Source organism: Panthera uncia (assembly GCF_023721935.1).
Source record: "Panthera uncia isolate 11264 chromosome C1 unlocalized genomic scaffold, Puncia_PCG_1.0 HiC_scaffold_4, whole genome shotgun sequence".
NCBI lineage: Eukaryota > Metazoa > Chordata > Mammalia > Carnivora > Felidae > Panthera > Panthera uncia.
The window spans coordinates 96,228,342-96,295,184 of record NW_026057585.1 but is presented as its reverse complement, the minus strand read 5'-3'; the positions used below and the strand labels follow the sequence as shown (position 1 = coordinate 96,295,184).

Below are 66,843 nucleotides of genomic sequence, written 5' to 3'. Positions count from 1 at the left end.
GATTCTCTCTCTCTCCCTCTCTCTCTGCCCCTCCCCCACTCGTGCTGTCTCTGTCTCTCTCAAAATAAATAAATAAACTTTAAAAAAATAATAAGAATAATTTCCACACCCAGTGACTGGCTTCCCACTCCGCACGTGCCAAACCTTCTGAGACGGGTGCCTCAGGACACACACACCTCCCAGGTCAACTCCTGGCCCATGTCTTCATGTCACAACTTTGGGCAAGTAATGGGTGGGGTGGTAGGAGGGCTCCTTAACTAGACTCAGAGACTGTGGGGCCGCATACATAGATCCCGCTGAACCCACACTAAACAAATCTCCCCTCAGCTTTGCCTCAGATGGATTCGAAAGCTGCTGTGGCCACCCTAGCCCCCCGACCACTGGGCAGTGGGAAAGCAGAGTGACAGAGTGGACAGAGACAATGGTCTTAATGGGCTGCAGTTGACATCGCTCCATTAGCAAATTTTACAAACACACCTAACCGTGTGGACACCACGTTAGGGGAAGGGAACAGGAGCACCCTGAGCCTTGAGTGCCAAGCTTTCCCCATTCAAGTGACTCAAAGCAGGTGTGGTGCCAGGGGGCACAGAGGGCCTGGAGGAGTGATGGGGGCAGGTGGAGGCGGGTGGTGGGCCAGGAGGCTGCAGCCAGACCAGGCGGGGCCTTGAACCCACCCGATCCACCACTGGTGAGTGAGAAGGTAACAAGGTGAGATCAGAGCAGCTGCTGGGTGGGGAGGGGCTGGATGTGGGAAGGCTATTGCAGGGGGGTCCCAGGAAGAGCGGATGGGGGCTGAGGAGCCGGGAGGAGGAACAAGCACCAGCCAGGAGGTGCTTCCACCTCTTGGAAGGTAGCAGCCACAAGACCTTGGGACAGATTGGAGGTGGGGCTTGAGGAAGGGGCAATGTCAGGGGTGAGTCCAAGGTTCTGGCGGAGAGACGGGAGGGCTGGGGTGAGGCGGGGCTCCAGGAGGAGGGGCTGTGAGGGAGAAGAGGAGACCCTATGTGCCCACCTCCCCTTCCACCCACAGCACAGAGCAAGGGACGTCTTCCCTTACTTCCCCTGCAGCCCCAGAACCATGACTTTGGGATGAGACTGAGAAGGTCCTGCAACGCTAGTGCTACCAACTGCCTCAGCTCAGGAGGCAGAACAAAATCTCCAGAAACAGAAACAAATTCTTCCTTCAGGGACGACGCTCCTGCAGCTGCTCAGGCTGCCTCAGAACCCCACCTGTTCCCAAGGCCAGCGCTCACCCCCCCCCACCTCTCAAGCCCCCACTCCTTGCCCTCTGGGGGGTCTCAATCCCCCCCCATCTCAACCCCAACTCCCAAGCTAAGCCCGAAGTCTTTGCTAGCGCTTATTAAGCTACTAATTAATTGAATTTTTCCCCCTCATTGCATGCTGTTAATTAGTTTCTTGTAGTAACAGAGACTATTATTCTTGGAAGTAATAACTTGGTCCAGGAGGCAGTTTTAATGTTACTTGTAATTGCTGGAGAAGGTGGGGTCTTGGGCTCAGGTGGGTGGGGCTAATTCAGGAAAGGAAGGAAGGACAGGGGACATGATTCTCCTATCTAAAAGGTGACTTTTAAGTCAGTCTTCACGTTGTCCCGCATTTTCCAAATTTTCTCCAACGGAAAGCATTATTTTTATAACAACAGAAGTAAAAATTAAAAAAAAACAAAAACGTAAGGCAAGACAGGCTTCAGAGTGTCTAGGAAAATTGTGCTAGAGCACGGAGCCACAGAAGGCTGGGCTAGGAGCTGGGGAGAGCGGGCTCCTTCTGCTCCCAAAGCTTCTGTTCTGGGCTGTCCCTTCTCCTCCTTCTCCATGATCCCACAGCTGGTAAGCACCACCACCAGGATGCGAAACCTGGGCTCTGACCCGGAGCCCAGGGACCTGATGCTGACCCCCGCTGAGTTACGAAAAGCAAACAGCTGGGTGTGATGTCTTCCCCGAGCAGGGATGGGGGGGGGGGGCCACAATGAGGAGATGACGCAATGGAGAAGCAGCGTCTGAAATTGCAACCCAAATTGCTAAGTCCCTCCTTCCCATCTTCACAGAGCTTGTGTTCTAGTAAAAGAGACAAGAAATACGTAAGCAGAAAAATAAAGTAAAAGAAAGGTTTGTGGGAGGCAGAGAAACATACCGTAGCTAGGACGCTCAGGGTCTCCCCGAGGGGCCCGACACTAAAGCTGAGCTCAAAGGGATGAGGAGGAAACCTCATACCTTACACAAAAGGTATTCTAGAGGACACGTCTGCCTCTGCGTCTACCTGTGAGCGCACTCCCTCCGGCCAGATTCCTGCCTTGTCCTCAGAGCACCGCAAAAAGCTATCGCTCACACCAATAAAAGCACCAGTTAACCTTGAGGCCTCAATTAGCCGCAAGGTCTTAACTCCGTCATTAGCCCGGAGGTGGGAGGGGAGGAGAGCGGGAACCACACCTGATTCCCAAAATGACCTGTGGTGTTGAAAAGTGGCCAAACGGAGGCTGAAAACTCCCGACGCCTCCGTGGGAAGTCCTTCTGCTCTGCCTCAGTTCTCCCCAGACGAAGCAGCTGCTTACAGGCAGGAAGGACATCTTCGGTGGCCCCAATACGCCCCCCATCCTTTGCCGCTGCTTCAGAGGATGGTATCCGTCAAAGCACTTAGGTGCAGTGAGTGATGTGCTGGTAAATGCTTAAGAACCAGTTCTCCAAAGCGGGGAAAGCCCTGATTTGTAGCCCCTGTCAGTGTCCTCGGGGTAAATACTCCCACCAGGGCACACACACCACGGCTCCACCCTTGGCGAGTTTCCTCATCTGCAAAGTGGAAATTAAACGAGATTAGGTAAATCACCATCACCACCAGGAAGGGCCTGATGAAGGTCAGTGCTGATAAAGTAAAGGTTTCCTTCTCCCACCCAAGAAGAGCATAGGAGTCCTGGCACAAGATTGGGAAATACCACCGGAGCATTCAGGGACTGAATATCTTGCTTAGCCATCTGGGCAGAGGTGGCGTGGGGTGGGGTTGAGGGGGAGGGACAGCACAGAGAACATAGGGAGAATCAACTTCCGGTCCCCACCAGCGCCCCGTCCAGTCTCGCCTCCTGGGTGGTAGCAGGGAGATGGCAAATGTCACACTACTTGGGCGCCCCAGGACAGGGGCTGGACTTGACTGGTTCACCCCTAAATGCCCAGCCCCCAGCCCAGTGCATAGCAGCAAGCAGCAGATGTTCCAAAATGTTTGCCAAATGAGTGAATCAATGAATCACAGAGACCTCTGCAAACGGAGGATGGCAGCTGATCGCCTCCTCCTCTCAGCCCACGCACACGCACGACAAGAAACCTGAATCATGGGTCGGGCTCTGGAACAGATCACCAGACCCGCACCAAACCCCCGCCCCCACCCCCACCCTGGGACACTGATGAAAGTATCTTGGGACCCAAGGATGGGCTTGTGGTGCTGTGTGAGAGCAGGTTAGAGACAGCCTTGTGATTCATAGCAGCAAATGCTGGGGAAATAAATATCACACTGCCCTAGCCCTTCCCATCTCAGCCTCTAATATCCTTTCTGCAGAAAGAGGCCTTATTATTCAGTGCCCGTGGTGACAGCTAACGAGTAAATCAGTGGCCTGGAGATTGCTCCCTGGGGAAATTGGATGTGGCTTCTGGTGACGGCCACTCTGCAGGGGCTGTGTGGGAGCAAAAGGGGTCACATTGGAGCAGAGTGGGGGCAGGGGTTGGGTCTGGAGAGAAATTCCCTGCCCGTCTCCTTGCTTCCTGTGACGCCTGCAAGATTGGGAAGCCCCACTCCCCACCCCCACCCCACCCCCATGCTGTCATTTGCCTTTCTAGAATAGAACCAGCTCAAGGGTGAAATAGAGGCACAATTCAAAGGAAGTATCATATGGTCTTCTGGGCACTCGTCCTTTCCAGAACCTGACCCCCAGGTCCTGGAGCCAAATCCATCCTCCTGGGCCGGAGCGGGTAGGAACTGAATCTACCAGTTACAGTGATAAGAGACCAGCTTTGTTTCCCCAGTGTCAACACCTGATTCTTTACTATTTGCCTGGCACATAATAGCCCCTCAGTAAATATCTGTGAATGAATAGATGAAGAAATGAAGAAATGGTTCCAGAACAGAGCGGGCATGGGCGTGCATTTTCATCTATTTCCCTGCCTCGTTATGTTCCTAATCTTTCCAAGGACGCACCACCACTTTTCATCACGGCAGCAATATAATTCACTGGGTCACACTAATTTCCAGTCTCTTACTTCAAGCTCTGCTTGGTTTTGCTTTCCATTCCTCCCACTGTCCAAATGACACTACCCCGAAGTCCTCTTCCTCCCTCCAGATGGTGGGCATCATAAGCAAACTGGTCCCTGTCCCCCTGGCCAACATAATGTCTTCCTATGTCCCCAGCAGGCCCCCATGGGGTGGCCTTCATGGTCAGAATTCCAGATGCAGGGCCAGACAAGGAGATGTGTTGGGGCGAAGGGGGTTTTCCTATTGCCTTGAACCTCACACAAGAGTAAATTTCTGGGGACAAGTACCTACGGGGCTTTGCAGAGAATGGGAGCCATGAATTTAGTGAGGGTAAAAGGCCCGGTTCCAAGTTTTCCCCAAGGTCAGCAGGATATAGCAGCACCAGCCTCGCTGGCTGCCACTCCGGCAAACCTTTCTCCTAATTATATCTGAATTATGCAAATCAATACCAATGTCGATACACGATTTCCTCTAACAAGTCAAGAACATGCAAGAAGTGAAGACCTGGGGAGATGGAAACCCATCTAATTAGGAGTGAGTTTCTCTGTTTTTCTCGTGGCTGAGGGAATAGTTGGCTGCATGACAACCCCAGGGAAGAGAACATTGGGGTACGGAGCAGGGCAGAGGGCAGATAGAACATGAAGATGGGGTGTGGGCGGGAGGGGTCGGGAGACGGCGGCCACGCTTGAGAGCATGATGGGTGTAGTGCCAGTCTCAGAACAAGCGTGTGATCTTGGAGACTCTCTTTCCACGAAGCAGTTTAAAATGTCTCAGACCTGAAGGTTGGGGGCCCAGGAACACAGAGCGGACACAGTTGGATACCCCCCTGGACATGGGCTACAAGGAACTAATGAGTGGGTGAGTGAATGAATGAATGTTACAGCTATCATACCTTGGACTCTGCTAAACACTGTACCTGCATGCTTCCACTTAACCCTCAATGCTCTGGGTGAGAGACTACTATGACCCCATTTCGAAGGTGAAGACGGTGAGGTCAGAAAGGTGAAATGTCCTGCCATGGTCCCATGGCTGTAAGTAGAAGGCTGGGACACCAGGACTAGTTGTCCCCCTGTATGCCACTGCTTCGTCAAGAACAAGTGGGGATCATAGGCAGAGTGTGGGCTGGCAGAGAGTTGCCTGTGGAGAGGTGGGACGAAGAACAAGGAACCCTGCTTTAAATCCACAGGGGTCTTGGGCACAGTGACCCCCTTCTTCAGGTCCCTGATGCAAAGAAAAAGCCCCAAGACCTGAATCCCAGAACAGGAAAGTCATCAGAGGAAGGGACTGGCTTAACTTCCCTTGAAGTTTGCGCCAAATTGTTCTGTTATGGTATCTCCTCCCCAAGTAGAGACTGGAACACAGCTGGGGAGCTCTTTATCTGTTCAGTGAACAAACATTCTCTACGCGGAGGGCCCAGCATGAGGCACTATAGCATAGTGGGTTAAGAGCCTGGCCTCAGGAGGCAGACTGTCTCCAATCCCAGCTCTACCGCTAGTCGTGGCCTGGCCTATAACAAGTTACTCTCCATGCCTCAGTTTTCCCACCTCTAAATTGGGACTGATGGCATTGCTTGATATATAGTAGGACCTCAATAAATGTTAGCTGTCACAGTTGCTCAGGGCAGGGCATGGGGTCTCAAGATAAACTAGGCCCCATCTCTGTCCTTGAGAGGCTTGTAGTATAAGGAGAATGGGGAAAAGACAGCACCATGATAAGTCAGTTATGGAGGTGAGCAAAGAGGCCATGGGAAACCAAGAAAGAAGCCCTTAATTTTGCCTGGCTCAGTGCTCTGGGGAGCTACAGAACAGTCGGGGAATGCTTCCTACAGGTAATAACACTAGGGCTGAGCCATGAATGATAAATGGTACTTACCAGGTAGACAAGAGAAGCGATGGCTTTGCAGGCAGAGGACTCAGCCTGCGCAAAGGCCTGGAAGGCATTCAGGATGTCTGCAGCAGGCCATGGCTGGGGCTGAAGCTGGAGAGGTAGGCAGAGACCTCTTCCAGAGGTCTCTTCCAGAGACCTTGAATACCAGGCTAAAATGTTGGGATTTCATCCCAGAAGTGCCAGGGAGACCCTGAAGAGGGACAAGATGAGCCTTACACTTTGGAAAGGTGCCCTGCAGCTGAGTGGAGGCTGGAGCAGAGATGTGGAGTGGGGAAGGCAGGAGGCTGAGTCCTGGAGCCCAAGCCCCAGGCTCCCAGCTCCCAGCCAGACTCCCTCTGTGGGGGCTGAGGTGGGAGCTGGAGCTCAGCGGGACCAGAGAAGTTATTAATCGCTCCACGACGCCGCAGGCCATGGCCCATTTGCTGCTTTTCTTGGTCTGTTTTGAAACTGTGAAATGAGCTCCAGTCTTCAAGGCGGCTATAATAACCATCCCGATTCTGACATTTAAATTACAGATGGCATTTTCAATTAAACAGGCGCTCTCAGCAGGTTTAATTTAACTATCAGTTCTGGTCTGTTCTTTAAGTGCTTAAAAAAAAAAAAAGGCCAACAGTGAATTCTAGCTCTCCTTCCAGGAGGAGGGAGGGTCTCCGAGATGTGACACCAACTCTCATCTTCTAGCCCCCCTGGGGACTGACGCAGCCTCCTGTAAACAGTCACACTCCACTGAAGCCACCCTCATGTGCATCCAGAGGCATTCACAAAGCCACACACATAAACATAGACCCAGCCTCTCAGCTACAAACCCAAGAGCTTTGGGGTCATTTTTGCCACAAGTGTGCAGAGGCTGTGCCTCTCCCATCTGGCCAGAGTAACAGTAAGAGATTCCACAGCCAGACAAACCTAGATCGAGGTCCATGCTTTACTACCAACTAGCTCTGTGACCTGGGGCAACTTGCTTAACCTTGCTGAGCTTCTGTTTTCTCAGCTGTAAAATGAGAAGGAAGATAAGGCTGAGTTGGAGTGGTGTAATAAGGTGTCCAGCACTGTGCTGGCTTCTGTAAGTGCCCAATAATCCTTGTGCCTACCCCCGTCTTCTTCCCCTGGGCTGTGATACCCTGCCCACTTGAAGTTCTCCCATTCAGGATTTCCACTCCTGGATTCTTTGGTCCAGGTGGGAGGGCGCTGTCCGCGGTGCTGAACCACACCTCTTGCTTGCTCTCCGTTCCAGAGGCGTTATCTCCTTCCACCCTGCCTGGCTGGCCTCCTCTGAAAAATCTCACCTCACCCAAGGCAGCCACTGCAGGTGACCTGCATGACAAAGGCCCAAATGTACCCCTAAGGTTCTGCCTCCCCATATCCCAAAGTGGGGGCAGAGGGCAGGGGCACCCAAAGGAAGAGTATGACTGGTCCCTGACCCCCGGCCCATATGCACACAGAAAATCCCCAGCTTCAGCCAAGCAGTAGTCCAGCTGCTGGGCTCCAGAGGTTTTGTCTGAGGTTCCTGTTGTTCTGGTTAATCCCTGCTCTCCTGTTGAGTTCTGGACAAGCTGTCAACGGGCTGCCTTCTCTACCCACCAGTGTGCTGGTTCCAGTATTTCAGGAAGATGCCGGCTTTGGAGAAGCCACAAGTGGCCAGTTGGAGTATATTTGCATGGATGGCCTGTCCTCTCACTTTCCAGACAAACTTCCGATCAAGTGGAACTAGGGCTCAGGGAAGGAGAGGGCAAAGGTTACTGCCCCCAGCTAACCAAACCCCAGGGAAAACCAGAAATCCACCAGTGCATCAGGTCAGGCCTAGAGCTCCAGTGTACCCCAAGGCCAACAGACATTAGAAATTGGGAGGCAGGGAAGGGGGGATGGGGAGGCATGAGGCTGCAGCCCAGAATCTCGATAAAACAGTGTCTCCAAGGGAGGGTTTTGTAAGAGAGACAATTCTTCCAGCCAAACCTTATTTGCAAAATATTAACAGTTCATAAAGCACTTTCTCAACCACCCACTTCGTTGGTTCTGGCGGCGGTCCCATGTAGTAAGTCCTATTATCCTATTTTACAGGGAAGGAAGCTGAGGTTCAAAGAAGTAGAATAGCTTGCCTAAGGCCACTGGGAAAAAGAAGCAGCATGTGGACTTGAACTCTGGACTTGGGAAACCCGTTGTCCCTGTCCTCACGCCCAAGGCAACCTTACTTGGGGCGGGGTGGGGGGGTGGGGGTGTAGGGCAGCTGGCAGAAGACAAGGAGGGCCAGTGCCCTGTCAGGGCAAAGTATGGGGCCTGAAACTGAAGCTACAGGAATTCAGACCAGACCCAAGAAGTCAGATGGGTGCGTGTGCCACCCTCCCCCCCCAAAACCTCTACCTGCAATCAGTGCTTTCAAGTCAGGGCACATCTGGGCTCCGCAAGGCTAAAGCACCACCTCCCCAGGCAATGTCCCTACTTTCACCCTTTTGCTGTCCTTCCCAGCATTTCACATCCAAGCCTCTGCCCTCTGTCCTCCAAGCCACAGCCTTTCGGGGCAGCTGTGACCAGCAAGGCCCCATTTAGAGGCCCCCACCTCTCCACTATGTGCTGACCTAGTAGGAGCCTGACCCCCCCTCCCGGCACACATCAAAACCAGATCGGCACCTGTCCTTGGTGAGCACCTAGTGTGTGCCCAATGCTTTACACAGAACACTTTGTGGACTAGGTGTTACGACGTCCATTGAAGTAAAATAATTTCAGGGGCGCCTGGGTGGCTCCATCGGTTGAGTGTCCGACTTCAGCTCAGGTCATGATCTCACGGTTCATGGGTTCGAGCCCCACATCGGGCTCTGTGCCGACAGCTCAGGGCCTGCAGCCTGTTTCAGATTCTGTGTCTGGATCTCTCTGCCCCTCCCCTGCTTATGCTCTGCCTCTCTGTCTCTGAAATAAATCAACATTGAAAAAAATTTTTTAAAGAAAAGTAATTTCATTGAGATTCCGAGAGGCAAATAACTTGCCCAAGGCCACCCAGCTTGCTAGTAGTAGAAACGGATTTGAACCCAGGTTCTGCCTGTACTTTCCCCAACCACACCCACTGCTCCAGGCTGGTGGCTGGGAAGTGGGGGCAGGCAGAGAAGACGGAAGGGATTCTAGAAAGCCTTCTTGGAGGCAGAGCACTTTGTGAACTCCCCCAAACGCAGCCTCCACCCTGTGCCAGGTGCCCCACCCCCTCCTCAGGTCCAGAAGCTCCCATCTCCCAGCCGCCTCGGTTGCCCCTTCCACAAACCCCCGTGGACCACAGGCAGAAGCCCCGCATGGCCCCACTCCATGTTCTTCATAGGGCCTCTCGCCCTGGCCCCTCTTCCAGAGGCCTGGAGTAGCCTTTATGTCTTAGGGGTAAATATAATACCCATGAAATCTAATATGTGTTTTGAGCCCTGACTGTGCTTTACACACACCACCCAATTTCATTCTCATGACCACCGAACAAGCTAGGGCCCATCTTTCTCCCTATTTGACAGAGGAGGAAACAAGCTCAGAGAGGTCTGGAGCCTTACTTGGAGTCCCACAGCCAGCAAGGTGTGGAGCCGGTCACTCTGCACTCGCGGCCAAGCTGGGGACCTCGGGGCTCCGCCACCTCTTCTTCTGGTCCCTGAGTTCCCACGCCTCTGGTGGGCGGGGCCAGGCGGTCAGATCAGGCATCTGAAGACCCCCTAGAAGCCAGCTGTTCCCCCTTCCTACCTCATTTCCTTCCTGGCTCTGGAGCCTCCCCAATGCCTGCGTGCCCCAGCCTCCCGCCCCCCCCGCCCCCCGCCAGCTTGGGTTCTCCTCCACCCAGGGGAAATGGGCTAAGACGCCACCTCCCTCTCCTTGCACACCTGATCCCAGAACCGCGGCGGCTGGCTCTCAAGAGAGGCCTGTTTATCCCCTCCTGCAACACAGCCTCAGTTTCCTCCTCTGTAATTGGAAAGATGCCAAGTGAAAACCCCTAAGACACACGTGCCAGCCCTTCATGGTGGGTAGGAAACAAGACACTCCTGTCCTCCGTGCTCTTCCTCCTCCTTCCTGGATCCCTCGGGCAGGTGTCTAACGGATACGGTGGAGGTGGAGTGCATCAGAATCTCTCTGCCCGCGATGGGAAGCAGGGGGTGTAACATTGTAACAGAAAAAGGCAACTCCAATATCAGAGCGGGACTTTATATTCAGGGAAAATAAAACAAGATAGCCAGTGTTTTCACAATACAGGCCAAAGATAATCAAGCCTGGCAAAATCGTCCTGGCCACTGGGGCTATTACCCACATAAGGTGGATCAGATGGCAGTGGAGCATGAGGAGGGCAGGGGTGACCGGAGAGTTGGCAATTCCACGTTGGGGTGAGCAGCTCTCACTTCTGGGGCACAGAGCCCCCATGACCCCCTCCCCAGACCCCTACTCCTCTCTCCCTGGTCAGGCCTCCGGCCCCTGCAGAACCCCAGCCTCAGCCCCCTCCCCAACAACTCCCTCGGCCCCAGTGCATTAGCCCTGAAAAACCTACTCAAATCCAGGGGGAGGGTTTTTCAGCTAAAATAGCTCCATCTCAGGCTAGTTTTTTTCCTCTCTTCCCCACATCATTAGTGAAAGTGCAGCCCTTGCAGTCCCCTGGCTGTGTGGGGTGAGTCAGCCCCCCTTCCCTGGGGACCCCTGGCCAGGCAGAGGGCCAAGGCTGGGATCTGGCCTGGGGGTGGGGAGGGAGGTTCTGGGGGAGCAGATAAAGTAGGAGATCATGAGGGAGGCAGAGGGCGGCCCGGGCAGAGCCCCTTGTAACCTGCCCAGGAGGACACTGCATCTTCCTCAGTGAAAATTGGAAACAACCCCAGCAGGGCCGTGGTGGGCAGAATGCTTGCCCGATGATGCCAAGCGCTGTGCCAAACACCCCCTCATTCTTGCCCGGGGCCTGTGAGGGGTGGGGCTCTGTGTGAGGTTTTTGTCCCAGTGCCTTCTTCAAGGGGGGCAGCATCTGCCCCCTTCTCTCAGCCTGTGGTTCTCACTGGGTGGCTCCACCCCAGGCCTTGCTCAGGGATGGGTGTGTGAACCCACTGGACTTAATGTTGGGGTGCCCGGCCCCTTCCAGAGCGAGCCTGCCTGGGGTGAAGCCACACAGCGCTGAGATACAAAGACAAAGCCCAATTTCCGAACACGCCATTGGGGCCTCTGGAACCAGCTATCCCTGGGAGAAATCTACACCGGGCTTTTCTGTTATGTGAGCCCCAAATCTGCTTTTTCATTAAGCCACTCTGAATCGCGTGTCTGTCATTTGCAACCGACAGAGTGGCAACCAGTACAAGGGTTTTAGTAAACCCCATTTCTTGGGTCAGGACACTGATGTCCAGAGAGATTAAGCTACCCTTCGTCCCAGGTCACACAGCTATGAATGGGCAGAATGCCCCAGACTGAAAAGCTCCCAATCTCAATATGTTCCCCCCTGAGGTTGGGCTGGGGAGGGGTGGGGGGGAAGTGAGGCCATTTTCCACAAGGCCCAGAGAGCAAGGGACAAAAAGGTAACAGGTTGCCATGGCTACCCACTCACTGTGTGGCCTCAGACAATCAACCTCACCTCTCTGAGCCTCGGGCTGGAAACAAAATGTCTCACCCCTGCAGAATGCAGGTGGCCCCTTGGGCAGGTGGGGTGGCTGCCTCTTGGCCCCCACCCCAGAGCATTATGAGCAGGGGGCTTCCCCAGCCAGGCAACAGAGGTCCAGGCAGCTGTCAGACCCTCCCCCCCCGCCCCCCCCCCCGCAATGTGCACACTCCACCTGGTTTTAAATGTCTCTCAAAGACCAAATTCAATTTGGTATAACTCCACCGGCTCTGCAGTGCAGAATTCATCGGGTGAGGAGCCTGCTTTTGGGGGAATAATTCATTTTTCCGGTGTCGGAGAGCAGAGTAATTGATCCAGGGGGCTGACGCCTCCCTCCCCTCTCCCTCCCCGGGACGATCTGATTCCAAATGCAGCCCAAGACTGTTAGGTCAAAGTCACAGCAATAAATAGGAGGGGGGTATCTGCTTTAATATATTGGATTATTCCACTCAGTGGTGACGAAAAACAAGATTTAATTCCCTGAGAAACGCCAGCCGAGAAAATCATTTCCCTGCCTGCTTCTCCCTTCCTTTTTCTTTTTTTTTTTTTCCTCTTGTTCTTTTTTCCAAAGACATCTTTGTCTCTTCATGCAGGCTTTGAGGGCCTTGCTACACCTTCTACCGCCAGAGATTTCTCTGCACCTGCCCACCCACCAATCTTAAGAGAAGATTCAGGACCTTCTTGGCGCACTGCCCTCAATCATGGGTCCCTGGGGACACAGATTTCTGTTCAAACGCAGATGACACTATGGTGGTTTGCACACTGATAAATTCTGACAAGAAAGCCCCAGGAAATGACCGGTTAGTGCCAGAGCTCCAACTGATAGTACATGGAGCTAAGAGCTGCTTAAGGAAGTGATTTGCCTTCCTACTACTCCTCAGATCAAGAGTCCACTCACTGCCTCCTCCAGGAAGCCCTCTCTGATTAAGATCCAAGTTAGATGCCTCTCCTCTGGGTTCCCACAAGATAGTGGGCTTCCTCCTCATAGCCCTTTTACTGTTGGACTACAACTGCCAGACTTATTCGTTTTACTTTTCTTTTTTTAAGTGTACTTATTTATTTTGAGAGAGAGACAGAGTGCGAGCAGGGGAGGGGCAGGAGAGGGAGACAGAGAGAATAGCAAGCAGGCTCTGCATTGTCGGTGTGGAGCCCGATGTGGGGCCTGAACCCACAAACCATGAGATCATAACCTGAGCCCTAACCAAGAGTCAGACACTTAACCCACTGAGCCACCCAGGTGCCCCGTTCATTTAGCAAACTCACATATATTATTTGCCATATACAGGCTCTGATCTTAACAAACATTACCTGATGCTTTACAAATATTAATTCGTTTGGTCCTCATAACAACCCTATGAGGTAAGAACTATAATCAGCCCTATTTTACAGGCAAGGAAACTCAGGCACTGAGTGGGTAAGGGACTTGGCCAAGGTCACACGGCAGGGAGGGTCAGAACTGGTGACCTAGGTGTCTCCCTCTTTAGTCAGCGAGCTCCCAAGGGACAAGGACCTCATTGGCTCACAGGGCCCTGAGACCCATGCCCTTCACCAGTCCCACCGCGTACAGGACCGGAATCCACCGTGAAAAGTCTCATGATGTGGGACAGCCTCCTGGTGTGGAAAGAATCCCCACCCTGTAACGTGTGGCTTCCAGCTGTGTGGCCTTGGGCAAGACTGCACTTCTCTGAGCCTCAGTTCCAACACAGTCTTTCAAGTGAGAAGGGAAGTAGGGCACAGGTGTGCTGCAAGGATTGAATAAAGCCATGCACCAATACCCAGCACGTGGTGAGCGCTCAGTAGGTGTGAAATATCATAAACTATGAGATGTGGACTTCGGGAATACTTCTGCTATGCTCAGAAAACAACAGAACCTCATCAATCCCAGGAAATGAAGCGAGGCCCGAGATCTGGATGGAAGGGTGGAATTTTCTTAATACTCGTAGTAAGATGGGTGAGTTGCCAAGAATTACCAAGAAGAATTTTGCAGTCACACACAATCCATTTCCTTCTGGGAGTTACCAGGACGCAAGAGGGTCTGAAATGGGGACCTAGTGGGCCAGAAATGGCGATGAGAAGTGTTTCATTCATTCAGGTGTGGGCTGAACGCCTTTCAAGTGCATTGAAGGGAGGTGGAGTGGGGGGAGGGGCACAGTTGCCCGGGAGGGCCCCTCGGATCCAGGCCCATCCCAGCCAGCTCTGCAGGTCTTGCAGGTGTCGGTTTGTGTCCTTGACCCCTAGACCCCCCTCTCGGCACCGCAGACTTCTCTTTCATAAATTGGGGTGACAAATGAAGTCTTCCCCAGGGGTTGCTATGGGGAGCCTGTGAGATAGTGTAGACGGGGTAGGAGACTGACAATGTTAGTTCCCCCGCCCCCGAGCCTCTCAATGGTGGCCCCAGGGGTGTGGCAGTCCACCTGACCCACTCTGCCCCGTATCTTGTACAAAGAACCCACTGGGTGCCAGAAACTGGGCCTGGAAGCTTGGGTGCTTAAACTCCTCGGAGCCGCACTCAGATCCCACTTTGCAGCTGAGGACGAGCGGCAAAGCCAGGTGAAACCCAGGTGTTTCTGTCTCCAAATCCATGCTCTGAACCCTCATTCCTGGGACAGGAAGGGAGGGGGGCAAGCAGGGTGGGGAGGAGGCTGGAGACCCCTGCATGCAAGTTCATTTATCAAAGGCAACCCCAGAAATGGAGTTCATGAGGCTGAGACAGGTCACAGGGCGATACCCTGAGGGAGGAAAGGCAGGGGAGGGTGTCAGGTGGCCTGGGATGGAGATGTTGAGGGGTCAGGGGCCTCAGGGAGCAAATGCCTTGCACACGCAGGGACCCACGGAGCCTCTCCCCATGTCTCACAAAACCCACCTGGCAGAGGGATTCCACACTCTTCACAGCCCCCTCCTTGGCTTCAGCCCGTTCTCTCATCCAGGCAGTTCTCCTTTACATCTAACTGACATTTTTCCTGCTGCATCACTGGCTGACCCCTGCTGGAGCACTAGGAGACCCCCCCCTCCTCGCACTCCCCCCCTACCACAGCCCTGCCCATCCTGTCTGCAGAGTCTGTGCTGGCTCCCGGCTCAGGGCGGTAATCCTGCTAACAATTAATTGGCTTTTGTTGGAGGAGAATGAATACCATCTCATCTTAATCTTCTTCATTATTCTCCTTGTTCAGCAAAGTCAACACAAGATTAGGTTTAATTTACGGGGGAAAAAATAGCAAAGTCATTACTCACCAGGAGATCAGGACTGGATCTGCCTGGGTGTTCTGTGTTCACTGCAGGCGAAGGGCTGTGAGGAAAGCCCGGGGCTCTGCCAAGCTCAGGATGAACTGGGGCAGCAGGTGGGAGAGTTGAGGGGGGAGGTCTAGGCCCTGAGACCTATTTGGGGCTGGATTCCCGAAGACCACCAGCCCTTCCTAGTCTTACAGGACTCAAGCCTCAGAAGACCTAGCCTCCTAAATGTTTCTCAGGGGCCTCTGGCATAAGAGCAGCCCCAAGCAGACCCTCAGCCCAAGACTCAACCCCAGGCAAGAAATCCAATCCAGCTGTGGATTCAAATCCTGCCTGCCGATGCCCCTTCCCCTGCAGAGAACCCGGCAGAAGCCCAGCCTGGGAACTCCCTTGACAATGCTGACACCTAGTGGTGCTCAGAGGAACTGGTCCTTCCTTCCCTCCTCCCTATACAACCGCTCCTAAACGTACCATGCACACAAAAATCCAGGTTTACAAACAAAATAAATCAGAAAGGGGAAGGAGAACTTTTTCCCATTGCAAAAATTACTAAACAAAGAGCTCTACCAAGAAATCTAAAAGAAAAGTCACTTTACCTACCTCAACCCCTTAACCAAAATGGCCCAGAAACACTTAGGATCCCCTCCTTCCGTCTGGGGCAACCAAGAATATGCTTAGAAGGCCTGGAGCCCCACCGTCCTTGTCACCACTGTTTCCACTCTTCCTCGCCTCAAAGCCCCTAGCTCCTGCCATTGCTCTGTCCCCTGGCATGTGCCCATCTTTGACCCTGAGCCGTAGTGAGCCGGATTTCCAACCTGGAGAGCCACAACTGTTTACTCACTGTATGTCCCTGAGCAAGTTCCCCAACATCTCAGAGTCTGAACTCTTTCATCTATAAAATGGACGTGTCTGTGTCTACCAGAGAGGGCCACTGAGCAGATTAAATGAGGCTGTGCGCTTAGCACGGGAATTGACTCCCACCAGGTCCCGATGGATGCTTGTTATCATGCCCACCATTGTTGTTATCAGCATCCTGGTTATCCTGTTACTCTCGGGAAATGTGGTTTCCTCACCTGGGCTCTAAGCTGCTCATGTCTAACTCCCCATTCTCAGGTCCTACTGGATACAGCAAAGGTTTTTCCTTAAAGCATTTAAACCTTATATGTCAGAGCACACAGTAGGGTGTTCAGGAAACTCTCAGAATTGCCTGCCTACATCTCCAATCTCATGTCAAACAGCTTCCCTGCTTGCTCACTGAGCTCCAGACTTTCTAACCTGTAAATGAGTTCATTCCCACCTCAGGGCCTCTGCACGTACTGCTCCTACAATGCTCTTCCGCCAGATATCGGCATGGCTGGTTTCTCCTCATCCTTCCAATGTCCCTTCCTCAAAGAGGTCCTCCCTGATGGCGTGACTACCCTCAGTTTGTAGTTTGTTTACTTCACATAGAAGTCAAGTGCCTAAGTGGCTGAGGAGAATTCCGGTTCCACCATGTATTAGCTGTACGGCCTCAGGCAAATTGCTTAACCTCCCTGTGCTTCCGTTTTCTCATCTATAAAAATAGAAGTAATAATATTCCCACTCCATATGGTTATTTTAATGAATCAATCTATACAAAGCTCTCAAAGTATTGCCTGGTATGTATATTAAGTGTTCTATCATGTTAGTAATTACCTTATTCATTTATATAGTTGCTTGCATTTAAGTTTTTCTGCCTAGACTGTATATTCCAGGGGGCAGAGTCCTCGTCTGTTTTTGCCCTGCCTGGAAGATAGTAGATGCTCAGTAAGCACTGCTTGAGTGGAAAGGACCTTCAGGAATATGCGCCTCTCTCTCTCCTTAGCCAATGTTCAGGTGCCATTGAGTCATGTGGCTAATCTGTCTGCTATCTACACTCCCCACGGTCCAGAGATGGCCCTGAGGCACCCCCTGCTGGACAGCATAAGCTTTTCCCCTTGAAACCTTCCCCTGAAGGTTTTCCCCTCCCTTGAAGCTGGTATCTGCAGTCCTAGAATCAATGTTGGAGGGGAGCGGGCAGGTAAGGACAATAAAACTGAGGGGTTAAGCACACACTCTTTGAAGCCCGTGCCACCTTGGTTGAAACTTGTGCTTCTCCAGTGAAGTCGTGTATCATCAGCGAGGTCTGGGCTCTTCAGTATCCTCGTGTCCAACAGGGGTAAGGATGCCCTCTCCCCCTTCCCCATGTCCGACTGGGCACGGGGATGTAGTGACAGGACGCGCCCTGTGCACAGTGAGTACACAGTGCCCTGTGCAAAGCTCACTGTGCTTTTCTGGCCCGTCCCCCGCTCCCAAAGCATCAGCTCTTTGGTGACTCAGGAACTGCTGTCTGCTGAATTCCACCAGTGTATCCAACTGTCCCTCTAGTGACTGTCCCTCAGGGACAGTGGGTCTGGAGCACTCCATTATCTGAGCCCCTCAGGTCTCCTCTGTGGGTCTCATCTCTGGGGCCCCAGGGCAGAGAATCTGGTCTCTGGGCTTCTGGCTCCCTCCTCTGAGTGCAGAGAATTGACTACAGATGGCCTTGCTGGCCTCGCCCCCTCCTACCCATCCCATCCCCGCCTCCGTGGCTGCTCTGTCTTCTCCACCACAGCCCTAGAGGCTGTTTCTCTGTGCCCTCTCCTGCCTCACCCCACATTTGTTCCCAGCCCTCAACAGTGGCCTTGGCTTTGGCCGCTGGCCACATACACTGCCAACCCTAGATCACCAGCCCAGAGCCCCAGACCCTTCACGGGCCTCTCTTCTGAATGTCCCCAGCTCCCACCTGCAGCACCTTCCATGCCCCCACACCCCGGCCCTGGCACCCAGTCCTCACAGGCACCTGCACAACGTCTGCCTCTCATGCTCACCGCACCTCCATCCAGCCTCCTCGCGTAGCCCCAGCACGGGCCCAGTCCTCCCCCAGCTCATCCTCACGGGGATCCCCGCGTGCCCATCCTAGTCCATCGCCCCAGGGCACCACCGCCTGCTGCACCTTCACGTACACCTGGAAGCTCAAGGGGTGAGCCTCTTCCTTTATGGCATCCATCGAACTCATCAAGGCATCACGCCCCCTGACTGGAAACTCAGGTAGGTGCGAACAGTGCCCTCCCCCACCGGACTGTGACATCCCCTAGAAAGGACTGAGGGTGCCCGTGGGGCAGGGGCTGTGCCTCCACCTTCAGACTGGGGAGTTCTCGAGATCAGGGTTTTGTCTCCCCTGTCAGACTGAGGATGCCCCCAGAGCTGAGACGACTGGAGGCGGCCCAGGACCCCAGGATGCCCCCTCTTCCTGGGACAAGAAGTATCTTCCTCACCCCTGGAATCTCAGGGCCCTGCACAGAGCCCGGCCCCGGGGACTGGGGCTTCAGGATTGGGGAGTGAAGGAACGAACCAGTGACCAGGCCCAGGCAGGCCCCAGCTTAAAGCCTGCAATCCCACCTGACCAGCAGGTGGCAGCAGGGATCAGAATCAAAGGAAAGCTGGGAGGGGGGGGGCAGGGCGGGCACTGAGATTTTATTGGTCACCATTGCCTAGAGGAGAGAGGCTATGGGGAGACCCTCATTCAGCCCCAGGACCAACACCCGAGAGTCCTGGGGAGGGGCTGGGTTTGAGAGCTGCTGGAGAGGCCAAAAAAGGGGCCTGGCACCACACCCTTGCCGCCTCAAACCAGGGCTAGAGCCAGCCTCCCGGCAGGGCTTAGAAAAATGACCAGATGCTGGAGGGGGGGGTGGGGGCTGGGGGGCTCAGTCGGTTGAGCATCCAACTCCAGCTCAGGTCATGATCTCACGGTTCGTGAATTCGAGCCCCTAGTCGGCTCACTGCTGTCAGCGTGGAGATTGCTTTGGATCCTCTGCCCCCTCTCTCTGCCCTTCCCCCACTGGCGCTCTCTCAAAAATAAATAAAACTTTTTTTTTTTTTTTTTAAGAAAAAAAAGAAAGAAAGAATATGACCAGAGACCAGATGCTGCTGTTCAATCCATCGCCAGGCCAGGGAGGACAGCATGAAGTGCGCCTGTACTGAAGAGGGACACCAAGCCTCTCCCCTAGCCACCCCCACCCCCAGCTCCCCATCCCCACCAGGGCCACCGGCATCCATCCCTTGGGCCCCAGAGAATTCGTGTGCTAAGTGAGAGGCTACCGCCACCCACCATCCTGGTCTCAGAAAGGAACAGGACGAGGACCAAGAGAGGCCTGGAGGGCAACCCCCCCCACCCCCGCCGCCCCCGCCAGACACACACACACACACACACACACACACACACACACACACACCCTGTTCTGGCCTCTGGGCAGCTTGGGTGTCAGTCAGGCGCCAGGCCCAGCTCCCCACTCCTTGGCCTCACAATCCCAGCCTTTGTCCAGCCGGCCCAGGCCTGGCTGACTCTGTACCGGCCCAAGGGCCTCTGGAAACCAGAGCAGCTGGAGCCCCACCAAGTATTTTTCCAGGCTGGGCCAGGGGCCCCCAAGAGACAGAGGAGGATGCAAAGGGAGCGGTGTTCATTCATCCGTTTGTTCATTCATTCCTTCCTTGGACAAATATTTATTAGGTGCCCACTTTGCGGCAGGCATTGTACTAGGTGCAGGGGATTCAGCGGTGGGCCCGACCCAGGCCCATACCCTCACCCATCTTATTTTCTAGATGCACATATACGCCAGCAAAACTCCTCTTTCCCAGTGTGGGGGCTGGGCTGGGAGAGTGGGGCAGGAGAGGAGTGTGTGGGGGTGGGGGTGAGGTGGGGGATGGAAAAAGTGAGGGGGCTACTGACTAAGGCCTATCTACCCCAGGCCTCTGCACCTCCAAGAGGGCTGAGGTTGGAGGAGGGGTCACTCAGGGCTCCACCCACACGCTGCTGTTGGTCACTCGGGCCCCGAACCAGCCCTTCCAGTAGACGGAGTCCTGACCCCCATGTTCGAAGCGGACAAAGCGGACACCGGGCCCATAGTCGGTGAAGGTGTGGGAGATCTGGGGGGTGGAGGTAGGAGGGTGGGGTTAGGGCCCTGACGCCTCCCCCAGCCACCCCACCCCAGCGCACTTTCCCAACCCCTGGCCTGCCCCCTTTCTGGGTGTCTCAGCCAGGGTCCCTCACCCACACCTCTCGGCCAAGTCTGCGTTACCCCGGCCGCGCGTGCCATGGGCGGGGTTTCCATGAGCCCCGCCCTTCGCTCCCAGGCCCCGCCCCGGCCCCCGGAGCCTCCAGGCTCACCTGGATCCAGCCATCGTCGCTGTCTGGGGGCACCGCCACCTGCCCGCTGCTGAACTCGGCCAGCACGTCCTCGTGCTCCGACAGCAGCTTCACCGTGAGCTCGTACAGGCAGCCGGCGTCCCTACGGCCCGAGTACCTGCCCCGAGGGACAGAGCGAGGGCCGGGGGAACCCTGCTCAGCCGGTACTGCGGGCCCTGCCTGCTACCGAAGTTCTCATTTCCGCCCAACCCCGCCGGCCGGTGCTACTAAGGTCCCCGTCTTACAGATAAGGAAGCTGAGGCCAGAGAGAGCGTGGATTCGCCCAAGGTCCAAACCCCAGGGACTACACCCCAGGCCGGCCAGACCCACCCCCGGGGCTAAAGCCAGCCCACAGTGACAAGTTTTGTTTTTTTAATTGCCCACCTTTGAAAGTCAGCAGGAGAGGTGGGTTTCCACCTTCTCCCGAAAACCCCGTGGCCCATGTAGCCACAACCAGTAGAGTTGGGAGGCCCCGGCCCCTGGGGCAGGGCAGCGGCCCCAGGTCGCCCCCCCCACACACACACACACCCCTGCTCCCTCCCTCCCCCCTCTCCCTTCCCCTCCCTACCGTCCCGGCCCCACCCCCAAGGCCGCTCACCAGTCCTTCACCACGATGGCCGGCTGAGCGGTGTCCAGCAGCTCCTCCCAGTAGCCCTCAGCCTGCAGGTCAACGACCTGCGCTTTGCGACACCACCTGGGGAACTGGAGTTAGGAGGGAGTGGAGACCCCTCCCCCCACCCCCACCCCCGTGCCCTCCATCCCGCTTCTCCTTACTCAAAGGAGGAGGCGAAGTACTTCTTGACGCTCTCGTCGTGGATGAATTCCACCCCACAGTCTCCGGGCAGGTCCTCCACCCTCCAGCCGTCCCCTCCGTGCTCCACGTCGCACCAGCCCTCCAGGTCCTCTGTGAGAGCACGACAGCCCCACCCTGGTCACCCACTCCCTGCTGAGGGTGGGGCCGGGCTGGTTCCCGCGCCATCAGTTGCGGGGCAGGGGAACGTGGTCCTTTAACGGGGTGGGGGGGGGGTGGGGAGGCAGGTGATGCGAGGGGTTGGAACGGGAGGAATTTCCTGTTCGTCCCCAGATTCTCTCTCCCTCCTGGGAGGGTCCTCCACGGGGCCCTTCTTGCCTCAGATCGTGAGGGTGGAAGGACCTGGAAAAGGGACCCCCAGAGAGCAGGCGGCCCCAGGAGCCAATAATATGCACAGGATTCTTGTCGGGGCTGCCCCGCGGGGCGTCGTGCCGGGGCTTTATCCCATTTAGCCCTCCAAGCAGGCTGGCGTTGCTCCGGCCCATTTTGCAGCAGGGAAAGCTGAGCTCCCCGGGGCCGCTCACCTGCCCCGCACGGGTTGCGCAGAAGGTTGCGCCGCCGCTTGCTCAGGAAGTAAAACTGTTGCCAGTGGTCGCGCTCGTCCTCGGCGCCGCCCTCGGGCACCAGCCCCTCCTGCTGACACTTGAGCAGCCAGAGCGGGGCGCCGTCCACCAGCTCCTTCCAGCGCAGGCACACCAGGCGGCAGGCCTGCACCAGCTCGGCGGCCGGCAGCTCGGCCAGCACGCGCAGCAGCAGCGGCTCGGGCAGCTCCTCCAGGTACGCCGCCGCCTCCTCCTCCTCCTCCTCCTCCTCCTCCTCGGGCCGCTCCTCCCCGGCGCTCGCCTCCTCCGCGCCGGCTTCCTCCTGCTGCCCCTCCGGGCTCACCTCCTCCGGCTGGCCCAAGCTCTCTGCAGGCGGGGGAGGTGAGGGGGGCGGGGGCTGTGACTCTGCTCAGAATATCCCCCTCCAAGCTTCAGAACCGCGACGTGTCGGGTATCCGCCCCTCACCCACCCTCGGACGATCCGAAACCGGGGCCCGAGGCTCTGTGGCCAGAGACCGGCGCCCAGTGGAGGAGACCCCAGGGGGCTAGGGCCGCAGACCAGCGCCCAGTCGGAAGAGTTTCCTGGCAGGGCCAGTAAACCCGAGCGGTTAACAGCAACTGATAATCTGATCGTAAGGGCACCCATCTAATTGCACAAACTTGACTTCATCCACTCCTTTATCCTTACAACCGCGCCCTGAGATCCCTGCCTCCCCTCACCTCCTCTGGGGACGGCTCCCGGACTTCCCACCACGAAATCTTCTAGCCGTGGAGTTCCTGTCCCTCCTAGCGCTTGTCTTAGGGTGTGCTGGTTTGTAAACACCTCCCTCAGGACTAGAGTGAGTGCAAGAAGGCAGGAACTGGGTCTGGGACACTCACTGCTTCACCCCAGTGCCTGGCGTCTCGAACCCTCCCTGGCACACTGTCAGCAGCTAATGTTTCCTGGGCATTTAGCAAGAGCGAGACATTGTCCTCAGCGTTTTTATTTATTCCAAATCCTTGCAGCATCTCTCTGAGGTTGCTCCTCCTGCTGTCGCTATGTCATTGATAAAGAAACGGAGGCAATAGTGAGGTGAAACCACTCAGGATCACACAGCAAATGAGTGGTTGAAGACTGGGTTCAAATCCAAGCTCAAAAAAAAAAAAAATGCCCTCAATAAAATAGTTTGTTGACTTTGGAGGTGCCTTTGATTTTGACTCACCAAGGGTTATGCTGCTAGTATTAGGACAGGGACATGGGGATCTGAGGCCTGAAGGGAAAGGGGAACAGGGATCGTAATCCCCTGCTGGCCACAGCAGTATGACGTGGGGGCTCATTAAAAGAGAGCAGTTAGGGGCGCCTGGGTGGCCCAGTCGATCGAGTGCCCAACTCTTGGTTTCAGCTCAAGTCATGATCCTGGGGTCCTGGGATCGAGCCCCACCCCAGGCTCTGCACTCAGCATGGAGCCTGCTTGGGATTCATTCTCTCTCTCTCTTTCCCTCTCTCTCTCTCTTTCCCTCTGCCCCTCTCCCCTGCTGGGGCTCGCGCTCTCTCTCTCTCTCTCTCTCTCTCTCTCTCTCAAATAAAATAGACAGCAGGTATATCAAACAGGGAGATGTAATAAGTGCTCAAGAAAGGAAGGTCTTTTCACTCCCTCGTCCTATCCCTGGACCTCAGTTTTCTCATCTATAAAATGGGAGTAATCATTGTGCCAGGCCATTCGAACAGTGCTGATGTTCCAATCCCCTGGGGAGGGGGCAAGAGCATTCTAAAGTGTAAGGAGGTGGACAGACGTCAGGAGCTGCAGGCTGGACTATCTCCTGGAACCCAGCCGGCCTCAGCTGGGCCATCAAAACCTTGAGTAAGCAGATACTGAGTGCACAGTATCTCTGGAGGAGGAAGACACGGTGGTGAGGGGCTGGGACCACTCTGGGTGATGGGGGCGGGTGTGGGAGACTAGTGCTCTCAGATCTAGGATGGGGGGTTCCTAAGGGCTAGAGCCTGGAAAGCCCAGGCAGTGGTAGAAACAGGCTGAACCGGGGGTGGGGGGAGAACAGGCAGGGCCTAGACCCAAGTCTGGATGTTGGCGGGACCCCAGCCTGCCAGGCTTTACCGCCCCTCCTCACATGTAGCACATTCTCCCCCCTCCCACAGTCAGGCCCTTGAGAGCTGAACCAGGGTTTACCTCTTCTTCAGAGCCCAGAGCACACAGTCAGTCCTCCGCAAATCTTATTTAGTGAATCTTACTGAGCACAACGCTTTCCTTCATTATTAGCTGCATTGGCGGGGGAGGGGGGGCACATCTTTATGATGCGGGGGTTTTCCCTTTCTTTTTTGCAGAGAGGAAACTGAGGCCCAGTTTCCTAGCTTCTCCCAAGTCACACGAAAGAACAATGGGCAGACAGAAAGGAAAATGCCAGGCCCTGAAGCTGCATCACCTGCCTGTTCTGCTGCCCACAGCTCTCTGGGGAGCCAGCCCCAGTGTCCTCACCTCTCCAGCCCTCCCCCTGCCCTGCCCTGGCCCTGGTGGACACCTGATGCTCCCCCGAAAGGTGCACCTTGCCCAGTCCCCTCTTCTGGCCCCAGGCCTGGCACTCCAGGCCCCAGATCTAATTACAGCCCCCCCCCCAACCCCTTTCCAGTACACACAACTCCCCACATTGTTGCTGTCGGAAAGTTATCTGGCCCCTAGAAGCTGCCTCCCAGGCTGATTCACTCACCTGCATTGGGCCCTGGAGTCCAGGGAATAGCTGAGCCCTGGGAAAAAGCAGGAGCCCATTCTGGGGCCCTATAGAGGGCGTGGCAAGGGGGTCACGGATTGGGAGCATGGGCTGAAGGAGCTGGGAGTTTCAGGACTGGGGAGAGAGGGGCTTGGTTACCGGAGCGTGCATCAGTGTTTCCTGTTGACTCCTCCAGGAAGGCCCACTCTCAGATGGGCCTGCTGGGACCGGGGTGGGGAAATCTGCAGGCAGGTTTTGTTCCCACCCTGACTCAGCAGGCAACCCCTACAGGCCCAGCAGGGAATTCGAGGGATGGGGAGAGGGGGGTCTTTGGTGCCAGGCAAGATGACTGGGCAGTCTCAGAGGGCTCTGAGCTGTGCCCCAACTCTCCCTCACCGCTGGCCTGATCCCCACTGGGCAACCCGCCACCCAGTTGAAGAGCAGTCCCTCCAGACAAGGGAGCCAAGGAGGAAGGCAGGGATGGGGTGAGGAGAAGCCGGTAACCCCAAGAAAGCCGTAGGGATACACGCAGTTCAAGGGCCAGAGCTGGCAAATGAAAGAAGTTGATGGGGGGGGGGGGGGGGAAAAAAGGCTGGCCGCGGGCGCCCCCCCGTGTCCCCCCCCCCCCCCCCCCCCGACCCCCCCGGAGGGGGGCCCGGGGGGAAGGGGGGTTCCCCCCCCCTCCCCCCCCCCCCCCCCCCGTAAATAGGACCCAGGAGTCCTCCCTCCCTGCCTGTCACCTCTGGAGGCCTCCAGCCACAGGGCTGTGCTCTTTTAAAACTGTTTCAAGGGCTTTGCGTGGGTGAAAGTTTGCCGCGCTCGGTCGCCGGGACCCCCTCGCTTTCTGATGCCCCCTCTCCGTAGCATTCGCTCGCCCGCCTGCCTCGGTCTCCCCTCCCGGGCCGAGCGAGTGGATCCGGGTGGCAGCGGCTACCTGGTTCACCGTCTCCGTCCATCGCTGCGGAGGGCGGTCTGGAGAGGAGGAGGAGCCGGAGCGCTGCGGGGCTGCGGGGCTGCCCGAGTCCCGCGGCGGCGGCGTCGGCGAGTCCAGGCGCTGCCCGCGTCTAGGTCGGGTCCCGGCTGGCCGCGCCTCTTAAAGGCCCCCGCCTCCGCCCCCGCCCCGCCTTTGGCCCGGAGCCGGGACGCCCCGCAGTCTGGAGCGGTCGGCCCCAGGCCTGAGGCTACCGGTTCCAGGCGGACCCAGGAGGCAGGGAAAGGTCGGGAATCGGATTTTTTAATGGGAATGGGGATCCGATTTGGGGTGTCTCCCAGCTCCCCCCAGGGGTGGCTGCTGGGAGGAGGAGGCGAGGGGGCACCGCGAGTCTGGGTCATGCGGAGGGTGCGGGGCGCGCCGCCCTGGAGGAGGGAGGAGGGCGGAGGCCCCTCCCCGCGCCCCACTCCAGGTAATTTTCCTACGTAGCGGTGGGGGGCGCGGCGCGGCGCGGGCCAAGGGGGCGGGGCCGGGGCGGGGCCTGGCGGGCCGGGGCGGGGCCGTACGCGCTAGCTACAGCCGGCGGAGGTCCGCTCAGCCCCGCGACCCAGCGGGATCCGGCAGCGGCAGCTAAGCGAAGGTGACCCGGCGGGAGTGGGCGCGGGGAGCGCCGCGGCGGGGGCGCGGGCCGTCCGGGGCTGGGGGCCGGAGGGCGGGCGGGCGAGCAGGGCGATTTCCGGCCTCGCGGCAGTGCGCAGAGGGCGGCCCGGCGCGGACAAGGCCCAGGCCTCGGGGGCTGCGCGGCGCGGGCTCCAGCGGCGGCGCAAGAGGGAACCGGGGCCGGGGTCGCTTATCGATGCTCAGGGGTCCAAGCCCCAGCTTTGGATTGGGGCACTTTAAAGCCACAACGCAGGGTGGGAAGCGCGCGCGCCGGGGGTCGTGGGGCTGAAAGCCCAGCCGCGAGGATGGAAATGGGAGTGTTGGAAAGGCCTTTCTTTCCCCATCTCCCACCCCATCTCCAGTCCCAGCTAGGGGGATCATTTACTCTGCGGCCTTGAGAAAGTCGCTTGAGCTCTTTAGACCTCCGTCAGACACCAGGATAATTATCCCCCCTGCCCCCAATCTCTCTCCCTCCTCCGTTGGAGGACTTGCTGGAGTGCTCTGCGGGGCTGCGCATTGTTATTCACACTGTAAAGACTTGCTTTTTGGAAAAGGCCGGCTCTAGAATCAGAAGACTCTTTCCCTCCTCTGTCTATATGACCTTGGGCAGGTACTGGCACCCCTCTGGGCCTCCTTAGCGTCTTTTAGAGGCTGTCGTACGGTGGCAGTAAAATCAGTTACCATTTATTGAGCATCTGTTGTGTCACGGCATTTGAACCCATTTTAGTACAGTTCCTGGTCCCATTTTTCAGAGGAGGAAACTGAGGCTCGGAGACGCTCGGTGAATTTCCCGAGACAGCAAGTGGCAGAGCTGGGATGGGAACCTCCACCACCATGGGGTGTTGCGAATATTCTGTTCTGGGGGAAGGGGCCGGCTTTGAAGGGTAGCTTCTCAATAACCACAGGGGGTTGTCCAGAAGCCACAAGCCATGGCCGTGGAGAACATCAACGAGCTCCCTGAGAACATCCTGCTGGAGCTGTTCACGCACGTGCCCGCCCGCCAGCTGCTCCTGCGCTGCCGCCTGGTCTGCAGCCTCTGGCGAGACCTCATCGACCTGGTGACCCTCTGGAAGCGCAAGTGCCTGCGTGAGGGCTTCATCACCGAGGACTGGGACCAGCCTGTGGCCGACTGGAAGATCTTCTACTTCCTACGCAGCCTCCACAGGAATCTCCTACACAATCCATGTGCTGAAGGTGGGATGTAGGGTGGGGTCTGGCCTGCCCCCAACACACACGGCTGTGACAGCAGCTGACTTTCGTTACGCATTTACTATGAACCAGGCACTTTGGATGGCTTAACTCCTTAATCCTCCCACAATAATCCCAAGAGGTAGGTGCTGTTAATGCTCCCATTTTTCAGATGGGCAAACTGAGGTCGAGAGTGGCATTTTGCATTCCACTCTTAAGATTATTTCCCCAGTGAGGGACTGTTGACCAGTCAGGACTACTTGTGCCCAAGACACAAGACCAGGAAATCAGAGCCATAATTTGTTGGCCTGGATCCCAGACTCCAGGGCTAGGCATACTAGGACTGTCCCAGAGTGCAAAGGGGACTTTACTCATGGGAGGATGAGAGATCCACTCTTCTTTCCAGCATATTACAACAACAGGTAAAACAAAATTTCTACATCACCTAGAGCTCTCTTTTTCTCTTACTGCATAGTAACTCATTGGCCAGGCACTGGGATGGGATGGGATGGGAACCTCATTTTCTAGTATATGACCAAATTCTGGAGCACAATGACAATGAAATAACTCCAAGCCGTCCAGAGCTTTCAGATGCCTGCCTCACTTGACTCCCCAATGGCCATGACCATGGACCTTGGCACTCTATGGTCCATTAGCCACACCTGGCCCAGGAGCTGAAACTAGCTTTTGTGATTTTAAATGGTTATATATCAAAAAAATAAAAATAAAAATAAAGACTAATAGAGATAGTATGTAGCCCACAAAACCTAAACTCTTTTGGCCCTTGGCAGAAAAAGTTTGCCAGCTCTTGTTCTTAACTCCAGTTTACAGAGGACAAAACCAAGCCTCAGAGAGGGAAAGCAACGTATCTAGGGTCACACAGCCTCATACTGGTAGAGCTGGGACTAGCTCCAGATCTGGCTGGCTCTGGCATCAGAGCGTTCTCCATCACAGAAGGGATCTGGTCACTCCCATGGTCGCATGTCTTGGGATTCCCAGTGGCAATCACTTGCCATGGTGCCTGGCGCACAGGAAGCACCTAATACAAGACAGCTACTGTTGGGGCGCCTGGGTGGCTCAGTCGGTTAAGCGTCCAACTTGGGCTCAGGTCATGATCTCACAGTTGGTGGGTTCGAGCCCCACGTCGGGCTCTGTGCTGACAGCTCGGAGCATGGAGCCTGCTTCAGATTCTGTGTCTCCCCCTCTCTCTTCCCCTTCCCCACTCCTGCTCTATTTCTGTCTCAAAAATAAATAAACATTAAAAAAAAATTTTTTAAGTAAAAACAAAAAAGACAGCAGCATCCCACAGCGTGAGGCTTGAGGGTAGCTGCAGAGATCCAAGGAGCAGATCCAGGAGGAAGGGGCACTTGTGAGAAAGGGACCACTGAGGGGCTTCCGTATGACGTGAGTTCTGCTTTCTGGCCAGAGGGCTTTGAATTCTGGAGCCTGGATGTGAATGGAGGCGATGAGTGGAAGGTGGAGAACCTCTCTGGAGACCAGAGGAAGGAATTCCCCAATGACCAGGTCAAGAAATACTTCGTGACTTCTTATTAGTAAGATCTGAGGCTGGGGAAGTCTTGGGTTGGGGGGAAGCCCAAGCCACTTCACCCAGGGATCTCCTGCCCCTGAGAGGGGCAGCCCTAACCCCGCAGTGCCCTAGTGCTGAGCCCCAGCCCCTCCCATCCCTCCGCCCGCCCTCCCCAGCACCTGCCTCAAGTCCCAGGTGGTGGACCTCAAGGCCGAAGGGTATTGGGAGGAGGTGATGGACACCACACGGCCGGACATCGAGGTCAAGGACTGGTGAGTGCCTGGGGCGAGGGCCTGGGGGGGGGGGGGGCCTGCCACTCAGGCGCCCCGCCCCCACCCTGCCCCCCATCTCCGAGGCCCTGATGGGCCCTCCCTCTGCACGCAGGTTCGCAGCCAGGCCAGACTGCGGGTCCAAGTACCAGCTGTGTGTTCAGCTCCTGTCGTCAGCACATGCGCCGCTGGGGACCTTCCAGCCAGACCCGGCAACAATCCAGCAGAAGAGCGATGCCAAGTGGAGGGAGGTATGTGAACTGGGAAGAGGGCAGGTGGCATATTGCCCAAGGCTGAGACTGCGGTCGAACGGGCCTGGGTTCGGATCCCAGCTCTGCTGCTTCTCACCTGGGCACCAGCTGCTCGAGCTCGAAAAGCCATCAGCGAAATGGTGCTGGTAAAGCCATGTTCGAAAAGGTTGGCGGGTTCTAGTTACTAATATCGGTTATTCCTACTATTTAGACCAGGGGGCAGCAGACACAAATATTTTAGGCTTCGGAGGCGTTGCTGTCTCTATCACCTCTACTCAACCCTTCAGCTGGGCCATTGCGTTGTGAAAGCAGCTATATAGACACGGCTGTGTGCCAGTAAAACTTCATTTACAAAAACAGGCAGTGGGCCCCTAGGCCATAGTTTGCCAATTGAGACCAGTGCTGTCCAGGAGAAATGGTCTATGTAACCAATAGCCACATGTGACTATCGAACACTTAATAAGAGCTAGTCCCTAGTGTGACTGAGGAATTACATTTTTAATCTTCTCTAGTTTTGATTAATTTTAACTGAAATAGCCACGCGTGCGCAGTGATGACCGTATTGGACCTCTTTCACTTTCCTTCAGTTCCTTTGAGCTGCGCTTGGGCAATCCTGTGGAGTGGACGGACCCAGGAGGACTCTGCTCCATTTTACGGATGAGGAAACTGAGGCAGAGAGGGGAAGGGGTCTGCCCAAAATCACAGAGTAGGACTAGAACTCAGTTCTGCTGACTGCTGGGCCAGCATTAAGACCTTGGCCCCTGACCTCTCTCCCTCCACCTGCCGCCAGGTCTCTCACACGTTCTCCAACTACCCACCCGGCGTCCGCTACATCTGGTTTCAGCACGGCGGCGTGGACACTCACTACTGGGCCGGCTGGTACGGCCCGAGGGTCACCAACAGCAGCATCACCATCGGGCCCCCGCTGCCTTGACGCCCCCCAAGCCCTGATCCGCCAAACCCCGACTGGTAAACTGCTCTCAGAGAAGGGCTGGGTTAGGGAAGGGGAGGGGGGCCGGGCTCCCCCAGACCTCCTGGTTCATCCTTGCCCCTCAGTTGCCTATTTTGTGGAGCCTCACATGCCATGGGGGCCAGCGCTCTGCCCCAGGTCTCAGCCTGAGTGATGGCAGGGGAGGCCTGTGTGGGCTCCTTTAAGAGATGGGGCCCCTGAGGTTGGGGAGGTACAGGATGTTCTCCCAGGTTCCTCCAAGAGTGGTCTCCGAGCTCAGATGCCAAATCTAGATGCGTGTCTCCTACCTTCCCCTCCTGGGCCCTTTCTCCCTGTCTACACTGGGGGCCCTCAGAGCAAGGACAGTCAAGACATCTGGCAAGCCTGTGCCTGGCCTAGATCGTGCAGATGCTGGGAGGTGACCACATAGCTCAGACAGATCTGGGAGCAGAAGAGGAGCTGTGCTGGCCTGTCTTCTGCCCCTCCCAAGCTCTTTGCTCTGCCCGCCAAGCTCAGGCCTGGCCTGAGATGGGCAGGCCCAAGATGGGTTGGGGTCCAGGCCAGGTCTGGACTGACCTCATTATCGATGAAGCCCGAGAAGTCAGAAGTCAGATGGGTATCAGGTGGAGGCAGGATCTCCAGAAGACCCCTGGAGTCCTGTGCATGGTAACCCAGGGCAGGTGGGGGGCAGGATTAGACCCTGATTCTAAGAGCCGGGACATGTAAGCCCTGGATGAGATGAGTGGGAGGTTTTCAAGGACCACCCATCCACCTCCATGCCCAGATCACCTTCCCTGTGGCTTGGAAAACATCCCAAGCCCCTATCCCACCCCTGGAACTGCCGTTCCAGAACACCCCCCCACCCCGCCTGCCCAACCTCACTCCTTCCTCTCCCTCCTGCTGGAAGGACAGCTGTGCTGTGATTCTGCTCCTGCTGCATGCAGCTAAATAAAAGGTGTTCCCAGCCCAACCTGTGCCCTGTGGTTTCTGAGGGGGAAAGGCAAGTTTCATGGGAAGCCCTGCTCCTGGGGGGTGGGGGGGAGGGGAATATCTGGGTAGCCCTTGTATGCATCTCACTGCAGGCACCAGTTACCGCTTACTTACTTGGCCAAGAGTTTTACTGACATTAGATGAAGCCCCAGCATTTAGAATGGTATGCGGCACACAGTTGGTGCTTAATGTACTGTTTATCTCAGTAGCAAACTAGATTAGGGCCTCAGCCTTGGCAGGGACACCACTCACTAGCAGTATGGTAAACTAGTTAGTAAAAGACCCCTTTGGGGGAGATGCAGCCCTGACGAGTTAACAGGATGGCCTGGGCCAGGCACCCTGGCGCAGTGCACAGCCTGCACAACCCTTTGTGGTTGCCTTAAGTAGGTGCTTGATAATTATTTGTTGAATGAAGAAAGGAATTAATAAATTTAATCCCGACATAAACGCAGGGAGGTTTTTACTTTTGAGTAGATTGAGGCCTACGCGAAGCCACTCCCTAGTGAAGGTGAAAGCCATGCTCCAGCCCAGAGTTACAGCAATCACCCTCTGCGGCGAGCCCCACCTCCCTCTATACCGGAAGGAAAGGGTGAAGAGGTCTCAGGGTGACCGGCGCACAGGTGGACGCTTGGTTAGGAGAAAGCTCGGACTTCCCTGAGGGAGGAGAAAGCAAAGGGAAGACGTGGGATCCGGCTGCCGAGCCGCCCACCACCTGGAGGAGAAGAGAGCTTAAGGCTCCGAGGTCCGGAGGGTCCGGAGCGCCGCGGAGGCACCGACGACCTCAGGGTTCCCTTCCCTTGGCTGCGGAAGGAGCGGGCGTCGGGCCGGACGGCGTGGGGCGGGGCGAGGCGGTGGGCGCGGCCCCGGGACCCGAGGGGGGCGGTCCGAGCGCGGCGCGTGACGCGAGGGCGGGGCGGGGCGAGAGCTGACGGCGCAGCGGAGGGCGAAGGGTCCAGGCAGACCCGGAGCTCAGGTCCGGCGGGGCGTCCCGCCCCGCGTCCAGGTCGCAGTCCAGCCCGGGGGACGGGCGTGGGACAGGCGCGGGTAGGGCTTGGGTGTCCGGAACCCCCGGGGTAGGGGGGGAGAGGAGGAAGGGAAGGGAGGGGCTGGGGGCGGGGCATTAACTGAGCCGGCGACGCAGTCTCGAGCGGGTGGGGACTCCGGGGACCGCGGGGCGGGGGTCGGGGCGGCGGTCGGGGCGGCGCGAGGCGGAGGGGCAGCGCGGGGCGCTGTCGCCCAGGTCTGGTCACGAGCCGGGCCGGATCCCGCGCCGCCCGGTCCTGGCTCCGGGCCGTGCCGCCTGGGAGCGACACCCTGCCCGGGGCCGATCTGGGACCTCCCGGCAGTACCATGCCGGCGGGGGCCCGGGACCGGCCCCAAACTTTCCCAAGCCTCAGCTTCTGCTTTCGAGAAGTTGGCATGCTAACAGTACCTGGAGGGGGTGTTAAGAAGGTCGCGACTCGGGCTGGGGGCGTGAGAAGCACAGGGTGCCCCGGGGTGGCTTCGCCTCCTGCCCCAGTCAGGCCTCGCCGGAGACCCTTGAGGTATAGAAACTAAGGGAGCGGGTGCGGGTGATAACGTTCAACTGGAGCCAGAGACCAGACTCTGGACGCCTGGGTGAGGAGCTGTTCGTACCTAAGTCTCCTCTAACTCCGACCCAGCGACTTTTATTTGGCCTAGACAGTGCCTTTAGAAGTTGCCAACATTTAAAAATTGACAGGTGTCGTATTTTCAAAATCGTTTAGAGTTGCTTCTGAAAAATCGGAAGACCTAGCCACACGCAGTTTTTCCCATCCTAGCATTATTGTGCAAGGTACAAGTACTTTTTTATTGTTCTCTGCCCTGCTGAAACGCTCCTCTCTGGGCAGGAACTAGATGATGCGCCCACCTCGTTTTTGCTGGGACGGTAGCTTTGGGAAGACTGTAGGCTGCTATGGAAAGTGAGAAATCTCAGAAACTCTGGGGGTGGGAGAATAGTTCCTCCTTCTCCCACCTGTAATCAGATGAGGCCCATCTGAGTGACAGTGGCTGGCCTTCCCTCCCCTCCTAGGGGATCTCCTTAGAGATCTGGATAAGCAGGCAAGATTCAGGCCAGGGTGACACTGTAAATTTTCCAGAACCCTTGTGCAATTCAGGTGTAGAGGGTGGAAGGTGTTCTTGGGGGCGAGTAACTACAGCTGCTGGACTGTTTTTGCTGTTAACGACAGAAGTGTAAGTAATGGGGGTCTGGAGCACTTCTTTACCCGCCCTATGCTAAGTGCTTTGCTTGTGCTAACTCAGTCCTCCTGGCCCTTCTGAGGTTGGGACAGTTGTTAGCTCCTTTTACAGCTCCCCACGCTAGCCACTGCAGGCCAGGATTCAAACCCAGGCAGGCTTGCTCAGGCTCCCTCAATCTGCTTTGCAGTTTCTGAGCATTTCAAAGTGGGTTCTGGCCTGATGCCCTAACCAGAATGGAGTTGGGGGCAGGGGGGGGGGGTGCTTCTCATTGGGGTGTTTCAGCACATCTGGCTTCCAGGCCAAAGTGAGCAATCTGGGGAGAGGAAGTTGGTTTCTCAGCACTAGCCCCACCGCTTAATGAAGTCGTGACGTGGAATATAAAATCTTTATTACGTCCCCAGACAGATAGTGAATTCCCAGCACCAAAATAACATCACCACAAACTCCTGCAGAGCCCACAGGCAACAGCGTGGCCTCGGCAAGGTCTTCCAGGCCACCAGGTCCACCATTACATTTTTTTTTTTTTTTGAGAGAGAGAGAGAGAGAGCGAGCAGTGGGGCTCACCCAAAACAGGATTTGTGCTCACCCAAAGTGGGGCTCCAAGTCATCTGATGCGGGGCTCGAACTCACGAACCGTGAGATCATGACCTCGGCGGAAGTCGGATGCTAAGCCGACTGAGCCACCCAGGCGCCCCGTTAGGCAATTATTTTTTAATTTTTTAATGGGGGGGGGCGGGAAGGGCCCCTTTAAATATTAGCTCCTAAAGTCTCTATTAATGTGTTTACTACACTCTTTTAAAAATGTGCATAGCATGTGACCACTCCGTATTCTGACAGCCTACTCTGTACTGGAAGGACACTCAAATGCGCCGTCTACCCCTCTCGTTTCAAAAGCCCGGGTGGCTCAATCGGTTGAGCTTCTGACTTCGGCTCAGGTCATGATCTCACAGCTCAGCTCAGCTCCTGAGTCCAAGCCCCGCGTTGGGCTCTGTGCCGACAGCCCGGAGCCTGGAGCCTGCTTCAGATTCTGTGTCTCCCTCTCTCTCTGCCCGTCCCCCGTTCACACTCTCTCTCTCAAAAATAAATAAACGTTAAAAAATTAAAAAAAAAAAAAAAGAGCCCCTGGCTGAGGTCCCTGGGAATCCGAGGGGGTCCACCTGCTTGGTCAGGGCTCGTAACCAGTGTTGCCCCCCACAGGCCTGTGTGTGCACCCTACCTCACCCCAGCCATGGCCCCGGTCAGCATCAACGAGCTCCCCGAGAACATCCTGCTGGAGGTGTTCACGCACGTGCCCGCCCGCCAGCTGCTCCTGCGCTGCCGCCTGGTCTGCAGCCTCTGGCGAGACCTCATCGACCTGGTGACCCTCTGGAAGCGCAAGTGCCTGCGTGAGGGCTTCATCACCGAGGACGGGGACCAGCCTGTGGCCGACTGGAAGATCTTCTACTTCCTACGCAGCCTCCACAGGAATCTCCTGCGCAATCCGTGTGCCGAAGGTGGGGCGGGGGGCGGGGGGGGGGGGGGGCCCCCCGGCCGGTTCCCCCCCCTTTCCCGCCACTCAGGAGGCCTTGTTTACCCTCACGATTCCCACACTGTCTGGAACGTTCTCTCACACCCCTCCCACACTCCCCTGATTCCTCATTCTTCAGGTCTCAGTTCAGACACCTGCCCGCGCCCCCACCCCCTCCCGCCCCGCATCTATCTATATCACATCCACTCTGTTCAGTTCCTTGATGACACTTTCGTTACCTATAATTACCTTATTTATCTCTTGGTCGTTTTTTTTTTTTCCCCCTCTGCCACAGACTTCAAGGTCCAGACTTCATGGGTCTTGCTTGCCCCTCTCCGCCCAGTGTCCGCAATGATGCCTTCACATAGCAGGTGCTCAGAAAACGTTTGTTGAATGAACAGACTACACATTCACCGTCCTCTCTTGAGTTCGGTCTAAGCTGCCTAACGTTTCTGGAGGGGCTTCCTCTGCATCAGGCACTGGACTGAGGTCTTCACAAATGTGATTATCCTCCTGTTATCCCTATTACCCAGATGAAGGAAATAAGGATTTCAAGAGGTGACTGCATAATTTGAGGCCCCTGCGTAGCTCTTAATGTTCTCTTATGTCTGCCAGTGGTTTTTTCCCTTCATTGAACACCTACCACATCCCAGGCACTGGGCTTCTTTGTTGGGGCTACAGCAGCAATCGACTGAGGCGTAGTTTGTACGCTCGGAACCCCTTTCACGTCGGTTTTCTCTCTTGACCCTCACAAGGATCCCGAGAGTTGACCGAATAAGTAGGTTGGCTCCATTTTATAGATGGGGAGTGCTAGGCCCGTGATGAGCGTCCTACCGGAAAATCCAGAACTGCCCAGTTGCTGGGGCCTGGTCCTGACTGATAAGGGCCCTTGGGCCCCTCTCTGAGGCCCCACAGACAGTGGCCCAGACACCCAATCTCTCTGCCTGCCCCAGATTCCACTCCGAACAGACCCAGCTGAGCTGCCGGCTCAGCTCACACAGCTTCCACAGAGCCCGCCTGCAGCCTGTGCCTGGCTCAGGCCCACAGCTGGATTTCTGTGTTGTTCCCCTGGTTCTCTACTGGTGGGCCCCGGGGCACCCAGGGAATAGGTGTGGGCTTCTAGTAGAGGGAGGAAGAGAGCAATTTGGAAAAGCTCCCTTGGTGACTGTTCTGGAAAGCCTTGGTAGAGAAACACTGCTGTTTTTTTAAGGTCCTCTCAGCTCAGTCGGAATGTCTGAACGGGGAGACCAGAACCTGCCAGGCCAACCTGGTGGGGATCACGAGTATGGGGTCACCACATGCCACCAATGCAGAGGACGCCCACCCTCACGGTTATCCCTCCTGGCCTGGGCAGAGGGGGGTCTGAGCTAGCCCAGAAGGTTCCCATGACCTGCCACCAAACCCACAAACCAGTCCTCGGGCCCCCTTGGATCTCAGTTACATAGCTAGGGTGTCAGGGGAAACGTCAGTCAAGTCAGTGGGCCACGTTGGGACAAACTGACATTAGCCATTAAGAACAGGAGTACCATCACAGGCCCTTCATAACTTCATGTTTTGAGAACTGAAACTTGGGTATTTCCCAGAGCCCTCCAGCAACAGTGTGAACGAAAGGAAGGAAAGGCTAGTTTCGAATTTCTGGTAGTACTCTCTATTTTTCCCAGCTTCATGCTACAAATAGAGCCCGTCAGGGACAAGGTGGGGCAGGGAGGGTCCCGGATCAGAGCCCACATGGTGGGGACAGGGGGGAATGTGCTGGAGGAAAGGCACTTTGGAGGGGTGCTCGCCTTGAGATGGGAGCTTGAGTAAGCCCAGCCTTACACCTCCCTCCCTCCTGACAGCAGGAGGGAAGGGCCAACTGTACACTTACCCAGGGGAATCTGACCTTGGTCCGTTTCTCCTAGAGGATATGACCTCCTGGCAGATCGATTCCAACGGCGGAGACCGCTGGAAGGTGGAGAGCCTCCCCGGAGACCACGGGACGGACTTTCCCGACTCCAGAGTCAAGAAGTACTTTGTCACATCTTTTGGGTAAGGGACAAACCACCGAGCCGGCAGTGTCGAGGGGGAAGGGGGTCAGGACACCTTTTGCCAAACCTCAAGCTTCAGCGAGGGCCTCTCTCTGCAGCTGGAGGAAGTGGATGCCTAGATCACAGTCCTCAGCGGCCTGGATTCATGGCGGGGGGCGGGGGGGGGGGGGGGTGATTAGGGTAAGTCAGAGGTATCTTCTGGTTCCTAATCTAGGAATACGAGTTCACCAAGGTGCCCTCTTTGGGACCCTTGGACTGGGGTCACATGCCACCGAGGCACAGGTGGGTCAGACCCCTCCCCCCATGTGTTTCTCATAGGCCAGCACCAGCCAGTGGCCGCGGTCCCACAGCAGCCGGGGGACACTGCTGGGTCCTGGCCACGGCGCACACCCGGGAAATGTCCACCTTTCCTTATGCTCCACAGGATGTGCCTCAAGTCCCAGCTGGTGGACCTCAAGGCCGAGGGCTACGGGGAGGAGCTGCTAGACACGTTTCGGCCTGACATCGTGGTTAAGGACTGGTGAGCAGGGCTCGGGCCGCGCTCTGCATCCTCCCCTCTTTCCTTTCTGGGAACACCCATAGGCAGTGCCCAGTCTGTGCCTGGCAGTGTCCTGGGGTCGGGGCTGCCCCCAGAGCCGGCGGACCCGGCGCTTGCTCATTCAGTGCTTCTGGGCCCTCCTGCCACCCTGCATCGGCACGTGTTAATTCCAGTTTACAGATGGGGAGACTGAGGCCCGCAGATAAAGTGTCACCAAACAAGTACTGAAGCAGCAGAGACACCAGGACGCACCCTCCCCGGACTTTGCTCCACGCCTCCCGCCTATCTGCCTCCCCTCCCCCTTCGGCATGCACCCCTCAGCTCTTTCCCAGGCTCCTGCTCGGCACCCAGAGCTCTGCAAGACTCTGGCTTGGCCCAAAGCAGCAGGGGCAGGACCCCAATTCCAGCCAGGCCCTAGGCCGCCACTCAAAGTGTCACGGATGGGGCTGGAGGGGCATCCAAACCTGCAGAGGGGTGGACAGCCAGAGGGTGAGCTCCATACCAGCCCCTGTCACACAGGCCACCCCTTAAATCTCCCACCACATCTCCAGTCTGATCCATGATAACGTACAGGTGACACAGCTCCCACAGCCCAGGCCTTGATCCGTAAGGACCCTTTTGCTGTGTTAAAGGGACATCAGCAGAGGATACCCAAAAGGGATGCTGCTTTGCTCCACTGCCCCAAGGGCACAGTAGGGCCCAGGGAGCAGTGAAACCAGCGGGGCCTCAGGGGCAGAGCAGGGAAATCCAACTCAGAGCTCCAGTTTATGGGGCTGCCACCTCCCCCACCTCCAGAGCCACCTTCTGTCTTGGGGTGCACAGTCCTGAGCCCCACCCTCCCCCAGGTTCGCCGCCAGAGCAGACTGTGGCTGTACCTACCACCTCCGCGTACAGCTGGCCTCAGCCGACTACATCGTCCTGGCCTCCTTCGAGCCCCCGCCCGTGACCATCGATCAATGGAACAATGCCAAGTGGACGGAGGTGAGGCCTCACCTGCTTGCCCTTCACCACCTGCTTCTCTCAGGGCCACGAGGGCAAAGAAACAAGGGTCAGCCTCAGGGCACAGAAGGCCCCAGCTCTCCTGCCTGGAGCCCGTGGTGTCCAGGGGGGGGGGGGGGGGGGGGAGGGGGCTCTCCCCTGCAGGACCTGGCTCTTCCCCTCTCCAGCGGGGTGGTCACCCTATCTCGTCCCTTCCCCAGTCCGGGCGATCACTTCTTCCTCTCCCCACCCCCCAGGTCTCCTACACTTTCTCAGATTACCCTCCGGGCGTCCGCCACATCCTCTTCCAGCACGGGGGCAAGGACACCCAGTTCTGGGCAGGCTGGTATGGGCCCCGCGTCACCAACAGCAGCATCGTTATCAGCCCGAAGATGACCAGGAACCTGGCCCCCTGCACAGCTCAGCCTGAGACCACAGAGGGGTAGAAGAAGGTTGTCTGCCTGCCCTCCTTCCCTCACCTCAGAAGGCCCTTCTGACAGCCTGTCATTTGATAGCCATTCATCCGTCCTCTGTCTGGGCCAACTGACTACCAAAGGTCTCCTCCGGCGGAGCGTGTAGCCGGCAGCGAGGGCCCCTGCCCCTGGAGCTCCTGCCCCAGTTCCAACCTTGGGGAAACCCACCAGTTTGTGGGAGCCCCCAGTCATTTGCTCTGACATTTTCTCACAATAAATGTTTTCCGTAAAACCAGCCTGGGGTTGGGTTTACGGGTGGTGGGGGTGTCCCTGGCACTTTGGGAGAGAAGCAGCCCCTCCTCCCAAGTTAATTTGGCTGCTCCTGTCCCTCTCCAGTTAGTGACAGCCCAGCTCAGCCCTTGGGGCTCTTTATTGAAACAACTCACAGCACAGTATTTCAGACAGACAGTGTTGGCCGGCCACATCCCAGGAGGCCAAGAAATCAAGGTCCCGGCATCCTTCCCTGCCCTCCTGGGGAAAATTCCTCCATGAAGGCAACCAGACCTGAGCGGCGCCGGGCCGGAGAGTGGGTGGTCCATACACAGAGGCAATAAGAGCACTTGGAATCGGGGGGAGGGGGTGTCCCTCAGCACCGCCCTAGGCTGGGGGCCCCCAGCGTCCCATAGTTGTTACATCCATGATCGGAGCATCACACCCTCAGCTGCTTTTGTGAGCTCGCTCTTCCACGTAGAGCTGCATCTAGTGGACAGGAATAAACCGCCAAGGTCAGGAGCACAGCCAGGGCACGTCCTCAGGAGGGCCCATAAGCCCCAGGCAGACAGATCCCTGCCAGCGGTGGGGCAGTGTGGCACAGCCACGGGTTAAGGGAAAGGGAGTTTGGAGCCTTACGCCAGGCACTCCCTGGTCATCTCCTCCGAGCCTTGAGCCACTAGCCTCAGCGTACCGTCTGTAAAGCTCCCCGGGTCCCCATGCAGCTCACCTTTAAAATGTCTGATGTCATCGTTTTTAGCGGTATCAGCCGGGGATCGTGCATGTGGACGTCCTGCTCATCTGCCAGGATCCAGGGAAAGTCCTAGGGTGGGGACCAAGGGAAGCGGGTGGAAGGGGGCTGGGCCGTGGCCTGTCCTCACTTTGCTACCCACTCCCTCTCCAGCGCCGGGGTCCCCAGACTTCAGGGAACACCAGAGTCGCTAGGGAGCTACCAGCATTGCGGACTCCCGGCTTCCTCCACCCGAGAGGCCGAGCCCGTGGATCCGAGCTGGCCGGGGCACCCAGGTGATTAAACGAGCCCCAGACACCATTTCAGAAACTGGCGGGTGAAGACCACCCCCCCCCCCGCCCTCTCTTGAGAGCCACCACTGAGCTGGCAGCCCCAGGACATGGCTCCACCCTCCTCTCGGTACTGGGTGCCCAGGCTGGGTAACGACCAGCATTCGGCCACACAGTTAACACACAACAAAAACCTGCCGCGTGCCAGGCACCGCCACCAACGATGTTGAGGGTGCGCGAACAGCAACACCCCGGCCCACTCAGAACTGTGGCATCTTGCTTTCAAAGCCTCCCGGCTGTCTCCCTGCCCACCAGACGGGTCTCCTCTCACCTTGATGACCTGAATCTTCTCCATGTTGCGGGTAGCAGCTTCTCTCGTGTGCACTAAGACTGTGAAGGTACAGCCTAAAGAAGCAAGAGTCTGGTCAAGGCTGGGCCACGTCACGCCTGCCACTGGGCACAGTCTCTTCCCCGCTCCCAGGCTGGCTCAGCAGCCCCCCGAGGGGAGAAGAGTGTAAACCAAGTGCTAAGACAAGACACAGTCAATAGGGAGACTGAACCCCGGTGGAGTCCATCAGGGTAGCTTCCTGGAGGAGGTGGACTTTCAGAGAGGTTCTAAAATGCAAGAAGGAAGAGAGGTGGCTTGATACAGCAAAGTAGGGACCGGAGAATGCAGCCCGAGCCAAGGTAGCCATGGAAAGGCCCGAGGACAGTGGGGTGGGGGCGAGCACACCTGGGGGGTTGTGGTCCAGGACAGCATCACACACACTGATCTTCAGGATGAAGGCTCGGAGCAGCTGCTCCACATGAGACAGCAGGGAATCTGAGCTGGAAGGAGAAAAGGAGGGGCTCCCGTCACACTGGCGGCCCTTCCCACCAGCAGGCAATCAACCCTGGAAACAGACCTGGGGGTCCAGGGGCCCTCTCTGCTTCTGACCGTGTTGGCTTTGGAGGGCTTGGCCACCTATCCTATCTACGCAGTTAAAACCATCTGGAGAGTTTAAAACCAATGCCGAATGTGGCGCCTGGGTGACTCGGTTAAGCGTCGGAACCAGTCGTGATCTCGCGGTTTGTGAGTTCGAGCCCCGCCCCGGGCTCCGCGCTGACAGTGCAGAGCCTGCTTGGGATTCTCTCTCCCTCTCTCTCTGCCCCTCCACCTCTCTCTCTCTCTCTCTCTCTCTCTCAAAATAATAAATAAACTTAAAAAAAAAATGCTGAGTCCCATCCCAAACTAAGTCCAAATGGGGCACTGTGAACCCCCATAGGTGGTTCTAATGTGCAGCCAGGTCTGAGAACAAGGACACAGCCCAAGCCTCCTCATACCCCAGGACACCAAGCCAGGAAGGGAAAGGGCTTGCCTGAGGCTACACAGCAAGTGGGAACAGATAACAGTGCCCTGACCTCACCAGGAAACCAGCAGCTGACCAGCCAACACGCTTGCCCAAGGTCAACTTCTGGTTGACTATGGGCTGGACACTCGACTAGGAAGTCAGAAAACTGGGTCTGGTCCCGGCTCTGCCACCATTTGGGTGACCCTGAGTGGTTCATGTCATCTCTCTGGTCCTTGGTTTCTCCGTCCATAAAAGGAGGTTGGGAATAGCCATTCAGCAAAGCGATGGTTTGCCAAGTGTGGACCTCACAGAGGTTACATGAAGACCACAGGGCGGCCAGCCGCGTTAGGATAGCGTTCCTTGCCATTTTCCTCTTTACCGAGCTTCCTGGAGGAGGTGGGCTTTCAGAGGGGTTCTAAAAGGCAGGAAGGGAGAGAGGTGGCTTGGTGCAGCCAAGTAGGGACCTCAGAACACAGGCCAAGCTGAGGTATTCAGGGGCTGCCCTAAAGGGGTGAGTATGGGGGCGATTTCTAGGGACCTCATACCAGCCAGCCAGCTAGCTAAGAGTCCGGGGAGAGGCGGCTTACCTAATGGACAGCAGCGGAGGCTGGGTGATTTCAAAGACGAATTTCTCCACTGGGCGGTGCTCTTTGTCCAAAATTACCACCACCACTTTCTCGACATCGTTCTGCAAGGACAGGAATCCCCTAGTCCAGGACCAGGTAGCCCACCCACCACCACCACCTCCCTCCCTGCCCAAGGAAGGACGGCAAGGGCACGCCCACAGCCCTTCTCAGCTTCTAGGCTGAGGGTCCCTGGGCTTTGAGAATTTCAAGTAGGCATCGCTGACATGAGCGGTACAGGCTGGGAGGGGAGAGAGTGTCCGGGCCCCATGGCGGTTCCAGGACATCTCAGAGAGCGGGACAAGATAAAAGGAGGAAACCCTGAGGGGGCAAGCCCAGACAGAACTTGGGGGCAGGGAGAGAAACAGAAGTGAGAAGAACCCAGAACCCTCTGGGGCAGGCTCCACTTGACCAACTCCACAAAACAGGGCTCCCGGGCCCAGCATACCCTGAATGTGGCCCACGTGCCCTGAGGCCTATCCTGGGGCAGGGGTGGTGTCCAGGGAACAGGAGACATGCTTTGGGGTATAGAGTCATAGGGGCCCCGCACGGTCCCAGCATCACCCTGTCCTGGAGCCCTGGAGGAACAGACTGGGCGTGAAGTAGGCTGCAGCCTGGTGTCCTCACCTTCTCCAGCAGTGGCTTGACACACTGCAGGGTGTCCTGGATATACTGGTTCAGCTCCGGGTGGCAGGACATCTGCACACAACCGCACGATGGCTGGTGAGGCCCGAGGCACCAGTGGGGAAGCCACCCAACACCCCTACCTCCAGGAGCCCGGGGAGAGAGGCCAGCAACTCCCTAGGGCTCCTACCCAAGAGACTGACTTCCCATCATGGGGCTGAGAACTGCGAATTATCCACACAGAACGTAGAAGAATTCGGTCTCAACATTAGCACTTAATATAGCATCAGGGGTTTCTAAAGTGGGGTCTGCGGGCTCCTCTAGAGGCTGAGAAGTCCCTAAATTGTGTGTATTTGGGCATACAGGCATTTTTCCCAGAGAAGGGATCCAAAATTTTAATCAATTTTCAAAAATTGAGAATCTGGGACTAAGAGCTATGTGGCCTCAGGTAAATCACTTAACTTCTCTGAGCTTTAATTACTTGATCTGTGAAAGGTCTCGCAAAGAAAGAATGATGAGTAGTGAGATAATCCCGTACAACACAGAGGGTGCACAGTAAATGCCATTCTTTTTCCTTTTCCTCGTATATCCTTCAAGCTCCCACCACGTTTCAGTATTGGGTCATTCATTTATTCTAATGTTTACTGAGTGTCTTCTAAGGGCCGGCACTTCTACAGACTGGGGACAGGGTAGCATTTGTTTACCGCTTTTGTCTGCCTTTTAACCTAAAACAACCCCTTACAATGAGGGCAGAGAGCAGGGATACCTGAGGTTTACAAGGATCCCCTCCCCAAACCAATCATTCGCCAGTCCCAGGAGCTCTTTAAAATACAACCATGCCCCAGGGGCAACTCTAACCCGAGAGTCTGGTCCCTAACTTGGGGCAAGGGGAACTCCCAGTTCAGAGGGATGGAAAGAAAAGTCCCCGCAGTTGTGGCTGGGAACTGAATGGCAAGGCCAGGCCGCTGGGGAGTGAGGGGGCTCAGCCTGAAAGCGGAGGAAGAGTTCAAAAATCCAACCTCTACCCACCTTGAAGTTCGGGGATGACCAGAGGTGGGGGCTCACCTGGACAGGCACGTTGTACTTCTTACGCTTCTGGAAGATGCCCACCGGGTAGACCTCGCGCACGTAAAGGATGAGGTGCACGGCCACCTCCAGGAACTCGCAGAGGACGTCGGCCACCACTGTGAAGGGGCTGAAGCCGGTGAGCTTGGGAAGCCCGCCGGCCCAGGCCCTCCCTCGCCCCCCCACCCTGGGTCCGCAAGTCCAGCCTCCCTACCTTGACCAAAGTTGAGGTCCTGTCGCGTGAGTGTGGTCATCCTTACCGCCACCTAGAGGGTGGGGCAGGAGGGGGGGGCTGGTTCTAACGGATCAGACTGCCGCAGGGTGCGCTTGCCTCCACCCCCTCTCCCCTCCGTCTGGGGGAATCGGGGCAGGACGTCCCCCTTCACACAGAATCTGGGCAGCTAGAAGGGACCTCCCACGCTGGCGTCATAGCTCGGGGACATTAGCTGCGCCCCGATCAGCTCTGTCTACTGGCCCCCCGCCCTGCTGTCTCGGGGGCGGGGGGTGGGGGGGGTGCGGTAGGAAAGGCCAGAGCTGTGCTCGCAAAAGGGCACGGCCGCAGAGGGAACGGCGGGTTGCCTAGGCCCGCGGGCGCAAAGCCGGACACGCTGAGAACGAAACCGGGCTGGAATAAGACGCCGCCCTCCGCCTGGCCGGAAACCTCCTCGGAGGGAACCCCGCCCCTCTCCCCTCCCCCGGTGCGGGGAACCACCGACCCGACCACTCGCGCCTCCCGCTCAACCAGCGGCCTGGACTCGGCTCCGTGACTTCCGCGGCGCTCGGGCAGGTCCTAGCGACCGCCTCCGGCCACGCCCACTTCCCCGCGCAGCCAACCTGGAGGCGGGAGGGAGCGGCAGCCGGAGGGGCGGGGCTTGGGAGGGGGCGGGGCCCGGCCTCGCCGCCCGAGATCCCAAGGCGGGAGACGCGGAGACTGCGCGGCACCGCCTCCCTTAGGCTCGGGGTCGGCGCGAGAAAAGACCCCTTCGCTCTCCACGTCAGGTCGCCACGTATTTTGCTCCCCAGGGCGTTTGTCTCGCTTTGGGAAGCGTTGGGAGGGAGCGGATAGGTGTTGCTGGTGAGGAACAGGTGGAGGGTACAGCTGGGGACTTAAGACAGCGACATCTACTGCTAACTGCAGAGTCACCATCCCCGGACCGCAGCTGCCCAACCGAAAGCGAATCCGCCGGCTCCGGGGCGGGGACGTCCTCACTCCCGCCCTCACCCAGAAACTAAATGCAGCTTGGGTTTACCTCCCAAGAAGATAAAACCTCCCGGGCCCGGGCATCATAGTGGTAGCTGCCCTTTATAGGGACCCAGCCGTGTGCCAGGCACCGGGCTAAGTGTGCCTGTGGATTATCCCACTAAATCCTCAAAACAGTTCCGTAAGACAGTTACTGTGATTGTCCGCATTTTATAGAGGAGCCAAACGAGGTTCAGAAGGGTGAAGTAACCTTCCCGAATCACACATCTATTGAGGGAGGGGACGCGCGGAGTTGTCTTTGCCCACTACATTTTACGGTTCTGGAATCCCCTAGAGACATGGCCTCTGGAACCGCTGAGAGGCCCCCCGGGAGATAATAATATTAACATTAAAATAATCACTAACTTGAATTGAACACTAACTCAGCCTAGGAGCTAAGCACCCGTTTTACAGCCCCACTTTATAGATGGCAAACAGGCTCAGAGATGCTCCCTACTTTGCCCAAATCACACAGTTGGAATACAAACCCAGTTCTGACTTCTAACCTGATTCCAGGGCTTCAACTTATTTTCAGCCCCTTTATTTTACAGGTGGGGAAACTAGGGTCAGAGAAGTTGCAGCACAGTTACAGGCAACAAATCAGGACCAGAAGCCTGGGGACCTTGACTCTGACCTCTAGGGACAGAAGAGCTTGTTAGGAGTCACACCCAGCTGTGGGTACCCAGATCTAGCCAGGAATGTTTATCAATTACAGGTCGCTATTGGAGATCTGCACCCGTTTTCACTCCAGATGCCTTCAAACCTGCACTTGCCCACTTCTGATGGGGCGGAGATAAGGAAGAGAATAAGTGACTTGGCCCATTAAGCCAGGAATACCAGCAAAGCATTTCTCAAAGCAATCCTTGGAAATCTGCATCAGAATCCCTGGGGAGTCCATTAAACTCCTGGAACCCAGGCCTCTCTGACCTACTGGACCAGTCTGGGTGCAAAGCAGGGTATGGGCCCTTTAACAAGTTCCCCAGGGACCCTGATGCCCAAAAACATATCGGAATTGCCACGGTAGTTTGGGCTGTTCCCAAAGAAAGTCTGCATTGCATACCATTTCCACATTTAACCCAAAGGGATAAGATGGTTTATTTCAGGAATTGACGCACTCGGTGGCACATTTTGGGCATAGCAGCCCTTCTCAAGACTTGGGGACACTGCCCATATCATGCCATGAAGGAGAGAACCGTTTCCACACAGAGCCAGTTAAGCAGCTCACTGGCTTGTAAACAGTGTCCCCTGGCTCCTTGAGATTTAATCATTATGGATACTTTGGCCCTGGAGAAAGCAAGAGTCCTTCTTTGCCCCTCTCTGGAGGCTGTTCAAGCATTTTGTCCATTAGTGACAGGAAGTGGCAGTCTTAGGGGGGCAATTTCTTGTACAGGGTTTCTTGGGATTGGATCCTGGGCTGGGAAACTCAAGAGTCTAGCTGCTTCCATGGGATGGCCTCCAGAGTACAAGGTGAGCGACACGAGGACTCATGCCAGGCTCCCAGCCTTAGCCCCCTGCCCTGAGAAGACAAAGCACAAGCCACCTGTAGGTCCCCTGACACACAGAGCTAAAGGAACTTCAGAGACACCTTGGCAGACATAAAACCCAACACTCAACATTTTTCAAATGCAGAAAGCGAGGTCCCAAGAGCTTTTGACACTGGGGTACCTGCCTTGTCAACTAGACACCCATGGACAAAATGCCTACATTTGGGGCTTTGGATTCAGAGTCAGCCACAAGCAGAGGAATGCAGGCTGGGAGACAGGTGAGGAGGGACTCAAACTGATCTGACCCCTAACCCCCAAAAGGCCTCTATCTCCTCATTTTTGAAATGAACAGGCTGGACAGATGTTCCCTAAACCTCTGATGGCCTTGGGTTCCACGGGGGCCAAGAAGCTGGAGAGGGGGCAGGGGAGCTCTAAGAAGACATCTGTCATTTTTATCCATAGGGCTCTGTGGCATCTGGGTTTCTAGATCTTGAGCACATCAGCATGATGGATAGTCTTGGGACCAAGATTACATTATGGGGTTAATTTATTACATTTTTGAATACCCATTTGCTGGGAGACTGTTTTTCCAAGTTATTTGCATATTTTTCACCATAATAACAATATGTAGGAGGGCATCTGGGAGGAAAAGGATGGATGTTTAGGAGGAGAGAGGGCTTATTTGCCAACTGGAACAGGTCCCTGAGGGTCTGCAATGAGGACAGAAAGAAAATCACTCCCAAGAGACATTTAAATTGAAACTAAGAGAAAGCAAGATGTAAGAAAGTCTTGCAAAGACCAAGGCCTGCGTGGGCAAAGGAGGATCCCTGGAGTTCACTGAACAAATATGCAACAAGTGAACAGAGTAAAACAATAGACAATGAAGTATCCAGCCCCTTAAGATGCTGCCAAGGTCCCCTAGTACCCACTAGGCTGATCACATGACAGATCATTTATCCCATCCCTGCCTAAGGTTCCTAAGACACCAAACACAGGAGAGTGGGGGGAGCCATAGAGAGTGAGCCACATATAGCCTAGTAACAATCCACTGGTACCCCGATGCTCAAGGATGCAGCCGTTTGGGACACCTCCTGATCAGAGCCTCAGCCTTGTTCATTCTTTTGGTCCAGCCCCTCACCCAGTGCCTGGCCCAATCCAGGTTCTCGATGAGCGCGAGTAAATGAATTAATGAAAGAAAGAACAGATGAAATGATAGCGGACAGTGGCTCGTTGCCATTTGCCTGACTTGAATCCTAACTTATTCTGAATGAGAACAAAGGCCTCTGATTTCAGTGCTCAAGCTACAGGTAGCGGTGTGCAAAGAGCTGTTTTCAAAAGTGAAGCAAGAGCTGGGGAATGCTCACTATGTACCCCCTGCACCCACCGGGCTGCTCGCGCCTCTAACATGCTGTCTTTCCCCACCACTGCTCCTTAACCAGCTGTGAGTCCCTTCCCTCTCTGAATCTCAGGTTCCTCACCTGTAAAATGGGATCATGGGAGCACCGATTCCATAGGGTTGGGGGGGGGGGAACAAGTGAGATGGTTGTAAAAATATAAAGTGCACAGGGGTGCCTAAGTGGTTCAGTCGGTTAAGCATCCAACTCCTGGTTTGGGCTCAGGTCATGATCTCACAGATTCATGGGTTCAAGCCCTGCATCATCAGGCTCTGTGCTGGCAGTGCAGAGCCTGCTTGGGATTCTCTCTCTCTCTCTCTCTCTCTCCCTCTCTCTCTGCCCCTCTCCCACTTTTGCTATCTCTGTCTCTCTCAAAATAAATAAATAAACTTATATATATATATATATATATATATATATATATATATATATAGGGCACATGGGTGGCTCCGTGGGTTAAGCGTCTGATTTCGGCTCAGGTCATGATCTCACGGTTTGTGGGTTCAAGCCCAGGGCCAGGCTTTGTGCTGGCAGCTCAGAGCCTGGAGCCTGATTCAGATCCTGTGTCTCCCTCTCTCTCTTTTCCCCTCCCCACTCACTGTCTCTGTCTCTCAAAAATGAATAAACATTACAATTTTTTAATAAAAAATAAAATTATATATATAATTGTATATATTAATTAATATATTAATTTTATATTATATATATATATATATATATATATATATATAAAGTGCAGAATGCCTGGCATATAAATGCACAATTCATGCTATTATGGCAATGATATTAACATCTGCACACACTGTCTAAGCCCCTAGAACAAACACTCTGGACCAGCCACCATGCTTTTCAAAACCCCATCTAAAACATTTTCAACTGCACCCCCTCCCCATCTCCATTTCCCAAGGCAGTCCCCAAGGTGCCCCAAGGTGCCCTAAGGAAGGACCTGCATCCCCCCTGCCAGAGATGCCTAAAGGCAAGGGAATGTGGCCCACACTCAGCTCCTCCCCTCCCTCACCTGGTCTTCTGGCGCGAGGCGTGACCTATACAGCTCCCCAGATCCACGGCCGACCTCAGACCCAAGCCAGGGCCCTGACCTTAGGCCAGCAGCACTGGGCACTTCCAACACCTCAGCCAGGGCAGAGCCCATACATGCCATTCCCTCCCCAGTGTTTTGCTGACCACCCCCCCCGGTGTTGCTGACCCCTTTTTGGTCAGGAGGATCTTACAAATCATCTCTTCTTAAGCGTAGAGCTTCCACCCATAGACATGGAACGTCTTCCACAATTTCAGGGGTTCCCGGGCTCTCTGAAGTCATCCCAGACCACACACTAAGAACCCTTGATCCAACTCGACTACTACTTTAAAAATAATAATAACTGCTTTATTGAGATGTATTTCACAAACCATAAAGTTCACCCTTTAAAACATGCAATTTAGTGGTTTTTAATGCGCTGTGCGTCAATCACCACCATCTAATTCCAAAACGTTGTCATGACTCCAAAAAGAAAAACCCCGTCTCCCCTTCCCCCAGCCCCAGGCAACCACTAGTCTACTTCCTGTCTCTATGGGCTTGCCTATCTTGAACATGCCATATAAATCATACAACATGTGGCCTTTCACTTCTGGCTTGTTTCACTGGGCATAGTGTTTTCAAGATTCACCCACATTGTGGCATGTCTTGGTACTTCGTCCCTAAAGCCCAAGTCAGGTCATGTCTCGTCTCTTCTCAGAACACAGTCCATCCTGGTGCCCATCAGGCTGATACTATTACATAACAATAGCAGGTCATTTTTCTAGAGTGTTTCCCATGGGGCCAGGATCTTAGGAACGCTATCTCCTTGCATCCAACAGAATCCTTGAACCCTAAGAGTTAGGGATGATGAGCTCAGAGAGGTTAGGCGACTGCCCCAGGTGGCCCGGAATGGCATCAGCAGATGAGCCCAGGTATCTGGCCTGACCCAAGAACGGAGCTCCTTAAACCTCTGAGCCATAACTGCCACACTCTGGAGGAAGAGGAAAACAATCGAAATGGAAGCCGCTGGGCGAGCTCTGGGCTCCAGGCGAGACTGGCGATTCACGCGCGCCCGGGTCCTGCCCAACAGCTCTTTGATCTTGGCAGTGCCTGTGGCCCCGCTGACCCCGCCGTGAGTTATGGGGGCCGCGGGACTCATAACACAGCATTCCCGGACTCCCAGGGTCTTTAGGACACGGCGCCCCGCGCGGTGATGGATGAGCCGGCCCTGGGGGCTGGCTTTGTCCCAGCTGGGCCGGGCTACGGGAACACCACCCGGACTTTGGACGGGGCGTGGCGAGAGGAAGACCGTGTGTGTGTGTGTGTGTGTGTGTGTGTGTGTGCGCGCGCGCGCGCGCGCGTTGGGTAGGAGGATTGTATCTCTCCCTTCCTTCTCAGGGTGTGCACCGCGGGACACACACTAGTGCGGCCGTCAAGGCCCGGGATTCTCACCTGGTAACGGTTTGAAGACCCCCTATACCCCCCACAACCAAGAGCGACCTCTCCAGAACCCCGCCCCCTGCTCCGCGCACTTTCCGAGGCTACAAAGGCTCCGCGGTGCCCCGTCCCGCCTCCCTCGCACCGGGCATTTCTTCCGTCCCATTTGACAGCCAGGGCGGAATAATCCTTTTGGGGACTGGCCGGCCCCTGCCCGGCCAGACGCGGCCGCAGCTGAGCGCTCAGCTCCGATCCATTGTTGGGTCCGCCGGGGACCCCCTGCCGCGGCCCTTTGTCGCCCGCTCCCGGCGGGGCCGCTCCAGATGCGCCACCGCTGCCCGCGCCCCGCCCGTCCCACGCGCTCCGGGCAGTACCGAGGCGACTCTTACGCACCGGGAGGAGTGGACTCGCCTCGCCCCGCGCCCGCTCGGCCGCCCGGCTGCGCCCGCCTTTGTCTGCCTCCTTTGTCTGCCCCGCGCCCTCGCGGCGACGGCGGCTAGGCCTCTGGGGAGCGGGCCCGGAACGCCAAGTGCAGCTGGCGAGGGCGCGCCGGCCGGGAGCGCGCAGGGCCCAGCCGGGCCGGGGGCTGCCCCTCAGCCGGGGGCGGCCGAGCCAACTCCCACCGCCCCTCCCCCGCCTCCTCCCAGCGCGCCCGCCCCTTCCCGCGCGCCGGCCCCCTCCCCTTCCCTCCAGCCCCTCTCAGCCTGGGCACATCCTCCAGCCGCCCGCGCACCTCGCCTCGCGGTCCCCGCTTCGCAGCTCGGCCCTCCGCTGCGCTCGGCTCCCGCAGGCGCTCGGCCCCGGGCCCCTCGGCCCCCGCCCCGCCGGCCGGACAGGTAAGGCACGGCCTTGGCCCGCCCCTGGCCCCGCCCTCCCTCCTCACCTGGTAGCGTGCCCGGACAAAGGTGGGCTACCTGGCGCGGTTAGGGGCAGGGCGCGCGGGGGACTGTGGTTGGAGGTGAGGATGCTGCTTTCCTCCCTGCCCTCGCGGCCCTCGAAGCCGTCGGTCCGTGTGTCCGCCGCCTCCGCCCCTCGCCGCGTCACCGCTGGGCTCCAGGCTCTGCTCCCGGCCCCCGCGTCCGCCCACCTTCCGCCGGACGCTTACTTTTCCACGCTCTGACACTCTGCCTCGCGCGCGCCTTGGCCGCCCTCTCTGGGTCGCGGCTTTCGCCTTCTCTCCTCCTCCGCGCTAGCCCTTCTCCCTCTGGGACCGCGTCTCTCTTTGTCTCTCTGTCTCTGAGTCTCTGGGCGGTCTCCAGGACGCGGGAGCGGACCGGAGAATCCGCCACCATTCGAAGAAGCTTCGAAGACTCCCTGCGCCCCGGGCAGAGCTGACAGGCGTGTCCTCCTGCCCCTTTCGAGGCTGCCTGGGGGGCTAAGGTGTGTTCCGGGGGAAGGAGGCTCGGCGTGCGCCTCTGCCAGCGCCGCCGGCGGCCACGCGCCCGGGCGGTTCTGCGCCCTAGCAACCTCGACGGCCCCGCTCTGGCCCTCTTCCTCCGCTGGCTTTTTCTCCATTTGCGCACCGGGGTCTCGGCTGCCTGCGGGGTTTGAGATGCGAGGGCTCTCGGGTTTCCCGCCAAGTCTTCTTGCTTTCCTCCACTGGGGGTTCCCTCGGCCTTCGCCTCCATCGGGTCTCCTGCCCAGCGCACCTTCCCCGCTGCCCTCCTCCCCAGCCGGGGGCCCGCAGGAAGTGTCCCGGTGCGGTTCAGCATCATCCCCCAGGGATCAGGCAGACAGAGGCCCTGGGAGTGATCTTGGACAAAGGAATGCATTTTCCTGAGCCTCGATGCCCCCTTCATAAAATGGGGATAACAGCACCTACCCACAGGGATGTGTGTTGAAACAGTGAGAAAAAAAAAAAAAAAAAAAAAGCAGATTGGATGCCAGCACAGGGCACACTTGGTGGCCGTGGGGGAGGCTTCGGTCCCTGGCTGGGGTGGGGAGGAGGCTCCCCAGCAAGGGGGGGAAATGGATCCCAATTCAAGGCTTAGAGACACTGCAGGGAAACCTGAATGACCCCCCCCCCGCCCCAGCGTGGCTGCCACAGTTGCAACCTCCCCCACCCATTTACAGGGTTCCTGCTGTCACAGGCACCGTCCCCTCTTCTCGCTCCTCCTCTCTGCTTGTCCTAAAAGCAGTTTTAAAAAGTCAGGGTGAATAGGGTCTCTGCTTCCAAAGTGAGATGAATGTCGCTGTGACAATGTTGCCAACAGCTGGTCATTCATCATGAGGCGTCCATGTGACTCATTCCCAATTCTGAACCTCTGTCTTGCACCGATTTCTTTTTTAATGGCACTTGCACACAAGCCTCCTTCCCCCTGGGGGCACTGTCTTGCTGTATCCTGGACCCGCTGTGTAATTGCCCAAACCCTCTGACCACCGGATCATCTGTGTCCTCATAACAGGGGACACACCACACACACCCCCCCCCCCACCAGGAATCCAGCAGTGGCTCAATGAGGGCCACTTCAGCAGAGGGTAACCTCCTCCCAGCCAGCACGTTCTAGGCTCCCCCGGCTAAGTTCTTGTTTTCAGCCGTGGCCAGAGCTGGCACTTAGGGACTAGGGACACAGGCGCACCCCACCCAGCCTCCTGCTCGTGATCCCGCCTGGCGGACAGGCCCAGCTTTGGCAACCCAGGGCGCCCTTGCCGGCTCTGCCTCCTCGGGAAAGCCAGCTCGGCAGCCTCTGCGACCCCTCCAAAATTCGCTCCTTGCCCCTCACCCACACGAAAACGACGGCGCCTTCTCCGCCCGTCCAACCGGCCCCCTCTCCCCAGCCCCAAATCCTTCAAATAGCTCCCTGTTGGCACCAAATTAACAACTCTACCTGCCACGCACAACACTCTCGTTGAGTCTTTGGCTCTTCCCTCCTTCTGAAACGTCTCCTCCCCTGCCCGTATTCAGTCGAAGCCTGCCCTCCCTGCAGGCCAAGGTCAGATGTCCCCTCTTGCGGGAAGCCCTCTTGCTCCCCCCTTGCCTCCCCTTCTTGCGTGGTCTGCGCTCCCCTGAGCGGGGCTGGGTCTCGTTCCGTTCGTGGTCCCAGGACACCCAGTGGGTGCTCCATGCACACGTGTTGTACCGACTGGAACGTTTGGTCAAGGCGATGGGAGTGACCTGAAAATTGCAAGCCACAGGTTATCCTTGGGTCCCACCGGGTCCTGCCGGCCAGGCCAGGGGCAGGGGTGACCCTGAAGCAAAAGACCGTAGCTGGGGAGGTCAGAGGGGGAACGAGCCTCCTGGAAAACCCCCGGGGTACTGGGTTCTTCCTCTCCCTGGAAGATGAGGATATCTGTGCCTGATTATAGAGAGGGAAGTGATTGCCCAAGTCCTGCAGAATGGGTTTGAATTCTGGCTGATGGCTTGCTAGCTACGTGACCTGGAGGGAGTTCCTTCACTGGTCTCAGCCAGGAATTTGGTAGAGCAGAGATTTGCATCCTGGCCTCCCTGATTCTACAGCCTGGGGAGAATGGCGCTCCCTCCAGAGAGGGTCCTGGGCATATTCCCAAGGGGGGTGTTAGATGAGCATCCCTATTCTGGCTCTTTCGGAGGAGACCTGCCTCTTTTCCCGCTGCAGCCCCTCTGCCCGTCTTCTGTCGGCCCTTCCTCTTGAGTGGGCCATTTGGCCAACTGAGCAGAGGCCATCTCCAGGAAGGACACAGGCCGTCCCCAGGAAGGACATGGGAGGGTGGCTGAACCGTTGCCACTAGAGGCCAGGCCGCCCTCACCACCAGCTTTGACAGCTCTCCTTACACAACACCGTGGTCCGGCATTGACCATCTGGTACACGTCACTGGATGGGTGTCGGGGGGTCCAAGGGATAAGGCCCCTCCTAGAATCTAGAGCAGTTGAGGTGAAGTCATTGTAGAAACTACAAGTTCTTAGAGGCTCTCTCTGTGCCGGGCTCTGTGTTACGGCCTCCAGTACGGGAGGTCCTGGACAGTCACAGCGTCTACACTGAGGGTCACTGAGGGTAACATGAGGAGTGGTCAGAGACCCTGCCTTTGACAGTACAGGCACGGTTGCCTCTCAGACAACCATGAGATCAAGTCCCAGCCCTACCACTCCCTCTGCAGTGTAACCTTGGGCAAATCCCTCCAAATTTGCCCCCATGTTGAGTCATTTTTGCCCACTTCAAAGCGCTAAATTAGATAATGCACCTGACGCTCTAGGCCCAGATTAGTAAATGGCCAATAAATGATACTCAGACAACCTGGGACTGACGCCCAGAGAGGTTAATTGACTTGCTCAGGGTCACTCAGCTATTAAGCGCTTGGAGCCAGGATTCATCCCCAGGCTTGTCTGACACCAGGTGTCTTCCTGCCCCCACGCTGGCCTGTGCCAGAGCCAACAGCGGGCATTTTTGTCACTTGATGATTAAGCAATGGGTCTGACCAAACACCAAGTGGTGTTAAATTGTCTGGGTCCCGAGATAATGAAGTTTGGGGAAGGGGAGGGCGGGCGGAGGATTGTTTGGGGAGCGGGGAGAGGAGTGGCTACCTATAATGTAGCAGGAGGCAGGACACTGGCTCAGGAGGTGGACGTGGGACACTGGGAGAGAAAAGCCCAAGGCCGGGAGCCTCTGGGTGGGTGGGCGGGGGCTCTGAGGCGTCCCCCAACTCCACACCCCTATGTAGGTTTTTTGAGGTGTGAGGCCTTGGGGGGGCTGCCAATTCCCAAGGCTACTGTTGGAAACAATAAAAGCAGATGGGGCCGCCCCTGCGGGGAAGCCAAACCTCATTTACCAAGACAATGGTCCTCTCCAGGCTGGCCTGGGCCTGTCCTGTCCCACCCCACGGGAAACCATCGATCACCCCACTGAGGACTGAGGACATGGCCACCTGTGCTTGCCCCCCCTCGACCCACACAGGCACAGATGCACAAATGCTTCCAGGACCAACCCCTCTCCCCCCCCTCCACCCACCACCCCCTCTCTCTCTTTTTCCCTTCCCCATTATAACAAGGGCTACTGCTTATCCCGCCCGGACTGGGTTCTGCTCACTTTCTATACGTTTACTTCTCCTCCTCCACAACCCCTGGCATTTTACAGAAGAAACCGAGGCTCAGAGAGGTTCAATGACTTGCCCAAGGTCACACAGCTCTTCCCACCTGCTCCATGGGGCTCTCCCATGGCTCAGCTTGATGGATTTGGGCTGACACCTGTTTGAATCAGTGCTAGTTTGTGCCTCGAGCTTTCATTGGACCTCCGGCCTCTCCAGCAGGTCAGAGTGGGGACACCTGGAGGGCAGGCACTATGTCTTTGCCTGCAGATTAGAAGCTCCTTCCAGCAAAGGGTATGTTTTCCCCCATGCTGTGGGAACTTCCAAGGCCAGAGGTACGTCTCTCCTATCGGGAACCTCTAAGGGCAGCAAATGAATCTACCTCTTGATTTCTTTGTTTAAGGTTTGTTTGGTTTTGTGCACACGTGAGAGGGGGAGGGGCGGAGAGAGCGCGGGGACAGAGGACCCGAAGCAGGCTCTGCGCTGACAGCAGCCGAGCCGGGCTTGAACTCGTGAACTATGAGATCAGGACCTGAGCCGAAGTCGGACGCTCAACCCACGGAGCCCCCCAGGCGCCCCTGAGTCTACCTCTTCAGACTGCAGGCTTCCTTGGGGCAGGAGTCGCTTTCCTTGTTTAGACTGAGAGCTCCCCGTGGGCGGGAGGGGTGTCTCTCTTCTCCGTCCGGGAGTCCTCCCTAGATCCTAGTCCTCCGAGGCAAGACGTGGATCTCCCCTGTGACACTGGGAACCCCCTAGGGCCAGGGTTAGTATCCCCATTTGGACTGGCAGTTTCCCCAGCAGAGACGAAGCTCTCTTCCTTGAGACTGGAGCGGGCTCCTTTACGTGACCTCCAGGTCCTGCACCCAGAGGGGCTCAGCCGGTGGTGACCGCCTGGTGTCATTCTCCCCTACAGTCTCCACTGCAAAGCAGCAGCCGGTGCTTCCCCCCCCCCCCCCCTCCTCCCACCGCCTCCCTCAAGATAGAGTCCTCTGCAGGAGGCTGGGTTGGCTCAAAGGCCTGTGGAAGGGTAGGTGGGGCTCTGGTTGTTCTGTGTCCTCTTCCTATTGGACAGGGAGAGGGGTGGGGACTAGATCAGGACTGTCAAGGCCCAAGTACGCACCTCGCCCCCCCCCCCCCAACCCGCGGGCTGGGAGTGGGTGAGAGCTCTTTATATATTAAGGAGCTAATCTCTTGTCTGCTGGATAGGTTGTAAAAATGTCCACTGAAGAGTTTTAAGCCGTAGAGCCAGTCATCAGATTTGTTCTTTTTTTTTTTTTTTTAGGTTTATTTATTTATTTTGAAAGAGAAAAAGTGGGGAAGGGACAGAGAGAGAGGGAGGGAGAGAGAGAGAGAGAGAGAGAGAGGGAGAGAGAATCCGTAGGAGGCTCCCCACCACCAGCCCAGAGCCCGACTTGGGATTCGAACCCACAAACCAGAAGATCATGACCTGAGCCAAAGTCAGACGCTCTACCAACTGAGCCACCCAGGCGCCCCCAGATTTGTTCTTCTGACCACAAAACAGAGAATGTTTTGGTGAAAAGCAGGAGCAGAGGCAGAAGGGCAGCGTGGGAAGCTGTTCCAGTCACCCAAAACACGGCAGGGAACATGGCCAGGGTTTTGTGGCAAGCGGGCACCCACACAGAGGCCGGGCCTGCCTGAGGCTGCTGCTCAGAAGAACACGATCCAGCCCTTAGTACCCAGGATCCGGGCCATGTCCCCATGAGCCTGAGGGCTCATCACCGAAGCCTGAGAAGAGAGACAGCGAGCCCCAGGGTAAGGGAGTCTGGGGTGACTTCAGCATGTCCCTTGCCAGCTGGGTTCTCTCGAGGGAGCAAGATCTCAGAGATGTTTCTTGGTCTCTCAGAGGTCAGAGGTCCTTTCCTGCTCAAGTTTAGCGGTGGGTGGTTGCCTGCAAGTTTCTTATGAGCTGGAGAGGGTTAGGGTGTTTCCATGGAAAGGGTCATTTCAAGACCCAAGCTGTGGCCAGAGGAATAGCGGGAATTAAGACACCTCCCTGTCCAGCCCCCACCCCCAGCACCTTGCATTCTCTTCTGCAGAAGTCTAAAAAGATAGAAATGCCGCGATCGTCCCAAAGAGACCCTGTACTGGTCTCAAGGTGCCCATCCCAGAAGCCCTGTGGGTTAGGGTCTCACTGGTGCCCAAGGGGTCAGCCACTTTTAGAGAAATGGACAGAGCACAGTAGGCCTCCTCCAAGAGCGAGGGAGAGGGAGGGCCAGCCCTGGCATGGGGTTGTTAATCATATAATTTGTTTTACCTTTTAGCATTTACCAGTATGTCCTCTGAATTCATGCCCCTAGCCCCTGGGAGCTTACTCGAATCCTAGAGGATATTACCCGGCACCCCTCCCCCACAGGGGGGCTGTCAGACAGATGGAGAAGGCTTGTCACTGTAGGTCATAAATTCCCAGGCTCCCTGGGCAGACAAGGTCCTTGAGGCCACCCCACCTGCGGATACGATGGTCTTCTTCTCCTGCTCCCCCCGTACATAAGTAGTTGCGAATGGCAACAATTCTTTTATTATTTTTTTTCCCTTCGAAGTTGATTTATTTTGAGAGGGGTGGGGGAGGGGCAGAGAGAGAGAGAGAGAGAGAGAGAGAGAGAGAGAGAGAGAATCCCAAGCAGGCTCCCCACTTCACGGGGCTGAAACCCACGAACCATGAGATCATGACCTGAGCTGAAAGCAAGAGTCGGATTCTTAACTGACCGGGCCACCTGGGTGCCCCCATAATGGTTCTTTTCAACTGCTCACCTTGAGCCCCTGGAACACTCTTCAGTGACCCAGGAGAAGCCCGAGTGACGATGGTGCAGTGCTCGTGTTAAAATTTGAGTAGAGAGCGTGTCTGAGAGTGTCTGTTGTCTTTGCTACAGCTTTCAGAATAGTTTAAAACATTTTTTTTTAAAGTGATGTTAGAATCAAACGTTTAAAGAAGCCCTGAAGCATCTCTAGCAAATATGGTGGCTCGGATGTCTCGTTTTCACACGTGAGGAGGAGACTCAGCGTCAGGGAGAGGGGTTGATGGGCCAAGTTCTCCCAGTGGGTGGTTGTCTGGCTCACAGCCCGGACTGAGCTCGGTAATCCTCTGCTCTGTCAGAGCATCACTGATATTCCTGGCCCAGGATCCCCATCAGACCCACCCCCCACCCCCAGCCCTACTACCCCACCCCCCCATCCCTCTTCCTCCCCACCCCCTCCCCCCATCCCAACCCACCGTGCGGCTGGTGAGCTGATCAGCAAGGCAGGAATGTGAGCCCTACAGCTGTCCTGGGATGCCCCGGGGGCAGTCCAGCTCCACAGTTGTCTGCCAGGCAGGTGGGACAGGAACCTAGTCTCCTGGCCCTAAATGCCAGGCTGTTGGGAGGGGAGGGGCTCAGGAATCACGGTAGACTCCAGCCTCAATTAAGTGCCTTCGTTCGCGTGTGCAGCCTTTGGATGGAGACAGCTCCCAGTCAATTGTCCCCACTGTGTAGGGACAGCTTAAGGACATGAGATAAGTTCTTTCCTCCCTGTCCCCAGCTGCCAGTGCCTGGTCCCCTTCTTGGGCCTCGACTGCACTCACAGCAATGACAGATTATGTGGGGGAGGCAGGTGACCCCTGATGAAGCTCAGTTCATGGTCGGTGGTGTGCAAGGACCGTCCATGTGCACTGGGTGAGTTGCATCATCTTGAATGTGTGGCTTTACCCTCCCGGAGCCTCGGTTTCCTCATTTTAAAAATGTAGAAAATGACATGCTGTGCGGGGCAGCGGGGAGGGACGCAGGGAGAAGTGGACGAAATCAGTCTCAGCGGCAGCTCCTATGATTACATTTGCTTTTGTTCTGTTTTGCTTTTAATGAGTCACTTAGATCTCAGTTACGAGAGGGGCATCTCTGGGTCGCGGATGGTCTTGAAGTCCCCTTGACAACTCTCATTCAGGGCAACTCCAGGCTGCTGGGGAGGGCATCCTCCCCGGGGGCCCGGAAGGGCGGACTTTGTGAGCAAGCCGTAGGCGGGGACAACCCTCCAGGGCTGATGGGGGTGGAGGAGGGGGGGCCTGCTGCCCCTTTTTTGCCTGGATGCTCGGCGCTTTGTAATGCAGCCTCCAACTGGCTTTCAGAGTGACAGAAGTGGATTGGAGCCCCTCATGGCTGTGGATCCCTGGCACGACTTCTGTTAGCAGCCCACGTTTCCTGAGGCGCTTTGCCAGGCTGGCATCTCAGCTGCTGGGCTGTGCCAAGACCTGCGAACAAATCCCGTGGGCTTGGAGAGAGGGCTTCATGCAGTGGTCAGGGCAAAGTGGTGCCAGGATGCCCAGCCTTCACTCCAGTACTCATGCTCTCTCTCAAACCCACACGTGCGCGCACGTACACACACACACACACACACACACACACACACACACACACACACACCACCCTAGGAATTTATTCATGTTCTTCTGCTCAGGGTCACTTTGCGCTCAGTCCACTTCCATTCCCATCCACTGTCAGTGCCTGTTATTTGCAGGGTCCTGTAGATGTGATGGGAACAGAGGGAAGAGAGGGACAGAGCCCCCTAGGATCTTTCTGTCCAGTCAGTCTTTAAAAAAGCCTGCCCCAGCACAAGATGGCACATGAGGTCTTCAGGAGCTGGACACACATATGTGGGGGCGCGGTGGGGAGCATTTGTAACTGGGGGACTGACAGGGCTTCCTGGAGGAGAGGACATTTGGGATGGACCCCAGAGGACGGGCAGGATTTGGACAGAGAGAGATGGGGGGGGGGGGGGGGAGAGGGGGTTGTTTGAGGCAGAGGGGACAGCCCAAGTGAGAAGAGAGATAGGAAAGGTGGGGTGTGTTTGGGGCCCGGAGAATAGTCTCTGTTGACCGTGAGGGGGAGGAAGTAGAAGCCAAGGCTGCAAAGCCAGGTCGGGGTCACGTTATACAAGGTTTTGAGTGCCGAGGTAAAGAGTCGCCGTTAAATGGGAAGGCAATAGGGAGCCAAGGACAGTTTCGAGCAGGCGAGGGTCATGGTCAGAGGAATCTGTCAGCAGTACGAGCTGCTCTGGGGGCAGGACGGTGCCGGTAAGGTCTGGGGAGAGAAATGGCTCCCAGTGGGTGCATCGATCAGCACCGCACACTGAAATCCGTTCTTGCTTGTCCCAGGCTGGCTCGCGCGTGATTTGTGGGGTGCAAAGGGAGGGAGGGAACAAAGATGGCCCTGAAGCCAGTTGGGGTACCGTAAACAGACCCACGGCCATTGGAAGACTCTTGGCAACAGGACCCCGGTGGGAGAGAGAGATGCCAACGGGTGGGCTCATGATGCCTGAGGGCGTGGCGATGGGCTTCCTCTTCCGGCTCTGCAGAGGAGGGGCTGTCTTCTGAGACAGTTCCCCGGGGGGGTCAGCGAGCTCACACCTTGGCTCTCAGAGTCACCGACCTGCTTCGCGTCAAGCATGCTGGCCCACGAGGGCCTGTGGGTCTGCCCACCCCTCCTCCTCTGCCTCATCTGGCCTCTTCCTGCACTTCTGGAGTGACCGGCCTCACCCCTCTCTATTCCCACCACCCCTGCCGGTGAGGGCACTCTGTGGGCTTCTCTCAGGCTATTGTCCCTGTGAGACAGAAGGGCCGCGCGGGGTGGGGGACAGCATCCCACACAGCCTCAAAGCCTTTCTCAGTCCCAGGCAGAGCGAAGCCTGGCCAACCAACCTGGAGAGGAGTCTGCATCTGTCTCAGGCCCGGAAACAGGGTTCAAGGGGTTCCCCGGGGGCAGAACAATACTTGACTGACAGGCCTTTAGAATGGCCCCCCTCCTCCCGCCCAGCTGCCTCAGGAGCCCAGGAGCACAGGCCCCGGCTGCCTGAGCCCCGGCCTCCAGAGCCCTCATTACGGGAAGGCTGGAGGTGAGGTTGATGGGGCCGAATCCTCGTGTGGCCACTGAGGTGGACAGCAAGGCGGGCCAGGGCTTCATGGTTTACCGTCTTAGGCACGGAAGGCTGTGTGACGAGACAGGAGTTGTCACGCCATGCCATCCCAGGGTCCCACATGGCTCCTGAGGCTCTCCCGGGACGCGCAGGGGGCTCCCCGGGGTGGGAGGAAATAGGATGGCCTCTTTCTCTCAGTCGGTGGTTCTAGCAAGATTGGAGCTGCAGGCCGCGGAGGCAGGGCCTGGGCCTTGCAGGGGACCAGGGCACTCCAGGCTGGAATGAAAGGAGAGCAGGATAAAGGACCCTGGGACCAGGCAAGGTGGGAGGAGCTGTTCCCCCCCTTCGGCCCCCCACCCCCTCAGAGTGGGTCAGCCTGGTGGGGCCCCGGCCTCCCTGTCCGGCCTGCCCTCCCCGCCCGTTCTGAGAGCCTCACTGGGAGTTGGCTAAAGGCGAAGCTGTGGGTGGGGGAGCCGGGGGCAGGGAGGTTGTGGGGGGCAGGTGGGGCCACAGGGGGTGGTCGCCAGAGTTGGGCACCTGCCCCACCGTCCCCAGCCACAGGCCTCATGAGCCTTAGCTCCGACGTCTTCTGGAACATCCAGGGGTTGCTTCCTCCTCCCACAGGGGGGCGGCGGGGGGAGCAGTGTGTGCCCTGAGGAGGCCCCACTTCTGGTGGGCAATGAAGGGTTATCTTGAGGGTAGGTCAGGGTCAGCTCACCCCACCCTGCAGGGGTCAGAGCCAAGCTTCTTCCCAAGTTGCTCAGTGCCAGCAGAGACAGGGCTGTGTCAGAACCTCCCGGCCCCTTAGAGAAAAAGAAAAGAGCAAAGACAGGGACCGAGCGGTCTTGGGACAGCCACGAGGGAGGTGCAGAGCACAGACGTAGCAATTACATGTATGAGACTTACTAGGTGTGGCTTAACCTCTCTGGGCCTTAGTGGCTGTTCCAGAAAATGCTAGGAGCCACTTCAGAGGCTTGTCGAAAGGACAAAGTGATATGAGTTCCCGCAAAGCTCTGAACCCAATTCCTGCCCGTGGCACGCGCTCAAAGAGGCTGTTCTGTTTGTTCGGAGTTGGGCTTTGAGTCAAGCCTCGGGCAGGACAGGCTTGTTTCTGAGCTTGGAAGGACGCAGCTCATTCCGGGGGACTTGGCAAAGGGCAGAGGTCTGTGCAAAGAGAATTCTAGACGAATCTGGAACCTGGATGCTGCTTAAGCCAATCAAACCAGGACTTCCCAGCCTCGGCGCTGTGGTCTTCCTGGGCCGGCAAGCCTCCTTCGTGGGCCATCCTGTGCTAGCTGTAGGGTGTTTAGCGGCATCCCTGACCCCAGAAGGGGCGACACTGCCCCACTATGACAACCAAAAATGTCTCCGGACATTGCCAAATGTCCCCCTCCATCCCTGCTGAGAGACACCGGGCTATGATGATGTGGGTGAGGGGATTTGCAGAAGTGGGGAAGCAGAAGACGAAGAGGGCTGTTGAGCTGTCTGCTCATGGTGCTGCTTTTCTTACAGACCAGAGCTCATGGCCGGGCCCAGCACCCACGTTGTCCCCATGCTGTTCCTCGCCCTCCTGGTGCTCTCGGAGCTGAGCCTGGCAGGCTCCCTGGGACCTGGAACCCCGGCTCGGAACCTTCCTGAGAATCACATCGACCTCCAGGGCCCAGCACTGTGGATGCCTCAGGCCAGCCACCACCGCCGGCGGGGCCTGGGCAAGAAGGAGCGGGGCCCAGGCATGCCCGGCCGGGCTCAGGATGGGGCTGTGGTCACCACCACCAGGCAGGCCTCCAGGCTGCCAGGGGCAGGGGAGCCGCTGCCCGGGCAGAGTCCTGCAGGCCTACTGGAGGACAAGGGCCCGCTCCTAGGGCTGGCACTGCCCTACCCAGAGAAGGAGAACCGGTCTCCCGGGTCAGAGAGGGTCAAGAAACGTGGCAGGGAGTTCAAGAGACGCAGGGAAAGGTTGAAACTGCACAGAGGTAGCCGGAGGTCTGCGAGGGGGTGGGGTCCTGACATGGAAAGGAGGGGTGGGGGGATGAGGGAAGGGCATACCCCCATGGCCAAGGGGACTCCAAGAGGGGGGTGGGGGCGGGCACAAGGGAAGTGGAGAAGTGTTGATGGTGTGAGAAGCCGGGGAGGATATCCAGAGGCTCCATAGAGGGCAGGCAGTGGACCCCCAGAGGAGGGGAGGGGGTCTCTCAAAAGTCGGAGTGATCTGGTAAGAGGAGGGAGCTGGGAGAGCCTTGGTGGTGGCTCGTGGGAATGATCCTCCTAAGTCAGGAAGCTCTGCCTTGTGTCTGACCGAAATCCACCCTACTATAAGCCCGGAGTAGAGATAGACTAGTTCGGTCCCCAACCAGGGGACTTAACACTTACTCAACTCTGAATCCCAGAGCGGGGACTGAGAGCTCAGACTCTGAAGCTAGGTCTGCCCCAGTTCGGCTGCGTCTCTGCCGCTTACTAGCTGCGTGCCTGGGACAAGTCCCCTTTCTGTGCCTCGGTGTCCCCTTTTGCAAAACGAGGATGAGGGCTCCATCTACCCTCAGTGTGGGCTCATAGAGGACTTAGATGCTTAGAATGGCACCTGACAAGCATCACGTGCCGTGAGCAGTAGCTGTTACTAGCTAATTCTCAACTTTTTCTCAGTGTGGAGTCACCGTCCCCTGACCCGGACACGGATGACCCAGGGAGAGACGTGGCGTCCTTATCCCTCCTGCCTCTGTCCTGTGTGTCTCTTGGGGTGCTCCCCCGTGGCCCTGGTCACCTTCTTTAAGTTTCTCCCACATCCCCAAATCCCCGTGAGGGCCTAGCCGCCCCCTGGCCCCGGCCGCCACCTCCTTTGCCCACTCAGTCCCTGAACAAACATGTCCCAACAGCTGGGCCCAGGCAGCTCCTCCTGCCTGACCTGGCCCCAAGGCCACCAGGGGCCGACCAAGTGCTGCAACTGTGGGGCAGGTGTTCTCCAAGAGGAGCGTGATGGAGGCTGGGCACCCCCACCTCCTGCAACCGCTGGGGTCTTCCTTGCTAGGCCTCCTGAGACCCCCCCAAGTGGACAGAACACAGTCGAGAGATCCCCGCTTAGACTCAGCCTCCCACCCCCTTGGAGGTCACGGTCAGGTTGGGTGGGGGAGGCTGGCATCCTCAAGGACTCACAAGGCATGAACTCATCCTGGCTCAACTCCAGGCCCCAGCTTCATCGGACCAAGGGCCCCACCCCCACCCCAAGAGAGTCAGTGTGGCGGGTGAATGGAGGAGGGGACAGTGCTGGAGGCCAGGCCCGGTACTGCCGACCTGCTGCGGAGCTCTGGCTGACTGGGCCCCAGTTGCCTTGTCTGTAAAATGAATGGAGTGGATTCAATGGTCCCTAAGTCCCCTTTCTACTCTCGGGGGTTTGTTTCCGGAGGGTGGGGTGGCCCCGACTGACCCAATCAAACTCAAAGTCAGATCTTGCCCGAGAAAAAAGAGGCAAGGGTGAGCCCGGGGCCTCCAGCTTCTCTCAGAGCCCCTTTGTTCCTGACCACCTCCAATCCTGCACACTGTCCCCTCACACTCAACTTACCCCAATGCCCACGGGTCTTGGGAGGTGGCATCTGTGGCCAAAAGCATCGGCCTTGTGCTCAGATGGACCTGTGTTTGAATGCAGGCTCTGCTGTCCCCTAGCTGTGTGTCCTGAGGCAAGTTGCCTAACCTCTCTGTGCTTCCGTGTCCACACCACCCCCCATAGATGAAGCCTGAAGGAGCACCCATCTCCTAAGAGTTCCTACCGTGGTTAGATGAAATAATGCTTGTAAGGAAGGACCCAGCATACAACAGGGCGATGGTTATCACCACATAGGAAGCCCTTGCTTGTACGTGACAAACTGTGGATCTTGCCATCTCAAAGACCTCTCCCCAGTGCAGTGCCTCTCAGCCTCTCCTACTCACACCTCACCTCTTCCGGGAAGCCTTCCGTGGTCAATCCCACCAGTTCGCACTTGTTGCACTTACGCCCCCGGCTGTAACCTGACTTGAACTGGCCGGACTGCTGCTTTAGAGAGAGCATCCTTGGGCTGCCTCCTGGCGGCAACACTGCAAGTTCATTCAAGACCTCCCTCCTCTCTCCCCACCACCCCAGTCCCTCGTTTCCACCTCCCCAGGAAGGTGGGCAACAGGAGTGTTGGCTGAGCCCATGGCTTGGCACATAGTCCCTGCTGCCTCCTTGTTCGCAGATGGAAATGCGAGTTGTGCTGTGGGTTGACACAGGGTGGTGAGCAGATAAAGCTCCTGTGTTTCCCACTCCGTGTCTCAGGCCGAGCCTTGGTCCGAGGTCCTAGCTCCCTGATGAAGAAGGCAGAGCCGTCCGAAGACCAGGCACCGGATGCCACGATGGAGGAATCCTCCACCAGCCTGGCCCCCACCATCCTCTACCTAACCACCTTTGAGGCAGCACCTGCCACAGAAGAGTCCCTGATCCTGCCTGTCACATCCCTGTGGCCCCAGGTAAGGGGCCCCAGAAGAGCCTCATCGTATATTTAGGGAGACTGAGGCACAGGGGTGGGAGGGAGCGGGATGAGGCCACCGGGGCTAGAGGCGGACCAGGTCTCCTGATGCCTGTCCAACTCAGCTGCAGCCCGGCAGCCGCTCTCTGCTAAAAGGGCTGCTACTGTCCGGGACAAAGTGGTCCTAGGGTTCACTCCAGGGACAGGCAAGGGAGCAGGTGCCAGCTCAGCACACCGGGTCCGCATGGAAAAGAGCAGGGACCTCGGGGAAAATTTTCACACGTACCAACGCGTCCTTGTGCACTGATCCAGCCCCGAGACCGCTGGCTGCGAGGTGAACTGAGCGGCGGCCTCGCGGTGCTACAGAGCCAATGACTTGTCAGAGGAGAGAAGGGACAGGAAAGCGAGTGGCTGGGCTTCACCCAACTCCCCGGCTGCATAGGTGTAGAAACCCTGAGCAGGCACGAATGCCTTCCCGGTCCCTCCCTCAGGGGCCTGGCGGATAACTCACCTGTCTGCATTAATACCATCCCACTGGGGTGGTGGCTGCAGAGTGAGAGAACTGCTTAGGCAGCTGTCCCCGTGTCCCCAGGGCTGGGATTCCAGGCTGCCCAGCAGAGGACGAGCTGGCCTCTAAGGAGCCCTTCCTTAACCCCCTGGTTCTGGGGTCCCATGTTTCGACTCGCACCTGTTGGGAGCTCCAGGCTCCCTCCTCTCCATGTCCCTCCTGCAGGCTCAGCCCAGGCCTGATGGGGAGGTGATGCCCACACTGGACATGGCCTTGTTCGACTGGACCGATTATGAAGACTTAAAACCTGAGGTCTGGCCCTCTGCAAAGAAGAAAGGTACGTCCGCCCAGCCCTCCACCCCCACTCCTGGGTTCTCCCTCACCCCCCTCACTGTCTGTCACGGTGGGGGCCCCAGTGAGCCCAGCCTGACCTACAGGTGTCCAGAGTGGGAGGGCGTGGTGTCTAAATTGGCACTGACACCCACAAGGCAAAGGCTGTTCTCAAGTGCCGATCACGCGGCACACGTTTTCCTCTACCAGCTCGTTTTACCCGAAAAAAACAAAACAAAACAAAACTGTTAGGCCCATCCTGCTGTTGAGCCCATTTTAGAGAGGAGAAGACGAAGGCAGAGAGAGCGAGGTAGACAGTCCTGTCCACGCCACACCGTACCGGGGGCAGCGTGAGCACCCAGTCCCCGGCGCCCACGTGCCGAGTCTCTCTGCTCTGCTTGGCGTCAGCTTCTGACAGCAGAACTTCTCGTTGCCAGAGAAACACTGGGGTAAACTCTCCAGCGACGGTAACGGAA

At 56.9% G+C, this 66,843-nt stretch overlaps 5 protein-coding genes and 1 non-coding gene across 10 annotated transcripts in view; 3 read left to right on the top strand and 3 right to left on the bottom strand.

Annotated features, from left to right (window-relative positions):
* Positions 1 to 19,433: 19,433 nt before the first annotated feature.
* FBXO2 (F-box protein 2) lies at positions 19,434 to 25,599 on the bottom strand. Its single transcript, XM_049618090.1, has 6 exons — positions 25,147 to 25,599; positions 21,495 to 21,878; positions 20,934 to 21,063; positions 20,758 to 20,853; positions 20,142 to 20,277; positions 19,434 to 19,900 (listed from the first exon to the last, which is right to left on the bottom strand). Exons 1-6 carry the CDS (start codon positions 25,166 to 25,168, stop codon positions 19,766 to 19,768), a joined length of 903 nt encoding a protein of 300 aa, XP_049474047.1. The 5' UTR covers positions 25,169 to 25,599; the 3' UTR covers positions 19,434 to 19,765.
* An 82-nt stretch (positions 25,600 to 25,681) lies between these two features.
* FBXO44 (F-box protein 44) lies at positions 25,682 to 30,958 on the top strand. 3 transcript variants are annotated; one of them, XM_049618095.1, is made up of 6 exons: positions 25,682 to 25,783; positions 26,709 to 26,997; positions 28,418 to 28,515; positions 28,696 to 28,791; positions 28,904 to 29,039; positions 29,830 to 30,958. In XM_049618095.1, exons 2-6 carry the CDS (start codon positions 26,733 to 26,735, stop codon positions 29,988 to 29,990), a joined length of 756 nt encoding a protein of 251 aa, XP_049474052.1. In that variant the 5' UTR covers positions 25,682 to 25,783; positions 26,709 to 26,732; the 3' UTR covers positions 29,991 to 30,958. The 3 variants fall into 3 exon arrangements, with proteins under 3 accessions (XP_049474052.1, XP_049474051.1, XP_049474053.1); XM_049618094.1 differs by having other exon boundaries at positions 28,418 to 28,544; XM_049618096.1 differs by lacking the exon at positions 28,696 to 28,791.
* Positions 30,959 to 31,663: 705 nt separating this feature from the next.
* FBXO6 (F-box protein 6) lies at positions 31,664 to 38,953 on the top strand. Of its 3 annotated transcripts, none has more exons than XM_049618092.1 (6): positions 31,664 to 31,720; positions 34,393 to 34,688; positions 36,604 to 36,730; positions 37,154 to 37,249; positions 38,113 to 38,248; positions 38,503 to 38,953. In XM_049618092.1, exons 2-6 carry the CDS (start codon positions 34,424 to 34,426, stop codon positions 38,689 to 38,691), a joined length of 813 nt encoding a protein of 270 aa, XP_049474049.1. In that variant the 5' UTR covers positions 31,664 to 31,720; positions 34,393 to 34,423; the 3' UTR covers positions 38,692 to 38,953. The 3 variants fall into 3 exon arrangements, with proteins under 3 accessions (XP_049474049.1, XP_049474048.1, XP_049474050.1); XM_049618091.1 differs by lacking the exon at positions 31,664 to 31,720 and adding an exon at positions 31,797 to 32,022; XM_049618093.1 differs by lacking the exon at positions 31,664 to 31,720 and adding an exon at positions 33,081 to 33,189.
* Positions 38,954 to 39,070: 117 nt separating this feature from the next.
* Positions 39,071 to 44,349, bottom strand: MAD2L2 (mitotic arrest deficient 2 like 2). The gene is made up of 9 exons (XM_049618097.1): positions 44,308 to 44,349; positions 43,806 to 43,857; positions 43,592 to 43,710; positions 42,530 to 42,601; positions 41,867 to 41,967; positions 40,682 to 40,776; positions 40,280 to 40,353; positions 39,659 to 39,751; positions 39,071 to 39,417 (listed from the first exon to the last, which is right to left on the bottom strand). Exons 2-9 carry the CDS (start codon positions 43,843 to 43,845, stop codon positions 39,376 to 39,378), a joined length of 636 nt encoding a protein of 211 aa, XP_049474054.1. The 5' UTR covers positions 43,846 to 43,857; positions 44,308 to 44,349; the 3' UTR covers positions 39,071 to 39,375.
* A 12,214-nt stretch (positions 44,350 to 56,563) lies between these two features.
* On the bottom strand, positions 56,564 to 56,648 carry TRNAQ-UUG (transfer RNA glutamine (anticodon UUG)). Its single transcript has one exon. It is a non-coding gene; the product is annotated as a tRNA-Gln (tRNA).
* Positions 56,649 to 62,570: 5,922 nt separating this feature from the next.
* Positions 62,571 to 66,843, top strand: part of DRAXIN (dorsal inhibitory axon guidance protein) — a 9,807-nt gene continuing 5,534 nt past the window's right edge. The window contains exons 1-4 of the mRNA XM_049618102.1: positions 62,571 to 63,030; positions 65,340 to 65,530; positions 66,263 to 66,374; positions 66,805 to 66,843. The exon at positions 66,805 to 66,843 is cut by the window's right edge and continues 51 nt beyond it. Coding sequence (XP_049474059.1) covers positions 62,580 to 63,030; positions 65,340 to 65,530; positions 66,263 to 66,374; positions 66,805 to 66,843 — 793 coding nt within the window. The 5' untranslated portion in view covers positions 62,571 to 62,579. The remainder of the gene's footprint in view (positions 63,031 to 65,339; positions 65,531 to 66,262; positions 66,375 to 66,804) is intronic.

What these genes read in the sequence shown, in the direction of transcription:
- FBXO2 (XM_049618090.1), bottom strand. Translation starts at nt 25,168, where the DNA reads ATGGACGGAGACGGTGAACCAG. An exon ending in GCGCAACCCGTGCGGGGCAG is followed by an intron (nt 21,064 to 21,494) that starts GTGAGCGGCCCC and finishes GTGCTCTCACAG; the next exon opens with AGGACCTGGAGGGCTGGTGC. An exon ending in GCGACGATGGCTGGATCCAG is followed by an intron (nt 19,901 to 20,141) that starts GTGAGCCTGGAG and finishes TCCACCCCCCAG; the next exon opens with ATCTCCCACACCTTCACCGA.
- FBXO44 (XM_049618094.1), top strand. Translation starts at nt 26,733, where the DNA reads ATGGCCGTGGAGAACATCAACGAGCTCCCTGAGAACATCCTGCTGGAG. An exon ending in TACTTCGTGACTTCTTATTA is followed by an intron (nt 28,545 to 28,695) that starts GTAAGATCTGAG and finishes CGCCCTCCCCAG; the next exon opens with CACCTGCCTCAAGTCCCAGG. An exon ending in GACATCGAGGTCAAGGACTG is followed by an intron (nt 28,792 to 28,903) that starts GTGAGTGCCTGG and finishes CTCTGCACGCAG; the next exon opens with GTTCGCAGCCAGGCCAGACT.
- FBXO6 (XM_049618092.1), top strand. Translation starts at nt 34,424, where the DNA reads ATGGCCCCGGTCAGCATCAACGAGCTCCCCGAGAACATCCTGCTGGAG. An exon ending in GCGCAATCCGTGTGCCGAAG is followed by an intron (nt 34,689 to 36,603) that starts GTGGGGCGGGGG and finishes CGTTTCTCCTAG; the next exon opens with AGGATATGACCTCCTGGCAG. An exon ending in ACAATGCCAAGTGGACGGAG is followed by an intron (nt 38,249 to 38,502) that starts GTGAGGCCTCAC and finishes CCCACCCCCCAG; the next exon opens with GTCTCCTACACTTTCTCAGA.
- MAD2L2 (XM_049618097.1), bottom strand. Translation starts at nt 43,845, where the DNA reads ATGACCACACTCACGCGACAGGACCTCAACTTTGGTCAAG. An exon ending in AGTACAACGTGCCTGTCCAG is followed by an intron (nt 42,602 to 43,591) that starts GTGAGCCCCCAC and finishes GGTTGTGTGCAG; the next exon opens with ATGTCCTGCCACCCGGAGCT. An exon ending in CCTGGACCACAACCCCCCAG is followed by an intron (nt 40,354 to 40,681) that starts GTGTGCTCGCCC and finishes TTGCTTCTTTAG; the next exon opens with GCTGTACCTTCACAGTCTTA.